Here is a 63,792-nt window from a genome sequence, read left to right on the forward strand (position 1 = left end):
AGTGACAACCATATTTGGCTGCAGTGTGAACGTGGCCTCCGAGACTTTGGTTGATATAAGCTATACCTCCTCTCTCTCTTCCTCCAGATGGTAATGTTCTCCGTCTCGTCCCAGTGCAGACTCAGCTCCTGGAGATGGAAGGAGATTTATAGGGGCTCCTCGTCTCAAAATCACCACTCTGAGTCTCGGCGCGCACCGGGGTGTGTGTGGGCGTGTTGGACGGCATATCTCAGCGCTGCAGCTTGCGTTCATATACATTCCACCCCGCTGTGCATATGCGTGCATGCGCACCCATAATCACACACACACACATGCAAACAAACAGGGGCGTATAGCAAATATGAGTGTGTGTTGCAGGCAGGAGGTTTATGTGTGTGTGTGTGCTCATCTGCAACCTGCTTGCTCTCTCATTTTCAATCTCAGCCCAATTAATTTAGCAGAATTAATCTCTCGCTGTGCACAGCCGTTCCTACCACACACACACTCGCGCTCCTCCTCCTCCTCCCCGCGACACAAGGCACAGTGAAACATGAAATAGTGTCTCATGCCACCATCCATCTGGCATCTTAGCACACACACACCCGCATATACACACACATTTGCCCACACCCCAGTGACATTTGCAGATTGGGAGTGTGTGAGAGATGGGGGAATGATTTCCTCTCCTAATGAAGAACTTGCTGTGTTCTCGCAGGCGGAAAGCAAAGGGCGGAGGGGATGAGGACGTTTTTCAGGCCCTCATTTCGCCGCGGTTGATGCTTCTGATCGCTAACACGCCCGCGCCCGGCCTTATAACGACAGAGGGATAGATGGAGTCTGATGAAACATCAGCGTTATTTTTGCTCAAAGTTCTTCATGCCGATTGGTTGATGTTGCACCGGCTCTCTGTTTTCATTGGTCAGGATAAAACGTGAGAAGTTACGGTATATGTTTAACCAACAACGGGCCTTAAAAACATGCCATAAAAAGAAGACACAATGTAAAAAGACTCCAGAGACACTTGTATGCGTTTAAAATAAATGTGGGCTGTTGAATTCTAGTCTAGCTCAACTGGTAGGGCATTGCGAGCAATGCAGCAAAAAGTTGTGGGTTCAAGAAAACACACATACTGATCAAATGTTTACCTTGTACTGCACCGTAAGTCGTTTTGGATAAAAGCCACATCTGCCAAATGTGTGCATGTAAATCTATACATACTGTATACTGGATTAACAGGCAGGGATAGCTTGCAATCGCTTGCCACTTTCTTACATCACTTGGGTTAGTAAAAGACAAAACGTGATGCTTTCAGCTAATCCAGCTGAACTTTATCAAACATACTGGATGCCAAATCTTTAACCTTACGACATTCCCTCACGTTCCCCTTTTGTTTTTAGTTGCTATATATCTTTGTGACTCTTAGATAACTGTCCTGACAATAGCACAATATGTCCACTATCTTTAATACTGGTGAAAAAGCATCTACTAAGAACATAACCCAGTCCTAAAAATAAACGTGCATTAGGAAAACTATTCGTGCCAATCTGTTTCTAACACAATAAGATTACAACACGAGAAATTAACTCATCCGAGTATTTCTTCATCAAAACCATTTCTTGCCACCCGGGACACATGCTGCCGTCTCAATGCAACATAATGCTGTTATGTTCAATCTTTCAAATGAAATGCACGTCTGACGGGGGTCTGCACAGCACCCAGCTGTCCTGGCCAATATAATCTCTATGCCAGCCACAGTTTAAATCAGCCCTGCCTGGTCACCATGCCAGCCGTTTCCCTGGCAACTCTGGCTTACGGCCCGCAATGGCTTTCTGACAAAGAATAGAAATGAGAAAAATGGTAAGCGAAAAGGGTTTAGTTGTAATACACGTCCACATTTTTTACATTTAACAAGCTACTTTTTATAATGTTCATTGAATTGTGTATAATTTGTGGGCACGTAACGCTGAAATAAATGTATATTAAAGAGCTCATACATGACAGGCACATAAAAAGATCAAGCAACTGTTTTACAAAGAGGGGTGAATGAAATCTGATTAGGCAAAACTTTAAACACAGGATTTAACCAGGACTAGGCCTTAGTTGAGATTCAAAGTAGTTTTTACAAACATACGTTAGTGTTGTGTGTATCTTGAGACGAAACAATGGCACTGATATATTTTAGGATATACAGTACTGTGCAAAAGTCACCAGCTTTGTTTTAATGTCCATCCGTATTTATTTTTCACTCTTTTTTTTAGATACAAACAGAAAATACAGAAAATATGTATACAAAATTCAAAACAAAACAATTTTCAGAACTAAATGTCGTCTTTGGGCATCAGTCAGTATTTAGTGTGACCTCTCTTGGCATCTTGAGCTTTTTTGAGGAGAGCCTTGAAGTCATTCGATTAGAAATTAGGATTATAATTTTATTTAGAGATCCTGCACCGGCCTGCTATTGCTAAAGTGGAAGAGTTTAGCCTAAATACTTGACACTTCAGCTTATACTTTTATACTGTTTTTAATACTACATACACATTTCCTGTATTTTCTGGTTGTATTCTATTAAAAAGACTTTATATATGATCACTGTACAATTGCAAAAAAACAAATCTAATGGTAGCATGGTGGCCTAAGACTTTTGCACAGTGCTGTATAAGTGCAAGGCGTTTTCAGTTAATGTAGCTCAAACAATCATTTTAGTCTTGGACTAAACTTAAGCCTGTCCGGGAAACGACCCTTAATTTATACATTATACTTTACACAAAAATAAATGCATCTTCACCTCATATCTCTTACTCATATATGTACCATATATAAATTTATATCTTGAGCAGGATATAAATTTTTTTTATTTCTGTAATATGAAGGTCATACCAAAACTGCTGATAACTTTTACCAACATTTAAGTTTGTTCCTTTTTAAATTCTAAAGGTATGACTTTTATGGATTTATTGATGTCCCACGCCCATACTTCCCATTTTAAAATATTTAATAAAAAGTATACTTTTATAAATTATATAACATAAATTACTATAAAGTTCTATAACATTATGGGTTGGTTTCACGGACAGGAATTAGCTTAAGCCAGGACTAGGCCTTAGTTTAATTAGGAAATATAACTAGATTTAACAAACATGCCTTACTAAAAACATTACTTGTGTGCATTTTGAGGCAAAACAAAGGGATGTATTTTAAGATATGTCAGTGCAAGTTGTTTTCTGTTTGGACAGCTCTTACATTTATTTTAGTTAATCCCTGTCCGGGAAACCACCCCATAATAATATAACTGATTACATATCATACAAAATCAATTTAAAAATCAGTTAAACTATTTCAAAATATTGCATATCTAATATTCCTAATAGTGCTTTTATTTCAAATACATCCAACAATTTTGCCAATAAACGTTTTGAAGAAAAACATTTTCAAATGTTGTCATTTATATCAATTGATACAAAATTGTTAGAAAAGTATATAATAGTATTTAAAAAAAGTGCATTTATAATACGTAAAATTATGCTAGCAAAGATAAGGCTTGCCTTTATATTTTACCAGTACTAAACTGGCATTTTCTGCCACTGTCACTGTCATTTGTATAAAACCGTTCAAGAAGCCAAAAATAAGATTTTTTTCTATAAAGGCCAAATAATTAAAGTTAACAACAACAGTACACTATAAAAAGTGAAAGTTGGAAAAACTTTAAAAAATTACTTTCATTGGTAAGTTAACACCTAAAAATGGATTTTTATAAAAAATGTTCTTTACATACTTTTAAGGTGTTACCCATTTTAATGTCAGTAATTTAAAAAAATACTTTCACCTAAAATTTTCTTACATTAAATGTAAACTTTAGGTTGAGAAAACTTAACAATTAAGCGTTACCAATTAAAGTAATTTGCTTAAGCAGATCCAACCATCACTTTTTACATACAAATAAATAAAGTTTAAAGCGTGTTTTTTAAAGACATTTCCAGTCCAAGGTTCACGCTCAAAAAGGCTAGATTTAAACCCAGATCTCCCACGTGAGCTCTCCACTAACCATTAGGCCACAGCAGATATGAAACACTTCATCTATTAAACATTCACTGAACAGCATAGTGTTGAAGATGATCAACAAAATCGGCCAATCACAATACAAGTCTCGAGCGAGGACAATAACATGCTCATTTTTAGATCCCAACCTCATTTTAGTTTAAAGCAACAATACCATGTCAGTATATAGAACATACGCTGAATTCAAAGCAGACAGGTACTAGTGTTGTTCATCAAGTGTGCACCATCTAGATGACTGCTGACATCTAGAGTCCAAACGCTGCTATCAACACACCGCTGCCCTCGACTTCTGATTAAGAGTCACTGGGGGCCGAAGTTCTCTTGGGTTTTTACAGTCACTGAGCCGTTTAAATGAAACATTGTGATCAGGTTTTAATGCTTTGGCTTTTCACTGAGATTCATTTGATTTAATTTGTAATTTGACTCTTTGAAGCAATTTAATTAGATTGTTTTTTAACTCAGTGCTCACATCGAAACAAAAGCAAAGAGCAAGTCAGAACAGATTAACGCCGGGGCTCCTCCAATCAAAACAATGCGTTCCGTTAGAAAGAGCAACGCTGTCCTAAAATAACCAACCTTGAAGCAGACCAATGGCTTAGAAATTATGGACCGGGCATTACGGCCTCGGGATATCTTCCTGTTTCTTTTAACCCATCTAGGTTTGAAGTCCAGGCACGCCTCTTTACACAAACATGTCTTAGGGGTGAATAAAAACCAGATCACAGAGTCTTGTTAATGAATGGTAGGAATATGAGTTCAGGGAGTTTGTTGATGAAAATATTTAACCTGTGCGCCGTGACGTTTCGGGAAGGCCCCTAAGGCTCGATCCCCCAGAGATCACAGTGCAGGCTCGTATGCATCATTTATCTTATTGTTTGGACCGCTTGAAGAAGCGGGTAAGGACGTGTTTACACCTAAAAAATGGGTCCGGATTACGAGCTTCCGTCCTGCACTTACTCGAGCAGTAGGCAGTTTATATTTTTAATACCCGATAAATGTTTAAACTACACAGAAGGAATAAATGGACCAGTCCGCAGAGTCCCCTGAACCATAAAACTACGAATAGACGTTTGCTTTAAAACCGGACCCTGGAACATCACCGATCATCGCCTTTAAATATGACACTAATCATCAAAGCATCATAATATAATTCACTCTGGATCAGCATCACGGTCTAAACTTAAACACCTCCAGGCCTTTAAAACAAAGATGCTCAGGTGCGTGCAGAGGAGGCCAGGAAACAAGGTAGATGGGGGGAGAAAGAGGGACGAACGAGCATGAAAAAGGAAGAAAGAAAGAAGCAAAGCATTCCATCAGTAGGCACGGAGGGGCATTACGCAGCGTAGCGGAGGCGCTTCATTTTTCCTCCTGACCTCGCGACGACCCTACCGCTGATGGGGTGAAGAGCAGGTGGAAAGAGAGAGAGAAAGAGCGAGCGAGAGGTATGAGGAATAGGGCTTTCAGGAAAGACCGGCTTCCTGCTGGTTAAAAATATCTCTATGGCAATGCCACATGGTGCGTCTATGATGTCAGATGTTTAGAGCCGGTCTCGCCGCCACACACACGCACACTCGCTCATTAATGTGTCAAATTGTACAGAAGATAATGAGGCAGAGAGAGAAAGGATGGGCACGAAACTTTCCGGGTACCGTCCCGTTGTTCCGTTCTGGCGAATTGAATATTCCTACTACATTCCTTTCTTCGCGTTCACGTTCGACCACTCTTTAGTAATCCCGGTGCACTCCACGCCCTGACACGCACACGCGTGCCGTTCAAAAGCAGCATGCTGCATGGTGTGCCCTGAGGGACCGAGTATGACTGAGAACAGGGGGTCTGCCATTGCCCCGCCGTTGAACCTGTTTCGTTCCTCCTATACCGAAAACACACATACACAGTTAAACATCATCAGCACCTTGCTACTCAGATATCGGGCTCTAAATATCACGCAAACAATCCTATAATTAATGAACGTGAGAAATTAACTTTGTGCTCCTGTGTACAGAGCAAAAGTTCATGGGTTCGAACTCAAGGAACATACAAGATGATAAAAATGTATACCTTGTAATGCAATTTAACAACCACAGGTGGCTCGTGCATTTGCATTAATCCCACCCCAAACCTATAATTTAAAAGATTTAGATTTGAATATTACTACAATACAGCAAGTTAAAGGGATAGTGTACCCAAAAATGAAAATGTACTCATTTACTCAACCTCATGTTGTTACAAACCTGTATAAAAAAAATTTTTTTATGAACACGAAGGAAGATTTTTGAGGAATGTTCCCCATTCACTTTCATAGTTTTTTCCTACAATTAATGTGAATGCGGCTCATAATCGGTTTGATTACAAACATTCCTCAAAATATCTTCCTTCATGTTCATCAAAAATAGACATTTATACAGCTTTGTAACAACATGAGAGTGAGAAAATGACAGAATTTTCATTTTTGGGTGAACTATGCCTTTAAATAACAAAATGAAAAAATGAAGGATTCACTCCGAGCCTTTGATCATTTCTGTTCCGACTAATGAGACAAACGGCACGGAAAGATCAATCCGTGTGTTTGTTATTGCTGTCTTGTGCAGCTTTGTCTTTGGCTGTTCCTGTAGGGGACTTGTGCTCACACACCAGCATGGACACGCTGTCACCGCACGCTTAACAGATCAGGCATCACGTCCCTGCAGTCAATACCCCGACCATCACGGCAGCATGTGGATGAAGAAATGAGCCGGGTTCTGTCAGCCCCGCACACTTAACTGATAGAAGACCGCCTCAAAACTACCCCATCCTTCTACCTGTCCCCCTCTCCTCTCCCTAGGGAAGCGCGTTACTGATGCTTCTGAGGGGTCGTAATGGCGGTTTAAAGTGGACGTGAGTGGATGTGTGGAGTGGCCCTAATGATGTCTGTTTACGGCGCTCACATCCATCCGTAATGATTAGAGGTTGGATAGATGAGCCCCGGGCCTGCCTGAGAGCCAATCGGACCGCACGGATGCGCCGTCCACCTACGGTGGCTCGGAAGGAACACGGGAACTCCGGCCGTAACGCGACCCCGGCGTCTGACCGGCGGGTGAACCGGATTACACGCAGGTCAGACGCAGGTCAAGAACACGCGGCCTATTTATCTGAATGATCAGACCGATCGGTGATTGCACGTTCCTTTGTGGCAAAGCGTTCGGGGAATGGAGCGCCCCTACGCCGCTGACCGCCAGACGACCCGAGTCCCATTTCGGGTGAATTTGAGGTCACATGAATATTAATCGAAGTGTGTGAAAATTCAGATTTTTTCACTGATGTATGGGATAGGAGCAATGGGGTAAAAACAGCTTGCTGCTACAGAGATGTCATCACCAAGGGTATCCAAAGAACTTAAAGCACAAATTCAATTACAAACCTTAAGTTAAATATTAAAGATTTCTAGTTAAACTCAAAAGATGAAGCACCATCCAAAATAAGGATGCAAAGCTCAGGAAAATAGTTGTAAGCCTAAAGAACTAAAGGAAACTATTTGTACATTTTGGGTGTTTTATACAAACTGCATCACATACAAACAATGGGTCTCATTTACTAAGCATGCGTACACACAAATTTGTTTGTAAAATGTGCGTACAGACGTTTTAACTTACAAATCATGATTCAACAAGAACTTTCATACTAAATTTTATTTTAAATTTAGAAGAAAACTTAGACCACACGTGCGTAATAATCATGAGCAAGGAAAATAACCCTATAATATATATTTGTGTTATATATTATATATTTTTTTCCTTATTCATGATTATTGCATACGTGTGCGTACATCCAAGTTGTTCTTACGTTTTTGCAAACATTTAGAAAAAATTTTAGTATGAAAGTTTTTGTTGAATCATGATTTGTAAGTTAAAACGTCCGTACGCACATTTTACGAACAAATTTGTACGCACGCATGCTTAGTAAATGACACCCATTAGCTCTTCGTAGATATCTGACTCATCCTTGGAAAGTTTCCAAAATTCCCAGAATTTTGCAAACCTAGCTCAAAATAAGGTATTATAAACGCATCGTTCAATTACACAGAAACTTGCAGACATGTCTTCATCTTTAGTGACTATAATTGTCTGCCATTGTGATTGCAACACAATCACCATGCAAATATAAGGCATCTACTTCAGGGATCTTCCATATGAGTGCTTTGTTACATTACAGCGAGACAAACATCTTTGCCGTGCATTACACAGAGGTCACTGGTAATTATTTGGGTCAAGCCATTACTATCACGAATGTTATCGAACGTTTAGGTTTATGCAGAATTATGCTGACTACTGACTGACCTGTGACGACTGATGCTTGGGTGAAGACCAAACTCTCAGCGTATGAACCTTGTTGAATCACCTCGGGCTCTTTTGAATACACGGATGACTTCTGAACGACCCCGGGTTTCAGGTCATGGCGAGGGCAGATATGTATTAGAATGGTGGAAACCAGGCAACGTCATAGGTTGCCAATGCTTTGGGAAAATTCCCTGTAATTGCCCGTTAGGTGACCTCCACGTCGATCTGAACCATGGGGTTATATTCAGGTTACTAGGCCTCCGGTAAACAATCCTTATTTTAATAATTGATTATTTTATAGAGAAAATACTTATTTATTAAAATTGTTCCTTGCAATTTATATAACTTAAATATAATGATCAAATCTATAAAAAAAGAGGAAAGCTAAAGTGCGAGCACGTTGCGTAAACAAAACAACGCATACATCTTAATTCAACATAAAGAAGTACAGAAATACGAGAGGACTAGTTACTAGTTGAAACACAAGACCTGTCCTTTGATGCAACGCACGCTGACCAACCGAAGCATCTCTGTTGCTTCAGGGTCTTGAACAGACCACTGATGTTGACCAAAATGTGACCTGATGTTGACCGAGAGGTGAACCCAGGCCGCAGACTGACCCCTCTGTCGCCATGGCCGCCATCTGACCCCCGTAGAGGTCGCAGAGGTCGCAGCCTGCGGTCAGATCATTGCTGGACACAAAGGCTCACAGAGAAGGATGAGAAAAGAAACATAGGGTGGGAATAAAAGAGTGAAAGAGAAAAGGAAGACGTGGGGTTGGAGGTCACCATCGAAGCTCTTCCTTTCTCCATTTCATCATCTTCACTCCCACTTTTCGCTTTTTTCGGTGCGCTCGTTTCGAATGACCTCTGACTCTGACGTGTGTTGAAGGCGAGGTCTCGGTTGACCTGACCGTGAACGCGCCGTCGTCCCCGAACCTCAAACGCTTGTAATTGCCGATCATTATATAATCCCAATGCGCCTAAACCAATAAACCGTACATGATACACCACCACAGCAACAGCCAAATTCTGCCTGTCACTCAATCGATGTCGGTCATTTACAAGCAACTTAAAAATGAGGCACATTACATCAAAAGCAATGCACGCTATGGAGACAGCGACATGAAGGGCAGGTGGATGGATGGAAGGGGGGGCATAAAAAGACAGAAAGCATATCTAATGTATATATCCAGTACAGTGCCAGCTTCTCTCTCTTCTGCAGCTGAAAGAATGTTAAAGACTTCTACACACATGGACTACGGACACATAACACCTCACGACACAGCGGGAGAGAGAGAGCGAGACGGACAGAAAGAGGTGAGGGGGCAGAAATAAAGCAAAAGCAAAGACTATATTGTCAAGAGGATAAGATGGAAAGGAGAAGAAAGCGGAGGGTTATGAAAAGGCTGGTTTAAATTGAGATGAAAGGATTTAGGAACAGAAGAAAGTTGCTTCCCTCTGTGCTGCACTTATCAAATACAGGTCTTTTAGGTCATCTATCTGTTACAGTGTCATGACTGAGGCTATTGAACTCCTTCTATCTTCATATGACTTGACGTATAGGAATCCTTGTATGGCGCCCTCTGCTGTGCGCATAAACAATGACAGCTCCCCTTAATTCACACATTTAGGTGTCAACATAATGATGACGCTACGATAATAAACATCAACAAATAAATCAAGTGTTATGGGGTATGCCTTCCTTTTTTTATTAAGATTTTAAATAACCGTATTTCGTCATTATATAACTACAATAATACAGAATTTTACACAATACCATACGTTTATCTCGTTTCTATTTACACATATAAAAAATGATAAAATAACTAGTCTTGAGTAAGGTAGCAATGCAGAAAATTATATTTTACCATGTAGCTGAATTGTTTTTGGTTACCATCAAAAATTTAGGTTAAAAATGATATATATATGTTATGTTATATAATATATGATATATGTTAAAATAATCCAAAATTAATGACAAATTAATTTAAATAGCCTACAAATAGAAACATTTTAAATATGCACATTTCTAATTTATAAATATTTAAGTGTTAATATTTATACATAACTATCTTCCTTACTGCTGTAAGGCGCATGGATAAAATCGCCTGATAAATGCCTAAATGTAAACGTCAATAAATAAATATAAATATACATGAAAATATATAATCTCACTTTTATAAGGCATTGATAATATAAACAATTATTATAATAAATTTACTTAAATATAGTTTAATCCTGCAATGTGATTATAATGTAACTAAAATTACTAAAGGCAATTTATATTGATAACTGCCCTACATACTTTTTATTTTTATTTTTTTATATATATAAATAATCATCTGTTATCCTGATATTTTTATCCTATAACTGTTAATAAACACTCAAAATTCTTTTAAATAAATATAGACCAATTTCGTTGGCAAAACACCAATTTTTGTACACATTCGTACACGTAAAATTATTTTACTCCCAAGCGCCATCTGGCAGTGAGCAGTGGTACTGCATGCGAACGCGTCTAGTCTGCTCTATCACTGTCGTACACAGCAGTAAATAAAGCAAACGGGGATGACAGGGGGGATTTTCTATTTCACGGTATAAAGGGCTCTGTCGGCACATCTGACGAGCAGATGCTCCAGGCAGGATTACATTCCTCTGCCGCGATGATGGTGTATCGATTTTTATTTCTCAACACGTGTAGTAACTCAGGCCTGGCCTTCCTACTGAACCTCCATCTGCATCCCAAAATCACTCAAAACACAGTTTCATCTGAAATATTTATAGCATAAAAGCGTGAATCTTTAAAATATCACAATCTCCATCAGTGTGTAATTTACACTTAACGTTATCCGTAACTGACAATCCAAATTTCATATCACGCTGTTTTCTCGTTACATTTGACGACACGAGTCAGAATGGTCGTCAACGTTATTACTTAATTTTAAACTTCGTTAAATATTATTTATTAGACTTTGTTGTGACTTAAAACATGATATTTTGTGTTACCTTCTGATTAGGTGCAGACGACGCCACATGTGTTAATTTAATGTCACGCTGTTTTCTCGTTATATTTGACGACACGAGTCAGAATGGTCGTCAACGTTATTACTTAATTTTAAACTTCGTTAAATATTATTTATTAGACTTTGTTGTGACTTAAAACGTGATATTTTGTGTTACCTTCAGATTAGGTGCAGACGACGCCACATGTGCTCTCAACCCCTCAGGATAAACAGGTTATTCCGTTTCGCGCCAATAGATGGCAGACTTACACAACATTTTAAAAAATAAATATCACGCGCTGGTTACATTATCTCAGACACAAGGAGGCACAAGCGGACACGATGTTGAGTTCACATAGCCACGAGGTTAACATCCAGTTAACCAAATAGTTTTTCTCTAGTATTGATTATATATGTTGTTCTTAAACACTTCAGTATAGTTATAACTTTAAGCCCCGCCCCCATTGTCTAATATTATTGCACCAAATAAAATACTCTAGAGATTGGCATAACAGGATATTTATTAAATAAATAACCAAACACTAAGACCCTGCTGAAAAAAAACAATAAAACCATTACAGTAAATTCTAATGGTTTTATTGGGAATTGTATTGGTTCTAATGGAATATGGCCCAAAACACACTACAGTGTTTTGGTTTTTGTTGGTCTCTAATGGTATGTATTGGTTCTATTGGTTCTTTGTATTGGTTCTAATGAAATATGGCCCAAAACACACTACAGAGTATCGGTTTTTGTTGGTCTCTAATGGTATGTATTGGTTCTATTGGTTCTTTGTATTGGTTCTAATGGAATATGGCCCAAAACACACTACAGTGTTTCGGTTTTTGTTGGTCTCTAATGGTATGTATTGGTTCTATTGGTTCTTTGTATTGGTTCTAATGGAATATAGCCCAAAACACACTACAGTTTAGTGGTTTTAGTGGTAAAAGCTATTGTTTCCTGGAAACCATTAGAATTTTCTGTAATGGTTTTGTTTTTTTTCAGCAGGGGACATATCTATCTTAGTTGCTTTATCTTATTTTAATGCTTCATTTTAATCATTTTAGGTCACACAATGGGCTCCAATCTTCCTTTTTCTAAATAAAATCCTCCTACATAATGTAAAGAACATTCTGTGAAAATATAACCTTGATATCTTTAATATTGACTGAATAAGGACATGTCAAAGATTAAAATCAATGCGAAATCCTTTAAATTAAACTTTTATGCTCCTCATTATTAGATTATGAGCCTGGATTTCACAGACATTTCACGTGTATTCTTAAATTAATTATGCTATTGATTTTTAGACAAAACAACAGATTATAAAGCATTGTAGTGCATAAAACGCTATGAGATAGGCTGTGGTTTTGTCATCGTTTAAAAGGAACCAACATGATCTCTCTTTGGTTTTTCTCACCCCTCACTCTATCAGCAGAGTCCATACAGATCAATAAATGTGGGGGATTCAATTAAATTGTAGGAAGTAGCTTGTGTGTCCATGGTTACGAGTGAACTACTGCAGTGATGCAGATGTCTAGACATCACCAGTCTATGTGCAGTTCACTTATAAAGAATTAAGTAGATTAAAATTTAATTTAGAATTTATCATTCACAGTCATTTTAACATAAGCGTTCACAAAACAAATTTTACTTGGGTCTACTTAGTGGAACATGATATGAAAATTTGTCCAAAGTGAATTACAGTGCATTAAATAAAAAAATAAGATACCTGGGAATCAAACCCATGACCTTTGCATTGCTAATGCTAACATGAGGCTCTACCAAATGAGCTATAGGAAACAGCACCGATAATTAATTGCAATAATAGCAAATTAAGTGATGTTAGTTATACAATGACATTCAGATATTTTAAGTGTTGTTTACATATATGAGTACTTTAGCCCCCAAATGGAAACGTTTAAAACCTGTTACACTCTGAGGCTATTTTGGGGAATTCCGCCTGGATTTGGCCTACCCAATTTCAAAAGCTTCCCATACCCACATGCAGAGGTATACATACAAAAGTTTGGTATCATTTTACAGGAAACCCTTTGAAATTACATAAAACACTGTTGAAAGTGCTAAACATGGTTGTATGTGTTGTCAGTCCTCTAATAAACATAAAAATAAATAGGCACTTTTTGATGTTTTTTTTCTAAAGTCTGTATTTAAAAGTGTATAACTCTGGCCCTGAGTGGTAACAAAACCTGCAGACAGTTGTGTTTGATTCCAGCCATTGTCAGCTTACAGAGGAAAAAATATTTTTTTCTCTTTCATAATCTATGCAAAGTTATTTTACTCCAACTGAAGGGAGGAATAATACTCTTTTTGTAAAAATATTTGAAGTGTCCCCATAACCACATACGGTGGAATAAATGCAATTTCTTTATATAATTTTACAGAAAACCCTTTGAAGTTACATAAAAAGCTGCTGTTTGTGACAAATATTGTTATTTATGTTGTTTTTCATACAATGAAACACCAATTTTTTGTGTGTTTTGTTAACACTGTCTTTGAAAGTGGATATCTCTGGTTTTGTGTGCTCTAGCAGACTGCAGACAGGTCTGGTTGTTAGCAGCAGCAGACAGTAAACACCCAAAAAAAGAATGAACTCTTTAGCATGTCGCATTCAAAAGTTATTCTTATTTTACTGAAGGGTGTGAAAATACATTTTTCATATAAAAATACTTTTTTTTTGTTTTGCACATTGACTCATTGTTTAGAGTAGGAGCTAAGATAAAAGATGGTGTAGCATTTGTGGCTATCTGTGCTATCTGAGGCAGTTCACGCTCAAGTTTCACATACGTTTGAAAAAGACGGTTTTTTTACCTCATTATTCATTCGCTGATTGTTGGATATATGATGATAATTGAACACATGAAATATGTGAATATTAATTTATACAAAAAATATGGGGGGGGGGTGATAGTGTAAATTAAGTGTAAATAACTTTCTTACAGTAAAATATATGTTAAAGTGATGCATATCTGCAGAAAGTAGAGATTCTAAGCTTTCAAACAGTATCTCATATGTGGTCCTGGGTCAATGACAAACCATTAAAAATTAAAGAAATATTTTATATTAAGTCATAATAATTAATTTTGGACCAGGTGTTGTAAGAAGATTTGTAGAAAATATATGTCTAACCGAGTTTCCTATTATAAACCTATTCAATGTTGTATTGTAATTAGGGGAAAGTTGCATTGTTAACCTGGTTAATGGGCCAACTGCCACACCACCAGGTGCAAGTTGTGAAATTTAAGGGCAGAAATAAATATTTCTACTACATGTATACTCAAAGGCAGACGCAAGCATTTGGTCAAAGTCTTGTTTGCATTGTGTTAAGAAGCGCACTCTAACGCATTTTATAATGCAGTGGTGTGTAAAATCCTTATTGCGCAGTAAAACGTTATATTTACGTACTTGGTTAGAGTATGTTTCAAACTTTTCAGATATGGAGTTACTCATTGTCTGTTATGCATCTGTTTTGGAAAGAAAAGACAGAAGCATAGAGCCATAATTTTATATCCCCACCCTTGCAGCCACTCCATATATGACAATATAAATATCACCGTCTGTTTGTGGATGTGTGTTTGAGTAATGAGGTAATTAACTCAATCATGACACTCAGACAGATGATGAATTTTGTTAATGCTTTTCTTTTGTTCCACACTCATTTCTGAGCAGGTCTTTTTCCTCTACATTAACCCAACATGTGCACAAACACACACAGCATCCTCTCTGCCATGCTATTTTTGAAATACTAGGTTGCATGGACTGGAACAGAGTAAGTAGGATAAACTGTGGATGCTTTCTATTCTCTGTGCTTCTAAGGTCAATGTGCTCTTGTTCGTTGGGGCAGAGTGCACTATTATGAAACACTTGCTTTGAGACTCCATGCATATCTTGACCACTGAGATACTGACTATATAAAGGCTCTCTGCTTCACATTATTTGATTGTGGAATGCAAACTGTATGTAAACTAACTTTATAAACATACTTATGTGGTTCATTAGTGTGCACTATCCCAAATACAAACAAACAACACTTTAGTCTTAAGTGTGAATATTTACTCAGCCAAGTGCGTAATTAGATTTAGGAAGCACTAATTCTAATCTGACTATTTAGGATGGATAAGTGAATTAGGATACAGATATTATTGCTACAGAACTGGGGGCTCAGTCTGCTATGAGATAACACATCTGGTTATCTCATAGCATGGTTATAGTCTAGTCCAACTTGAGTCAAGACCAAGATCAGAGATTAAGTATTGAGGTCAGATAAAGTTGGATGTTGTGGAGTCTTGACTCGGACTCAATTAACAATCGATCTCTGGTCTTGACTCGGACTCGAGTTGGACTACAACACACACATGTTATAGAGGGAAATAACAAAGCAGGAATATATACACTTTAATATTTACTATGGTAAAGTTAAAAACACTATAGTATCTGGGAAATTTACTACAGCTTACTATAGTACGCCTATATGTTAAAGTATGCTACAAAGTATCCTATTTTTCATGCGAGTTCCTAAAACTTTAATGACAATTTTTTCTTAAGAAAACTGTGAAGTCAAAACTGTTCTGCTTTTAATTTACACACTTAACTGATTTTAATATAGACCCTTTAATATATTTTAATAAATTCACAACATATATGTTTATTAAAATCAATCGTATCGATTTTTGTCCCTCCCACGTGTAAAACTACAACTCCCATGATGCTTCACTCGTTCAGTCGGAATTGGCGGGTCGCTGTGCGGTTTCGTGTAGCCTATCTTTTGTCTGACCCTCCATAGAAACTCGGTACAATATTACAGAAAGCAGTAAAATATTAACAAAACGCGTCCTACGGTCGACGGTTAACGAAGATCTAGCGCAACTGAACTGCTTACACTGCAGTTTTCTTCGTCTTAATTTATTATTTCACAGGTAAGTGACGCTTTTTTCAGACTCAAAACAACTAACGTTACAGGATTGTTTTCGCTTTAAAGCCGCGATCTGTAAATCAATGCATGGTGTTTTTTTATGATCATTCGGAATCAAAACACGCATTTTAAAGAGCTTTAAGCGATCAGTTGGTCTTGACATCTATTGAACAATAGTGCAATATGTGTCTTGTTTTTAAACTCGGATCCAGGTCAACATGGAGAAGTGAGCGACCATGCTTTTGCAACATTAGCCACGAGGCTAGTGTCTTCTGTATGACTTCTTATTTTTTGCTTTATAAATGTCAAATGAATAGGCGGAGTGTTTACTTAATCATTTAGTAGACCACATACAATTATTTGCACGTTTCATGATGGTTAATAGCTTTTTGGCTAATAGTTGCAAAAAGGTCAGGATAGCTCAAGAACTCTGCACGAGAAAGAAACGCCTTCCTCGTGCACACAGCTGTGCACATGTGCTAAATGACACGGACTGTTTTTAACGTCTTTTGGATGTGTCTTACATTAACAATTCAATACATATATCTTAAATCTGGGATTATTGGCGCTGTGATTTATTTTACGGAGGGTAATGACTCGTGGCTACAATAATGGGCCGAAAGCTCTGGCGCCGTTAAGGCGCGTGCGCGCAGCCGGAAGTTACATTTCGCCACGCGCAATGTTTGTTTGCGCTACGATTTCTTAAAAAAATATATGTTCTGCTTTGATCTAAAAATGTAAAATATATTTGCATTAACTAAACTTACATGAATGGTGGAAAAAGTAAAAGCCTATTGACTGTTTTTATTCATTTAAGTTAATAGGCTCAGCATTAGGTTATTTCACAGCCCGTTTTTTTGACAACTTGAATTTTCAACCTGTTGTCTCTAGGTAAATCGATTTTAGAACAAAAATACCGTATTATATATAAGTATTTTTTTATAGTAAGATGTAGTATATCATTTGTATATGTTTTTAGTCTTACCATAATATATTATGGGGCTGTTTCCCAGACAGGGCTTAATCATAGTCCTAGACTAAAATGCATGTTTGAGCTGCTTTCATTTCAAAACATCTTGTACTGACATATCTTAAAGGAAAACACCACAGTTTTTCAATAGTTTACTATGTTCTTACGTCAACTTAGACGAAATAGCGCTGCCTATCTTTTTTAATGCGTGCACTTGATCTTTGTGCAGCGTGTTGTGAGTGTGTTGGCATTTGGCCTGGCCCCATTCATTGCTTGGGATCCAGGCAGGGATGGATTTAGAGGCTACCGAGCATTTCAGTTTTTTCCCTATTTGGGGACTGATGCATGAGTGGTTGCACAGGTAAGTATGGTGGCACAAGATTTATTAAGAAATGAGAACTATATTGTATGGTGGAAGAGCACTTATAATGCACCATTTCGAACCTCTGGCGCAGTAATATTGATGGAAGTTTGAGCGAGAAAGGGAATAGTCACGAGTGATGATATTACTGTGCCATGGTCGAAGTGCTGCAAACTAAGTGCTCTTCCGCCATAACAATATAGTTAGAATTTTTTATCTGCTTAAAAATCGCCACGTTTTATTTTGTGCCACCATGCTTACTTGTGTAGCTACTTATGTAGCAGATCTTAAATGGGGAAAACATGGAGGTGTTTGGTGGCTTCTGGGTTCATCCCTGTTTGGATCCTAGGGGATGAGTGGGGCTGGGCTAAATGCTAACACATTCACCACGCGCTGTACAAAGCTTAAGTGCACGCAATGAAAAAATATAGGTATGTATTAATTTGTCTAAGTTGAGGTTATAACAGGAAAACATTAAAAAACGGTGGTGTTTTCCTTTAACATATATGAGTGCCACTGCTGTGCATCTTAAGACAAAACTGTGTTGTTTTTGGTATGGTTTGTTTGTAAAAACTGCTTAAATGTCAATATAACAGTTTTTAAAATGCCAGCCAATAGTGTGAAAAATGCCCAATACCAATTATTTGCAGATATATCAGTAGTACATAATAGTAAATCCTACAAAATACTGTAGTATAGATTAACAAAGCATAGTTATGTAGGTTATTGTGGGAAAGTTCTCACTTATCCATTGCAGCAATATACAACTGTGCAGTTTTTGCAACAGAATGCAATTCACAAAGCCAAATTTATGACCCATGCGCCATGTGATGTTTTGCAAGCCTTGTAGTTTGATGCATTATGTTTTTAAGTAGTCTTACCCATCATTAGTCTGCATGGGTGAGCTTTAAAACAATTTAAAAGGAGCTCACCACCATTAAATGCTTTGTTAAAGCCATTAAACTGTTATCCGCAGTGCTGTATAATTTTACCTCTTGTCATTTTATTTCTTTCCTTGTTATTCCATCCCTAATACCTTATGAACCCTGTCCCTTCCCCTTACCTCCTCTAATCCACACTTTTACTCTGTTCAGCACTGTTGACGTTGACAAGGAACCGGAAGGTTCCGCAGATCCTCCTCCTCGACGAGCATGAGCCAACCTACAGACACAGCTAGTAGTGATGCTCCCAGCGTCACCGAAGGTGTCTTAAAACTTACTCCTCAGATCCTGATCTTCTGTGCTGTCTTTCTTTAAATATGTCTGGGGAGAGGGTTTTCTTGCAGCTGTTGAAATGATCTCCTGTGATGATTATTTAAACGCTTTGTTTTGTGTGCCCTTATGTCAGCATGCGTTGGTGAATTATAGCAGTGGTTGTGTACTGTAGATTTGTGTGTATTCGCTGAAGTAATATGATCAATAGTAGGATATGTCATTTGGACTCCTGATTGGCTGATGAAGTTTTGCAAAGTCTGTTTTGTGTTGATGGTTAGGGTGATCATGTAATACCAATATTAATGCAATTTGAATGTTTATTTAAAATACAACATTAACTTCAGTTCAGTTTGCATATGTTATAAAATGAATTGTTTTTATTGACCAAATTTAGAGTTAATATTCCCCAAATTATGTCAGTAACTGCAGAGTATATTCAAATGTATTGTTCTCTTACTACTGAGAAATTCAATAATAAGTGTCACATGGTTTTACTCAGCTTGCATATGCCCTGCTTGGAATGTCATACTGGAAATATGATGTCATCTCACAGATTTGTTTAAACGTCTTGAAGGAATATTTCACTAAAATATGAAAATTCCCTCATAATTTACTCACCGGCTCATGCCATCCGACTTATGTATGACTACATATCTTATGTTAAACGCAAACAATTTTATATTAAAATGACCATTTATATAGTGACTTGAATGTTAAAAAAAGGGCTTGGTATCAATTCAGATGTTCCGAATCGATTCGATTTCGATTAATAAGCTATCAGATTGATTCGATTTCGGTTCTCGGACCGGTTTTTATACTCGATTCTCGGTTCAACTCAATGAATATAGATTAAATACTTTATTTATAAAAAAAACTGGGTTATTAATAAAAAGAAATTAAGACCCACCAACCTGTATATTACACTTTTTTATTTTAGGTACACTTGGGTACATTAAAACAGAACCCATCTCTAATTTTCAAATGCATACAATTATGTTAAATATAGGGGTGTAACGGTACTCAAAAATCACAGTTCTGTGCGTACCTTGGTTTTGAAGCCATGGTCGGTTTATTTTCGGTACAGGAAGGGGGGAAATACAAGCATTAAACTTCAGGTTGTTTATTATTATAAACTTTTTTTAACAATTTGTTTTTAAACACTTTTTATTAAAATATAATATATAAAATAAAAAAGAATAAATAAAATACTGCTGCAAAGTTTTTCACTAAATAACATACATTTTACATTATTTTATAACAGTAGGTAACTCTTTTCTTAATTTTCTCTTAAACTTTTTCTACTAAAACCTTGCACTAAACTAAACAAACAAATTCAATTCCTGAATACATTTATGAACTATAAGTCTACATTTTTCCACCAAAAAATTTTCCTGTTTTGATTTATTTTTGATTTTTTTTAAGTCGCAGTATTAAATTGGTTAAGTACCATCTCTGTATACAAATAATATTACTGCTCTATGTGTAACTGCATAGCAACACATTTTAGACGCGACACGTATGCGGCCCCGTAAACGTTTACATCAATAATCAAACTAAGTAAATAAAAATCTTTCTGCGGGCCGAATTATGTTATATGTTTGACAGAAGACTTGCGCTGAACGCAGAGACTTCCGCAACTTAATATGTTCGCGTGGAAACGCACACAACACATTATGTTCCACCTATGTTGTGCACACAAAAGATTGCATTCAGCCATTCGGTACAAATGTGCACCGTGCCGAAAGCCCTGTACCGGAACGGTTCGGTACGAATACACGTACCGTTACACCCCTAGTTAAATACAAAACAATTTTGATGCAAGATGAAAAATGTATGCTGAAAAGTCAAAACAGTCGCATTCCTTGATTAAACACGATCAGGTTATTTCATTAAAAATAAAATCGATTTGTGGCCTTCGAGAATCGATTTTTAATCAACCACGTTTAAAAAACGATTAATCAGAAAAAAATGTTTTATATTAGTGGAATATATGCATCTTTATTTTACCTCAGAGCTACTTTACTGATGGTTGAATGCACTTTTTCAACTTTGTCTAGTTGATCCTCATATAAGAAGATAACATAATGGCATTTTAATATAAAAACGTATATGTTTGTGTTTAACTGAAAAATGAAGTCATACACCTGAAAGGGCACACGGGTATTTTCATATTTTGATACACTAAGCTTATTCCTTTGAGGCGTGTCTGTGTTTTTATTTGTTAGTATATGTAGTTAGCAGTTTGATTTAGGTGCTTGTACCTTTAGATTGGTAGCTGAATAAATTCGTGCTTAAAGAAGTTGTTGGTTGAACGACGAAACTGAAACCTACACATGTTTATGCTCTTGAATGTGAAAACAAATCATTAATCAGTTTGATTTTAAACATCAGTCAAGATATGTGCAGAATTTCTACAGCAAAAATATAAATGTAAAGTTGCTTTCTGCTGACAGACTTTGACTTTTGCTCACTTGTTGTAATTGACATGTTCACACATGCGCCCTGGGTCACTATTTGTGGTGTTTCATTTTTCTTAATTTTTCACGTTTGAACATTGCAAAATGTGATGGTTCTCGTGACGAGACTGACTCTCCTCTTCTCCGCTGTCGTCTTCGCAGACGTCAAGCTGGCGGCCGCCGCAGGAAAGAAACAGAACAAGAAGAAGGAGGTTGTAGAGGAGGAAGAGGAGGAATATGTGGTGGAGAAGGTTCTGGATAGAAGGGTTGTAAAGGGAAGAGTGGAGTTCCTGCTTAAATGGAAAGGATTCACACAGTATGTAACAAAAATTAAGCAGGATTTCTACAGTCTTTTTTTTTATAAAGGCAATGCTTTTTAGGACATTTCACTTTGATTCCTCCATGTGATTAAATAATGCATATGCCTTTGCTTAGTGATGACAACACATGGGAACCAGAGGACAACCTGGACTGTCCTGATCTCATCGCTGAATACATGCAGTCACAGAAAGCAGCAAGCGATGAGAAGAAAGATGGTAGCGGAAAAAGGAAAGGGGAATCCGACACAGATGCTGGAGAAGACAGTCGACCCAAGAAAAGGAAAGATGAGGTTAGTTGGGATCTTTCTACTTGCCATTTTGCCCACCATTGTTGTTTTCTAATTGCTTTGGACAAAAGAATCTGCTAAATGTAAATCTCTAAACTCAATAGCAGTTGTGACTTGTGATTTTTCTTTCTTTTTTATTAGATTTTGATGTATTTTCTACTCGTGTCTTTTATAGTACATTTTACAAAGCATCTTTTAAATTTAGTTGGGTACATTGCTGACAATACAATTGTATCCACCTTTTACCCCACTAGCAGTGGCCCTTTTTATACATATGGCGTTTATTTAAGTTACACATCTTTTCAGGACATGGAAATAAAATCCTGGTGCCCTGACATGATCACAGTAGAAGGATATAGTTTTATTTATTACAATAAAGAAATGACCCATATCGCATGTAATATTTATAACATACATAATTTATTCTTTTACATCTATTTGTAGGACATGCATATTGCTCACTTTGTGAGTTTGCAAGACTCCTGAGCAGAAATCAGAATAAATATCAATTCTTTTTCAGAAGACCGTTAATAATAATAGTCATTCTCAATGTTTTTCAGCAAGAAAAGCCAAGGGGCTTTTCAAGGGGCTTAGATCCTGAACGCATCATTGGTGCTACAGATTCCAGCGGCGAGCTTATGTTTCTAATGAAGTGGTATGTAAAGGTCTATTCAAAATAGTTAAAGATTGTTTTTTTTTTTCTGGATAACCAAGGTTGAAAAACAGACTGATAACAAATGATATGTAGGTTTTAGCCATATAATCAAGTATATAATCATAGTGCATATTAAGAGGCAGTATTATCCCCTTCTGACATCACAAGGGGAGCCAAATTTCAATGACCTATTTTTTCACATGCTTGCAGAGAATGGTTTACCAAAACTAAGTTACTGGGTTGATCTTTTTCACATTTTCTAGCACTGGGGACCCAATTATAGCACTTAAACATATAAAAAAGTGAAGTTTCCATTTATATGTCCTCTTTTAACGAAATCCAGCTTTAGACAAACACACTTGAACAACTCCGCTGCTACCCGGATAAACAAACTATATCCATTGTTTCCATAATGCTGGATTCATTGTAGGGATGCACCGATACCACTTTTTCCGATTCTGAGACCAGAATTTTGAGCAGCGGCTGATACCTTTACCTACCGATCCGATACAACTGTATTTTTCTTGAACAATTTAAAATTACACACACAAAATGTTAAGTGTGTATAGTGCTTTCTGCTACATCTAGTACAGGGATGGGCAACTTCGGTCCTGGAGGGCCGGTGTCCTGCAGAGTTTAGCTCCAACTTGCCTCAGCACACCTGCCTAAAAGTTTCTAGTGTGCCTAGTAAGACCTTAATTGGCTGCTTCAGGTGTGTTTAATTATGGGTGGAGCTAAACTCTGCAGGACACCGGCCCTCCAGGACCGAAGTTGCCCATCCCTGATCTAGTATAATATAGTTACATTTAAGAAACAATAATTTCAAATGATTTACAATTTACAAGAACATTAGTAATTATTAATCATGGCAGTGTTTAGGAGAACATATAATAAGCACGTTTGATCAAATAAATATGCTAAATTATCCTTAATTGCGCAAAACTGTCACAGTAAAAAAGCTTTAGTGTGTAGATGATTCTTTTGGGAATTATGCGCTTGTCCAGACTTTTTATGCACATCCCTGGTGCAGAATTGATGTGCCTAAATCATCCTGTACGCTACAATTATGTGCTTCCTGGGCGCAGAATTGATGCACTTGAAGCATCCTCACATGGGAATCTTCTCTCCGCAATGGAAAGTTGAATACTGTTAAAAACAAAGAGAATAGATGCATCATGTGCTCAGCATCCATCCAACTGCTTACTGAGACTTTATAAAATCAGATCTTAAAAATAGCCTACAGTTATCGTGTGTGCATGTGTGAATGACGTGCTCATCCGTCCACTTCACCAGTGCATTAACCCAGTTGCGAGTACAGAGTTTAGCATGGTCCACGTTCTGTTTGGTAGCGCCAAACCCGGTTTTTACCTAGTGTACCCAAAGCAGGATCGGACTCAGGATATTTGTTTTTCTGCCCTTGCTCTACAGGAAGAATTCTGATGAGGCAGACCTTGTTCCAGCTAAGGAAGCTAACGTTAAGTGCCCACAGGTAGTCATCTCCTTTTATGAGGAGCGACTGACATGGCACTCCTACCCTTCTGAAGAAGAAGAGAAGAAGGACGATAAGAACTAACGGTATGAGAGAGGGGTGGAGAAGCTGCAGAGGGGGTTGTGACATGGGCGATGGTAAAGATGCGTCAACAGAAGCCCGTCGGCTCTTTTTAACTATCATACGATTAAACCACGACTCATCATGTTTGATATTTAGATGTGCAGTCAACTTTAGGGGGCGAACGGATTTTGACCATTGTTACAAACAAATGCTGTATTTCTTTGGTTGTTGGATTATGGGAAATGGAGTGTATAGGCTGCAGTAGTTCTGTTGATGTTTCTGTAAATTAAGGTGGTGAATGTCTAATTAGGTATATGCTTAATGCAACACCCTCATACCTTCTGTGTATTACTAACAAGGCCATTCAATTTTTTGGCCTTGTTTTCTTCACTTGTTTCTCTGTTTGTTTTCTTAATGTACATACTTTTGTCCTCAAAGTCCAGACTTGTTTTTGTCACCTTATTAGCAAGCAAATTGACATGTGTCACAGTCTTACCGTTTAGCAGTATTTCAGAATTTATATATGTAGTTTGTTTACAGTATCAAGCTCCTATTTATTCATTCACCACTTGTCTATTCAACTTCTTTTCCCATAATCCCATATAAACTTGTATTTTTACCTTTTGTCATTGTTTTTTACCAGTTGCAATACTGCGTAAAGAAACAATGTGTTCTTTATTATCAAGCTTCACTGACTAATCCTTTTAAGTTTTTATATGCTAAATAATGTCTGCTAGACCTTATTCCTATATGCTTAAAATGAAAATTTTCCCAGTATACTGTTTTAGCTTTGTACTTTGGGACGATCAAGTACAAGCGCACAGAGTAGAATGTACTACATAACTTTTTTAAAAACTTGTAAAATGTGTATTTCATATATCAAAATTCATAGTGGGATGAACAAGGTATACACTGTAAAAAGTTAAAGTTGGAACTTAACAAATTAAAAAATTTAAATTGGCACCTACCTAAAAAATAGATTTTTTTCTAACTTACCAATTTAAGTAATTTAAGTAGATCCAAGTTTCACTTTTTCAGTGTACCCTACAAATCACATCTGCACCAGCGTAAATATAAAGATACTGTAAAATTTGTCAGGGTTAATTATTGTTTTGTTCACATTTTCAAAAAATTTGCATTCTGCTGTGTACCAAAAGTACTTGTTAGTATTGCTAATCAGTAATGTGACTGCATTATCATTAATCTCTGATTGTCTGTCTTTTCTCTTTGTAATGTGTAATGTTTAAAGCATGACGTTTCTTTTCACCTTTTGGGGAAATGTTTATTTCATTCAAAAAATAAAACTTTTTTTATTAGTTCTGTTGTAACCTGTGTTTATTTACAAAATGTTCGAACGCAGTAAAAACACATGATAATAAAAATGTATACCTTGTGATGCAGGGTATGTCGCTTTAGATAAAAGCATCGGTCCAAAAGCATGTAAATTTAAACAAAATGTGTTGATAGTTCTTTTTAGTAAGGTCAGGTTTTGATTTGTGTATAGATTTACGAATAAAAACATTTTAGAAGACCCCAGACAATAAATAGCTTAATTCAAACAACAGAGAAAAATTCAATCACCAATAACAAATTCACGGCAAAATATTACAAACAACTGAATATAAAAAATTTTAATTATTTACAAGTGGTCTTTTGACATACGTACATTGAACTTTTGGGTTACAGCAGTGGTTTTCCCAACTTTCCGGCACAGCCCCACCCAACCCAATGTTAGGTGCATCACTTTGCACCCCCCCCAAAGAAAATTCGTAACATAAAACAATCTCAAACTTTAGAATTAAATAATACAATGTAGTGCTGTTGGTTAGCAGCCTTATGTTTCTGAGCAGAGTCAGAAATTAACTTTTTGGCTCACCTGCCACGGGGACTGGTAGATTAAAAAATCCACCAGCCAAACACATTTTTTACCGGCCAGAATAATAAAGCCTTTTTTTGTCATGTACATTAATTTAATTTGCTATATTCATGGCAGGGCTCGCAAAATTTCAAAATCCCTGGTAGTCCTTCGGGCAGGCACTCTTCAGTTTTTGGTAGCCCGAAATGAATGCAAGTAGCCCGAATAAAAAATACAGTACTTTTAATGTAGAATATTAAGACAAAACATCTATCAAAACACAAATAACACATATCAAATTTCAGTACATATCAATCATCAGTACAAATATTAACTGAAGTCACAGATAAGAAAATGCCACTTGACTTTGTGGGCATAGCACAGGCTTATTCAATTAGTTTTACCACAGGCCAAATTTTGCCAATACAAAGCCAATAGGGCATCTAACCACAATGTTTAATCTGCTATTCTTGTTGTTGTTTTGATGCTGTTGTTTTCTTAACAAACAAAAAGACTGGATTTCCATGTAAACCAACTTTTCCTGCTCATCCCCACACCAGATATACTCACCATTTATAGTGGGTCACAAAACTCACAGTTTGGATCATCCAGTTACAGATTGGATAATTTTTTCGATTAGAAAAACAGGGGCTACTGTCGCTTTAAGAGCGATTCTGCACAGAGTCACTCTCTTCACTGCCAGTACAATCTATATCACTTTAAAGCTTGCTGCGAGAGATTTCATTTTCTTCCGTGAGGATAGTTATGACTGACAGGACGAAGTTGGAGGATTTGCCCAACAAATCCATGACAAATCATGACGGATTGCTTCCTGTACTGCGTCTTTTCGCGCGATCGCGAAAGTAAAACTCGAGCGCACGCTAAAACGTATTTTAAATACACAATGTCTGAATTTCATACACCATTATTACCCATCCAAATCTGTGAAAGAATGCATAAGCATTTAAATATATATTTTTCCTGCCTATAAGTCAAGATAGTCCGATGGGCAGGGCGGGGATGCATTTTGATAGCTAATATGCAGCAGATAGCTGCACGCCAAAGTGGAATTTGGCGTATGTATTGCACGAGTTTAACACATCGTGCTATTTATACGCAACCTCAGGAGACTGGGTAGGCAGACCGCAAGTTACCTGCAGTACTAGCTAGCAACAGACCGTCTCTAGTGCGAGACTTGGAGCGTAGAGACGTTCTGTGGCTAGCTCACCTTGTTCCCACATTAGTTACTGGCAAACACATTATATTGCATTAATATTTTGGTATGAAAATCACCCGCCAGTGTGGCGGGTAGCCTTTTGAATTTAGTCGCCAAACGGAAAATTTACCCGCATTTGGCGCTTGGCGGGTGTTAATTTCAGACCCTGTTTCTGAGGTTTATACAGAATTTATGATAAATTAATGTATTTTATAAAATGAAATAAAACTGCCCCCCAGCACCATCTCACGTCCCCAGTTTGAGAAACATTGGGTTATAGAAATTTAATTGTGAATTCGCCAGACAGCTCAAACATGCCGCCATTGAACAAGGAGCGCACTAATGTTAATAGTTTGTGTTCCCTTAGGTGAACAATAGATAATACTCATTGGGTGGGACCTGATAACTTCAGGGTTAAGGCAAAAAGCCATAGTTTTAAGTCAAGTAACTTTGATACTTGGGAATACCCTGCGTGTTCTCGCATTCCTCAGAACCTCTGGCAAGTTGTGCCACTTGTTTTATGTGCCAACACCATCATCAGGACAGTAGATCTTCAAGAATGATCCCTCAAGTAAAAAATACCCTGCCTTGTGCCTATTTCCCTTGGAAAACTGAAAAACCAGCAGGTAGACCTGGCTACAGAGAGCATTCCTGCTAAGTCTGTATTATTAGATCCTCTAATATAATTGTTTGTCACGCAGGACTAACAAGCATTATGACTTTCGCTTCTTGTCTTTTCTTTTAAGTTTACGTCTAGAGTGGGAGTCAGATCTACGTGAAACGAGTTCAACCGGCCTGGTGCCGTCTTCCTGCGAGGTGAAGCTGTATTCAGAGCAGAGCGACCCTTGTTCCTCTCTTAGTCTCTCACAGACTTCTTGATACAAGCTGTTAATACGTCCCTTGATGTCCCTGACTGAGCGACAGATTTCAGTGTTTTCCCTGAGCAGTCTGGCACGATGACGGCGCAGGCCGTCCACGTTGCGCTCCAGTCCCAGTAAGACATCCAGCTTCCTGCGCCGACAGTTCTGAGCAGCCATTTTGTTTTTTCCTCTACGTCGTATGTCTCTGATAAGTGTGATCTGGGCATCACTGAAATGATATTTTGAAAGTAGCTGATTAAACTCTTCAACGGGTAAGTTAATGAGAAATTCGTTGGGGAACGGGATGTTCAACGCACGTGCACGTTTCTCGTCACGGCTGGACATGTGTTCCAGGATTTTCCCCTTTGGCGACTCGTCAAAAGAGTGTTTCGGGGATTTCTTTTGGATGGAGTTTCGAGGCTGGTTGTAGGTATGATCATGTCCAATGTACTCAAGCCACGGGAGATTATGGAACTGTCTGGCTTCCAAAAAACTACCATGACACATTTTGGTTTGTTCTGGTGTGTAGCCATCGGCACCTATTGCTTCCTCCTCTTCTTCCTTAATATGGGTGAACCCCACAGCTCCTTCTTCGGGCATTACATTGGGGAGTGGGCTGGTTGGTGATGAAGAGCATGAAGATGATGAATCAGAAGATTTAGACCCACTGGGTGAAGTGGGACTTTGGCTATAGTCAAGTGATAAACCAGAGTCAGAATCTGCTCGGTTGTTCGCTTCAAATTGGAGAAACTGAGATTGGCTTAATTCTTCTAGGGTCAAATCCATTAAACTAATTTCATCAAGCATGGCTTCTTCCAGCAGAGGATCTAAATGGCTTGACATGCTTTGTTGCTCAAACACTGTAGATGGTGGGTAGTTGCTGCTAACTGAACTATTCATTCCAGGGGTTAGAAGGAGATTTATAATATCAGAGTCTTCAAATGGGGTGTTTATATTAGAAGACGTTTCCAAGCTTGAGTTATTGTTAATGCAACCGGATGCTTCCAAGCCGATACTGTTTGTGCCAAGACCTTCGGTGGATCCTGGGAGAGTTGCCTGTTGAAGGCTAACATCCCGATGAATGAAGTTTTCCACAGATTCAATATTCCTGTCTGATTCACTGATATTGTGGTGAGAATTGTCTATTGTTTCACCTGTATCCATTTCCTGTGAGGATAACAAAAGGTAAAACTTACAAAAAATGTATTTAGACTTTTAGAACAATACCTTAACTTTTGAGGCCTAAAAGAAAGGTGGTTGTCAGTGATTACCTGTGATTCCATGATAGCCAAAACATCTTGCCATTGTTGCTCTATGCTGAATGGGGAATCATCTTCAGGCAACAATGGAGAGATGATGGGCTGCTGGTACTGAAGTGTGTGTTCTTCCACGCTTTGTACATCAGGACCTGTTGACTGCAAGAATGAATACATTAGAGAAATGCTGGACTACTGTAAATAGCTTTGTGAAAAACTAAATTAGAGCAGTGGTTCCCAAACACGATGACGTTTGAAATGTCAGTTTTATTAAAGCCTGTACCTCTGGATCATCTCCTGGGAGGAAGGTTGTATCGATGAGACGTAAGCACTCTTCAATGGAAAGAGACACGTCCTGTCTTACACCTGACAACTGAAAGAGAACCTTGAGTGAGCTTGAGGAAAAGCTTGAATAAATTCTCGTATCACTGTCATCTATCAAGGTCACACCACATTGCACTGTTTTGGAATGTGGAAAGTCGTCTTCAATGTCAACGACTAACAAGCTTTATATTTAGAAATACAAGTAACCTTTGTAAGCCTGCATTTAAGAATTTAGTGCTGAAATCTATTTACACACCTTTATTTATGCATTTAAAGGAAAACACTGCAGTTTGTTCTTACCTCAACTTAGACGAATTAACACATACCTATCTTTTTTCAATGCGTGCACTAAATCTTTGTACAGGGTGTCATGACTGTGTTAGCATTTAGCCTAGCTCCATTCATTCAACGGACAGTATCAAGCGTTCCTCCATGTTGAATGAGTGACTCCGGGCGGGGCTGCCGCCACAGCAGCAAGCAGGCTCCTGATTGGTTAACACGGAGCGAAAATCTGCCAAAGTTAAAATTTTTCAACTCAAGCGTCAGCCGCAAATTCACGTCAAACGCAAAATGCACAAAAAGCACCATTCGCGCTTACCACGCCAGATGCTCAATTCGCGCAAACTAGTCGTGCATTGAAATCACTCGCGCTTGACGCCTCTAACACGCCTAGTGTAAACGCAGCATTAGGATCCAAACAGGGATGACTTCAGAAGCCACCAAACACTTCCATATTTTCCCTATTTAAAGAGTAGTAGTGTAGTAGTTACACGAGTAAGTATGGTGGCACAAAATAAAACGTGATTTTTAAGCGGATAAAAAATGAGAACTATATTGTATGGCAGAAGAGCACTAAGTTTGGAGCACTTCGACTTTGGCATGCAGTAACATCATCACTCTTGACTACTCCCCCTCTCGCTCAAACTTCCGTCAATATTACTGCGCCAAAGGTCGAAGTGCTGCAAACCAAGTGCTCCTCCGCCATACAACAGTTCACCCCGTTTAATTTTGTGCCACCATACTTACTCGTGTAACTACTCATGTAACTACTCTTTAAATAGGAAAAACATGGAAGTGTTTGGTGGCTACTAAATTCATTCCTGTTTGGATCTTAAGGAATGAATGGGGCTAGGCTAAATGCTAACACATTCACGTTGTGCTGTACAAAGATTAAGTGCACGCATTGAAAAAAGATAGGGATGTATTAATTAATCTACATTGAGGTAAGAACATTGTAAAATATTGAAAAATGGTGGTGTTTTCCTTAAAATAATTCTCGTGGGAAATGCTTGGGTGTGTTTTATGTATTTTACATACATATTTCTAGACTTCATTATACTGCTGGATGCAAATATGACCATCCAGTCCTTCCCCCACCCCCCATACAGTATGTGTAACGTAGATGTCAGAACTAAATGTAAGTGTAAATCAAATCTAAACATAATCTTATATTTGGTGCCTCTTTGTGGATATTTACATAAAGCTATCATACCTGTTCATTCGCTTCAAACATCTGGTTGTGAAATGGATTTGTGTTTCTCCAGCCATCCTGCATAAAATCCTCCTCATTATACATTTGAAGAGGTTGTGTTTCTGCATTTTCCACCTGGTCCGGATGATGTTCCTGTTCCCACAGTACATCTTCATCCTGCAAGTACAAAAAATCACAGTTACCTTTGTTTTTCTCATGGTCAGGCAGCCAGAAGGAAGAACAGAAACATTCCTGGTCAACAGATGTGTTTGCTTTACAGTCCATATCAGTTTAGCAATTATTTCAGGCCTGTGGATGCTTTAAATCTGCCCTTAGATGTCTGAGCCAGGGGTTTATGATGGCAGGGACCCCCACATACGACGAACCTTTAGCTGGGGACCCCTTTCCTTAAATTGGTATAACCATATTTCCTTATTATGTATACAGAAACATTTAAACTGTGTTAGATAGAAAGTAATTGTGTTATAGTGAAGTAAGCAAATTTGACACGCTTTTATAATCGGCTACAATTTTAGCTTTGTTTTTCTTCATTCAAATTTTCTGTAGACCCCTATAGAACCTTCTGGGAGACACTTGGGGGTTCTTAAATTTTTGGTCCTCAAATTTGAAACAACATGAATATCCAGATGGGCACAGACATTTAAGCTTGCTCTGTTATTATAACTTACACAAATCTAAACATATATAGAAGGCAATTGTCTACAGACAGATTTTGGCTATAAATACACGTAACCTTTCCCTGTTCTGGAGAGAGAGGGATTATTGAAAGCAATTGGTTTGTTGTGTCTTTGTTATTGAAAGTCTTCGGAGACAGATTTGGTCCATATGGCAACAACAAGGCAGATGACTGATGGGGGAATAACAAATCAGGCAATCCTGGGTTGCGGTTAGGGTAAAGGACCTTTGCCTTGGTCCTCACATACTGCCTGTTAAGTCACAGTCACTTGCTCAGTAGCCGGTAAACAGCATTGCGAAAGCTTGACTGCTCAGATTGCAAAACAAGCCAGGCTGCTGCTGTGGACGCCACGCTCCAAGCGAGCACATGCTTGGGCATATCTGTGTTCGAACTTTGGGGTCACAAGCCTGCCCGGTCAAGTACAGCTGAGCTTGTTTGAACTATACAGTGAAACAAAGAAAGGATTTGGGGGGTTTTCCCCCTCCCGTATTTCCATTTTTAGATGAAACTACATATAGAAAAGTTTATGTCTAAAAATAAGGTAAACATCAACAAATGCTCTATGTTTATTACTTATACAAAACATTTAGTTTATTTTGATGTTTTTATTAAACAATTTGATCCAGTAATATTTTGAGGTCAAGTTGAGGTCACGTGTAATAGGGACAAAAATGCAGCATTTTGTAGATAGCACAAGGAAACAACTCGGCCCTTGGTTCAGAAATAGCCATGTGGATCATGTGCATGGAAACCGGTCAAATCTGATCTGGTCTGTACATGCGGAAACTTGACAAACACATGTCAGCTGTTTCTAAGTACAGAGTCCTTACTCAATGGGGGAATTCGGTCAGTAGGTTCCAGACTGTTACCCCAATGGATGTGGGTGTGTGTGTGTGTGTGTGTGTGTGTGTGTGTGTGTGTGTGTGTGTGTGTGTGTGTGTGTGTGTGTGTGAAACATGTTTCAAAATGAAAAGCACCACTGGGAAAAAAGAAAGTAAAAGGTATCCTTTAAAAATCCCCCTAGCTATATCTCTGATTTATGTTCTTTATCTTTCGTTTTTTTCCACTTTGACAAATCAGTTTAATAAGTAGCGATAACACCCAGACAGCAGACGACTCTGGGCCAGATCCGCACCAAAGTCAGCAGCAGCCCGAAGTCGTCTGATGTCTGGGTTATTTGGCGAAACATGTCCCTTTTCATTCGAGAGCTCAAAACTGTTACAACTCTGTTTTAAACCCAGAAACATATCTTACATGCTAGCACACAGACCACCGATCTCATGTTAGCCCCCCTAATTCTCTTGGTGTCCTCAACCTCTCACAGTCACCAGAACACAACACATACAACAGTTAAATAACAAACGATGGGGAAACCCAGCCAAGCATGCCGTCCTAGACTCATATCAAATGGTTGAGGTTGCGCAACGCTCAGCTGTACAGTTCCTCAAGGCATAATTATGGACACATACTTTTGTCCAACTCAATAACAAATTCGACATCATATCCAGACAAGGCATTTCTGTTTATAGAACTGGAATTAGCATGCAGAGTTCTTTAATATGGTTAAGCTACTAGTATATGATTATTTGGGCATATTGTTATGTATTATGTCATCATTCAAGGTGTAATATATTCCCATTTTCATTAACTTATATCCAGGAACTTCCGTGTTTTTTCAGCTTATGAAATATCTAAAGGTTTAAAGGTAAAACACTTCCTTAATTTCTTGGATGCAACTTAAATCATAAATCACGTAGTAACCTTTCTCAGAAAATCAATAAAGTGTTCCTGTAGCTCAATTGGTAGACCACTGCATTCGCAATGCAATTGTCATGGGTTTCGATCCACAGGGAAAATGCATAGTGATACAAAATGTATAGATTAAAGCATCTGCCAAATTTTACAGAAATGAGCTTGAACATAAAAGATATTGCAAAGCAACTATTAAGCTTTTAAATAAATGTTAGATGGGTGTGTTGTGCTTATGTCTGTATGTTAATAGTAACTGAAACATTTAACTTAAACATTAAATACATGCTTTTATCTTTTAGCATACCTCTTTAAAGAGTTCATCATGTTCTGGATAATTGAGGTTTCTTGACATATGCCCAACAGCCCCAACAGTGTCATCCTCAGCAGTGTCATATCCCAGTTCTCCTACGCTCAACCTCATGCTCAGCTCTGAGGGGTCCTCCACATCTTCTAGTCCACCATCCTCAAGAAATCCCATCTGAGACGGAATGGGCACTCCGTTCTCAGGCTCTCTGTTGACCAACCAGGCCTGCAACTCCGGTGCTGGCACCTGCAGATGATCCAGGGAGCGTACCCAACTCAGAAGCCTGCGGGCTGTGAAGAACCCATCCAAATCAATGCTTTTCGGGTGGAGGCTATATCCATCTAGCATGTTTCGGAGGTTGTGGAATTGAGTTTGAGTTACAGATGAACTTGGGCCAACTAGGACTCTACCAAGAGGGGGCAGGTAAGGATCCACGTCCACGCGCATCCCAGCCAGACTGAGAAGAATAGCCACTTGGATGAGGCCGTCTGTGAAGTACTTCTTCAGGTCCAGCATGGTTGAAACCAATGCAGGGTCAAAGTCTAGTCTAAATGCGATTTGGAGAGTTTTCAAAAAGTCAACGTTACCTTGTATTATTTTTTAGTTCATTGTAAATAAAAGAGAAATCTGCCTTGGATAATCTGGTTTGAAAGCTGCAACAGACAAAAGTAAAACAGGCTAAAGTAAGTATGGCCACATTTTAAAGGGATAGTTCACCCAAAAATGAAAATTCTGTCATCATTTACTTGCTCTCATGTTGTTACAAACCTGTATACATTTCTTAGTTCTGAGGAACACAAAGATATTTTGAGAAATGTTTGTAACCAACAATGTTTGTGGACCCCATTGACTTCCATAGTATTCTTTTTTCCTACTATGGAGGTGAATGGGGTCCACAAAGGGTTTGGTTACAAACATTTCTCAAAATATCTTCCTTTGTGTTCATCAGAACAAAGAAATTTATACAGGTTTGTAACAACATGAGAGTGAGTGAATCATGACAGAATTTTCGTTTTTGGGTGAACTATCCCTTTAATTGTTGTGTGAAAGAAATTAAATTGAACGATACAATTATACCAACTCCCCAAACATGAATGAAGAAATGATAGACATAAACTTTTGTTCATAAACAGCGCCCATGACAGCCTACGGTATCGTTGCCCTACTTGTTTTTCATAAAATCAAGGCATTGGACACATTGAGTCACCTCATGACGTAATCAAAACACTTTCAGTGAAATACATAAACAGCCGAAAAACGTGACCCCTCGTTACATCATATTTACAGTTATTCATTTAGATGACTTTCACCCTAAACGACTAAAATTTTACATTATGTCTAAAGAGATAAACACAGTCTAAAAGTTTACAAGATAAGAAGTTGACAAGACAAGAAATAGATGGTGATAACATTTTACTTTTTACAGTGAAAAGTCATTTTTTCCACCACGATGAAGTAAATTATTATATTTTTATGCTGGCAGAAAATAAATGTAATGTATGAATAAATGAAATTTTATAACATTTTAAAGTGAACACTTTTATAAAGAAACGGTATAGCTACATTGAAAGCATGATTGATAAATTATAAGAACAATAACTGATTATGTATTTATTGATGAAATAGGTATTAAAAGTTTTGTTTACCTTGTCTACGGGAAAAGTTCCTGTAGTCTCTAGAATGTGAGAGAAGGTTGATCCTGTTGATGATTATGAATCACACAATGTTGCATGCGCTTTAATAGTGCGTGTATTTATAGAGCGCAAGTTGAGGAAAGTCTCCGCCCTGAATGACGTGTTCAGACTTTCGGTTTGCTTTTAAGTAAGACCGCTCATGCTCTCCCCATGTGTCAATGTTTGGGAAATTATATTATTTCTGTGAGGGAGAGAGCTTCCCCTCTTTTGATCATTCATTTTATAGACCATTGTAAACAACAACACTTCCTGTTTCAGTTTGGAACTGTTTTCTTTATTTCACATATCTTCCAAGATGTTTGTTTAACTTTTTAATTCATTTCTATTATGTTCTGTTGGTTGTATTTTATCCCAACGTTTATGTATAGTGTTAAAAACTGAAAAGTGCTTCTGGACCAGTGCTGTTTAACATCTTGCAAATTTTCTATTCTATATTGTTCTCTATATTGTGCTCTGACTGTTTAAATTGATCTAAAATTGGTGTTGCCTAATTTTTCTGTGCTGTTATGCTAAAGAGTGCATTTGCAGTCAGCTTAGTATTGCTTCACCCCTTGAAGCCCTGAGCATTTACAGCTTTCTGCCTCCTGTGGCGTAGGGAGTAAAATTTGGAGCCTGTCCTCTCAATCAAAGCAGCAGCAGCCGCCAGCCTATCGTCATTGAGGATTTTTACAAGTCCCTCCTCCACTCAAATGCATCCTCTATTCTGATTGGATGATCGGAGCCGAACCCCCTCTCCTTTTAAAAGCTCGAAACTCGCAGTCTTTTAATTATTTACATTAATTACAGATACACATAACCAAAGTTTCTTTCTAAAACGGATTAGAACAGACCAGATTACTTCAGAAAACTTTTACTCAATTCTTAAAAAAATCTCAGCATATGATTTTTAAATACAACACTTTTCTACTAGCATTAAAAAAGGGATATTGAAAGATCAGCCTTCATATCACTGACGTGCTACTTGTCATGGGCTGATCGATCTGCGCGGCTTTATTTTTAATCTTTAAATTACTTTGTAAAAATTAAGGTCAGTTCAGTTTCATCGTATTGTGTTATTTTTTTTATTTTTTTATGTTTATTTATAATGCGCAAGTTTCTATTTATTCTACCTCAACTGTTAAACTTAAAAATAAATAAATAAAAATAATTTTAAACTTTCGAATATCGCTCTCGCGATACGTTATTGTCATACAATCTGCACACATGCGCACCGACGCATAAAGCTGAGCCAACATGGCGGACATATGGCTGCAGTTGCAGCACCGCCTCCTGTGAGTCAGAAGGCTTCAGGAGGAGCGCTAGTGTAATGACAGCTCAAAGCTGTCCACGTCAACACTGAGCTACCACCATGGACTGCGCGGCACTGGTAGGATTTATGTGTCATTTAATCGCTATTTTTAATGTATTTTACTCACTGTCACGTTGAAAGACTAAATCACTTGGATTTCTTAGCACGTTCACAGTTTATGTCTTTGAATCTACAGAGAAATGTGTTTTCGGTTCCAACTATTTGCGCCTTATAATAATGTACGGCTTAGCGTGCTAACTTGAAACATTATTTTTAGACACTCGACAGTTTTAAACTACGGGAAAGATTTCGAATGATAGTTAAGTACAAACCATCGTGCATGTAATGATTTTTTTCCTCGCGAAATTGTTGTGGGCAGAAAGCGACCGGATTTTTTGCGAAACAAACGCATATGGTACATTTATGGGACACAATGTATCGTACTATTTTACCGTCTATGCCACGCAAACTATAAACGGATGATACATCGTAGAGTAAGAAGGAAACAATGGTGAATGTTCACTTGTTGCACTGAATTGCTCCAATTATTGTAATTTGCTCTGAAAGTTTTTGTGTCTGGTAATGGAAGATGTGGGTTTTCAGAGTAGGACGTGGATGCCACGTCTTCTGCGCGTCTCGAGTGGAGCGCGCGCTGTCTGGATGGTGCGCGTGATTGATTCCACAGGTGGATACGTGGATCAGACCAGAGTTATTGCTCACAATGGCAATTTTAATTGTCTTGACCTATATAAACAAAATGTAGCCCAACTAGCAGTTGCAAAGTAGCAGCACTCCTCTTTATGCGAAGGATAGGATAATTGCTATATTTAACTTTTTTCCAGACTATTAGGCCTATTTGCTTATTAATTAGTTATAGTAGTTAAAGGATTATACTTTATAAACTTTTAGAGCAATGTGTGTGTACACTTCCAGCAAATGGGAGTTCTCACAGTTTATCTAGGGTGGAGTTACTTTGTTGGGCCCTGAAGGTGTGTATGGAGACGTTTTACAAAATATACAATGACAAACAGGATCCTCTTCCAGACGATGTGAAAAGCCATTTTTTCCTCTGTTCACCTGGCCCAAGTTCTGTGATACACTCAGGCTCTGAATCAGTGGTAGTCAGTGCATGACAGAACTTTGGCTCGGATGGACCCAGTTGATGGAGTGGATTGTGCGAGCCAACAGACACAGACAACACTGTCTGCCTAGATTTTTCTTTTTCAACTTGTTTTTGTTTTTACTCTACGTGATTTTATAAAGTGGGATATGTCTCTGGATCAAGATTGGAAAAAACCTACACCAAACCTAAGCATAATTTATCCCTTAAATGAGAGGAAAATTGTAGTGCAGAGGCACATAAACCTGGTTGTAAGCCTAAACTTCATATTAACTGTAAATGTATACCTCTAATCTGGTTGACAAGAATGTTGTCCCAAAAACATTTCTCATTTGGTAAAATGACGAAGGCCTTGGTCTGCATTATCTGCATTGTGAATTTAGTTTAATGGCGTCTGTGTTATACTTATCAGATATGCAAGCTGAACAACTTCACTAATGATGAATGCTAAATGGTAACTTTATTGTGAATGTTTTTTTATCAGGAACCATCGCTCTACACAGTGAAGGCCATCTTCATCTTAGACAATGATGGGAACAGACTGCTTTCAAAGGTGCGTAGAGCAAGATCTCCTTTTATTTATTTATTTTTAGGTTCATTTTGGGTTACACATTTTTGGAAGAGTTACTAAAGGTAAAATAACTGATTATAGACCTATATATTGCAGGGGCTGATAAATTGGCCGATATTTGGTATTAAAATTTTTCATAAAAAAATTCATTTGGCCAATAAAAGCTGTTCCTATTAAAAATACACTTTGATGTAAAGCCAAAGTCTGACAGACAGTAAAATAAACAATAATTATTCACTTTTAATGTGACTGTATGTTGGTTTATGCACAACAAACACTCTGGCTTGCACCAAAGTCTTATTTAAACAGTAGCGTGAGGTGTCAGATTCGCAGTACATATGTATCATATGTCACCAAATACTTTAAAAGGGTGTATTTATAAATATTATGCATAGCAAATGTTTATTTAGTTTCATAAAATTTCCCTTTGTCTCTCATTAAACAGTAATTATTTGTGTAAATTGGACACCCTGCTTTCTCAAAATCAGCATCGGCCAATAAAAAAACCTATATCGGTCAACCACTAATCAGATTTAATAGATTGTTGCATTAATGCATAGATGATCAGAAGTCATTATGTGCTTATAATAGTTTATATTAATTAAAGGGGCCATGGCATGAAAATCTTTTCCATGTTAAAGTGCTATGATTGGGTCCCCAGTGCTTCTATCAACCTAGAAAATGTGAAAAAGATCAACCCAGTAACTTAGTTTTGGTAAAACATTCTCTACAAGCACATAAAAAAATGGTTTGTTAAAATTTGGCTCTCCTTATGATGTCATAAGGAGCTCTTATTAGAATAATACCTGCCCTTAATCTGCACTATCCAATCACAGCACTGACATTTAGTGCAGAGAAAAAGAGAAAATAATTCACAGCACAATTGAGTTTGCAACAAACCACCATCATTGTGATCTGTGTTTGCACTTCATCAGCTCATTTGAATTTTAAGGACACACCTAAAACGGCACATTTTTGCACACACCTACAAAGTGTCAATTTTAACATGTTATAATAAATTATTTATATGGTATTTTGAGCTAAAACTTCACACATGTGCTCTGGGGACACCAAAGATTTATTTGACATCATAAAAAAGTCTTGTGCCATGGCCCCTTTAAATGCATAATTGTGCTACTTAAAAACTAACATTCCTGTAGAGTTTAGTTTTAGGTTTAATTAAACACACTATTGATGGTTTCAGTAGTAACAACATAAACAAGCGGCTTTCGTGGAACACACGTAACTTCCAATTAACTCTGCTAAGAATAAATAACAACAAAATCTTTTTAAATTATTTTATTTATATAACAATCAAAATAATCAAGTAGATTACCTAGGAAAACACAACATGTGTTATTTTCGACGAGGTTGTTGTTTAGGAGTTCAGTTTAGCAACTAGTCAGACCTTTAAAAAAAATTGAAACCGGAAGTAAAGTTCCAACCAGACGTGTAGGCTGTGTCCCAATTCAAAGGCTGCGACCTTCTAAGGACGTATTTTAAGACCGATTGCGTCACAGCAGCGCGACTTGAGGCTAGTAAGGCCGTCCCAATTCAAAGGATGCTTAGAATGAAGCCTCAAAATGCGTCCTAATTTCTCCGCGCTGTTAAGGATAGAACGAATGGATCCTTAACAGACGAGGATATCCCAAGAGTCATTGCGCGTCTATACAACGGCTGCATATAATGGCTGGATATTGTAAAATAAACAATTAAAACCTTTATTAAATAAAAGTGTATTTATCAGAAAAAAAAATTCTTGTCACTGTTTTAGTATTATAAGTTATGTTTTGTGTTAATACTATTCTTTTTATGTTGCGTATATTTCTACAGTTAATTGATTTGATATACTGTACAATGAAAAAAAATCATTCAATTTACTTAGTTTTTTTAAGGTAAGTTGTTGCAATCAATTTATTTAAGCTACATTTAAACAAAAGTTTTTTATTTTACTTTACTAATCTTTTTTGTTTAAATGTAGCTTAAATAAATTGATTGCAACCACTTACCTTAAAAAAAATGAGTAAATTTAATCTACATCAACGTGTCATTTTAAAAAAAATATATATATATATTTTTCTGATTTCATATTTATTTTAATAAATCCGAAACGTCTCCGCTGTGTCCTGCTGACAGGCGCGGTGGGCTTGTGCACCAGGTGACCCCAATTATGGGTCCTCCGAAGGTTAGACCGTCTCATTTCAGTTCTCTTCGCGAACTTCTGAAGCTTCCACCTTGATAGACCGAGTGCTCACCTTTTAAGGTCGCATGCTTATAAGGTTGCAGCCCTTGAATTGGGACACAGCTGTGTAGCGAATTAGCGGGAGGAGGGAAATAATGTTATTTGAAACACTATGAACCTCCGACCGAAACACTACGGGGATTCCCAAGGGAATCTTAGATTTTAGCTCAAAGGGAATATTATGTATAATTAACTGTAATTAATTATACAAGTTTATCAGGCTTTACCTGGCGTAGCAGAATTAATAATAACAATTAATTAATATGTTCGTCCACCGAAGACATATATCCATAATCGTATATTAACGTCTAAGAAATGTTAATTTCATGGCCTTTAAAATTAACCTTCTCACTGATATACAGTGCTACTCGCAGCGTGTAGCTGGATCAAAAGGCAGAATTAGTGACTTTACTTTCAGGAGCATTGAACACAGAAACAATTCAATTGTGAAAATGCAAACCGGTTTATTAACTATAAAATGAAGTACACATAACGACTAACTAAACATACACACATACAATAACATAAAACATAGATGAGAAAGTAAAGATTGAAAAAGCTAGAGAGAGAGAGTAAAAGATTGGCAAAGCACTATTGCTTAACATCTGCACAAACCATCGGAAAATCTCTAAGTAGCGCCTTAATTTTATAAGGGGTAAAGCTTAAACATCAGCGAGTAAGACAAGTTTATACTTGCATTTGGCTCTTTGTGTTTTCGTTGCGAAGTTTCTGCTGCACGCGGTGCGAGCAAGGAGAGAGAGAGAGTCCAGATGTGTTCGTAAGATGTAGTCCGTTAAGTTGTTTCGTAGGGCGGATTGGTCCGCGTGGTTTTCCGAACTCTAGCGCAAAGTGCAAGCCAGGAAGACTGTCCCGAAGAAAGACAGGGCTCAGAGAAAAGATGATGAATCCGAGGGACTCTGGTTGAGTCTCAGCGAGTTTCCAAACTGCGCTGGCGGGTTACCTAAGTAACCGGGCGATTGAGCGCTCATGAGTGAACTAAGCCACTGACTGAGATACTGAGCGAATTGAGCTATTGAGCGATGATCAATGAGCAATAAGCTATGAGCTAAATGAGCTATGATGGCTTGGGCGATAGGCCGTTTTGACCTTTCACACGCCCAGCCCATTTTGGGTGTATGGCCAATGTGTGCGCGGGGAAACAAGCCTTTGTTCTTTCAGACATCACATTTGCATTATGATAAAAGTTTGTTTCCATAACTCTTCAAATCGATACTAAATGACATTGATGCGGCTTATGGTAATATGATACATAGAAATGATTGGGAAATAAAGAGTAGATTAATTTGATACTAGACAAGACATGGGTTTAAGATCACGTTGAATAATAATTTCATACCTAAGATATGAACCATGCTACAGTGAACAAAATCTAACTAAAGTGTTAACACACAGTTACATCACACATACATGATCATGCAGTAAAGGGATATAACATATATATACATTAAAACAGCTCATTGTGATTTTTAAATGTGGTTTCATCACAGACATATAGTCTGTGCCCCCAGCTGTGTCTCTGGCAATCGTCGAACGAACGGCTCTCAGGTTTCTCTGGTGGGATCCCTTTGAACCTCCTTTGAAGACTGCATTTGTTTTAATTGTCGCCCACTTTACAGCCTTGATAGGTGGTAGATATCTGGGTGATTGTGTTATCAGGACACAGGGTTATCTAAAGTCACAATTTTAGGGCTGTTTACGATCCAGATGCCAAATGGCCTCAATCTGACTCCGAGCCATTTGCTACATATCCCCCCTTCATGGCCACCAGGGTCTTGAGAGACTTTGGTGGGCGATGGTTCAATAGGCGATGGTTATACAGGTCATTTGGTCTGGATGGCAGGTGTATCTTAATTTTCTGCAGCGCTTCGGTGTGCCTGCAGAGGGGTGATTTTGATGAGATTTGGCTCTTGCTTGGCTTGCGTGTCTTGCTTCCCATGGTTCCGCTTGAAGGCTCGAGGGACGGCAGCTGTGCACTTGTTCGCTGTTTCCTGCATCCCGCTGACTCTTCGGTACAGGATGAAAGTGAGGCCAAGAGTAAGGGCGTATCCTACTCCTGTGGAGAGGCACAGTACTGTGTCAGTGGCGGTCCAGGCTCGGAAAACAGGGAGGCTGTGCATAGCTGGCATGCGAGCAAGTGCCTGGAGGGCAGTGTCGATGGGCGTGACATCAATTAGTTGGGTCCCCCCTTCTGCAATCCTCATTTCCAGTTCAGGGTCTAAAGTGAAGTTGTGGTCCCTGAAAAAAGTAGAAATTTCCAGTTCGGTGTGGTACTCCTCACTGGGAAGGTAAAAGAGTGCGAGTTCATCGATGTGAAGAATCGCATCTTTTGGAACTTGAATCCACATCGTCTGGTTTGGTAGACTGATGCGGGTGGCTGTGTCGTGTTGGTCGTAGGTCAAAGTGGCCGTGCTGGCTGGGGTGTTGACCAGCCATCGGTCACCTACGATTTCAGCTTGGGTGTTAGTAACCTCGGCTCGTGGTTTAGCTGAGGCAGGACAACGAGAGTCAATCTTCATGGGCCGCAGCCCACAGATGCCGTCAGTGTTGTCCCGAAGGAAAGGTTTGCTGGGGCAGAGATAATGAACGTCTTTAGTGAGGCTGCACATGCGAAGGTTTGGTGCAAGGTACAGCTGTTCGTTGCTGTCATGGTAACCCACAACATCGGGGGTGCGTATTCTGATGTGAGTGTTTCCCTGCCAGAAGCCAACATTGACAATGTCTTTGACTCTGTAGATGTTGTGTGACTCGATGATTGGCAGGTTTATCAGAAAAGCAAGTTCGTCTTGTTCAGGGGCTATGCTTAGTGAGATTGCGCTACCTAGGGAGTAGGCCAGATGCGCCTGCAGGGTGTTTGTTGGGCCTGCAGTGGCAGAGGGTAAAATGGTCTGTACCAGGCTGAGGGGTACCAGGCAGGGTGGAATGGCTGCTGCGGCAGCTCCGAGTAGGGCTCCCAGGAACCGCTTGGGACGCTTGGTTTGTCCGCCAAGACCTGCCTGTGTGACGGTCATCTTCTGAAGTTGGTACAGCATGTGTTTGATGTCAGCCTCTGCGTGAATCATAGCGTTCTGCGCCCATCGTTCTCCTGCCCAACTGGTTTTTGGTGCTGATGCTGTGTAGTGTGCTCTGTAGACCTCACGGGGGTTGAGTCGGACATAGACTCTTTGGCTATGTGTTCTGCAGTTTGTGATTAGGAGTCCAGGTTGCTCTTTTAGGACGATGCCTGAGGCTGGACCCGGTGACACGATTTCAGGTTGCGACCATCCCCCATGTAGGCTGATGTACAGAACAGTGATCCACAGCAGCATCCTGGTGACAGAGAGGGAGAGAGAGAAAGAACAATAGGCGAGCGCTACAGGTCCTTGTTTGGTCAGGACAGTTCTCTTTCTTTTCATTGGCGGCTGTTCCCTAGGTGGCAGAGTTCTAGTGATGAGGCAGTGTGGAGAAGTTTGGTTCGTCCCCCCTTTACTATCATGCCATAATGTTGAGTGTCTCTTGACTTGGTTCTGGTGGACCCATCTGGAAATTGGTTCCTTCTGACTCCTGCCCATCCTGATCTGGTATGCAATGGGGGAGAGTTTGTCCACAATTTCATGAGGTCCTGTCCAGTGTGGCAGAAATTTCTTTGACAGCTGACGGTGAGCTGTCTGAATTGGCGGGGCGAAACTGTAGTACCAGATCTTGGTCGTTCGAAAAGCGAAGGTTGTTCCCGGATGAAGTTCATCCAGATACTGGTGAGTGGTGTCATTGGGTGCTGGAAAGCATTCTGCCAACTTTGTGAATTGGCAGATGACCGTGAGAAAGTGTTTGTTGCCCCTCGTTGGCCTGGGTAATGGTCCAACCCAGTCTATCTGGAGGTCTGACACTGAAAAGTTGACACCTCTTTTTTGAAGTGGTGCTCCATGGTTTGGCTTAGCCGGTTGGAACTGGCAGCAAACCAGACATTTCTTGATGTGTTCTGCTACATTGTGCTGCATTCCAGGCCAGTATGCCACCTGTTTCGGTGTTTCATAAGTGGCTTTTGTGCGGTGGTGTGCGGCACATGCTGTGTCATGCGCATACATTAGTATGACCCCCCTATGGGCCTGAGGAACCACAAGCGCAGGTGTAGTGCGGTCATCAGGGACATACCCGAGGATGTTGTGTTGTATGCGCAGCAGGTGCCTGACATCGTTGAGACGTTTGCGGGTTGGAGCAGCAGACAGGTCAGAGTTTGTGATAGGGTAGGTGGAGGGGTCTGAGAGGTGGTTTAACATAGCTTGGGTAGCGATGTTAAAGGCTTGTAGTTTCTGATGATCTGCATCATCCTGCATGACATCTGCATCTTTTAAATTTTGTTGAACTTGTGCGTCAAGTCCTGGGTATGGCTCTGAGTCTTTGGCTGGATGCAGATTGCAGAGCAGTGAACTTTTGAAGTTTAGGTCTGAGACGAAGTTCCCGCGGCTGGCTGGGGGGTCGTCCATGACCTGTGTGACCTGGCAGTTTACCTCAGATGATCTGGCTGATTGAAAGGGTAAAGGTTCTCGCACTTGAGCCCAAATTTTTAACTGTTTAAAGTCCATTAAGGGTTCAAAGCGGTCTAGCAGGTCTTTGCCAATGAGGAGAGGGTATGAGTCCATTGGTGAGATGTACACAGGGTGTATGATGCTCATAGGACCGATCGTCAGGTGGATGGGAATCACCTGTTGCAGTTGAACTTCAGTCTGGCTGTAAGACTGCACATTCAGCATACACCTTTGGGGTTTAAGAGTCAAATTTTGGGCCTTAGCTCTGTTCTGGAGTCTGGTGAAAAGCTGGGATGACATCAGCGTTAGGTCAGCTCCGGTGTCGACGAGGGCTTCTAGTTCAACCTCATTTTCCAAGGTGATGGATAGATATAGCTTTTTAGCTTCTCCTCTTTCGATCAGGTTTCCCAGGAGGCTTGGTACTGGGGCTGTTGTATTAATGGAAAGGCAGTCAAGGCTGGTTTCCTGTGACTCTGTAGGGAAAGAGACACTTAACACAGCACTCTCTGGTACTTGCAGGCTTTGATTGGTTGGTGTTTGAGATATTGTTTGTATGCCAAAGTCTTTGAATAAGGAGTCGGGTTTGTCTTCGTGGTCCTCCTTGTGGGGCCTCTTTTGGATTAACTCCTTCAATATTCTCAGAATCTCTGCTGTCTCAGACGTGTCTGTGTCACACTGTTTCGGGGGTAGTTCAGACTTAGATTTGCTCTGTGTGTATCGAGACTGATCTCTCTGTTGACTGTTACCAGTATTTGATCTGCCAGGTGCAGGACGGTTACCTCTAGGTCGTCGGCCAGGTTCCCACGAGCCGCCACCCTTCTGGTTGTCTGATGAGTTTGGCCGGCTCCATGACCTCTTGGCACGTCCCATTTGGTGCTTGGGACGAGCCCCTACATGGCCGTACCATTCCTGGCTGGCTGTAAAGTCTCTTGACCCTCTTGGCCCTCTGTTGAAAGGTCTTTCACTGTGGCGTTGTCGTGCGCCCTCCAGTGGTAGTTCAGGGTACAGTTCAGAGACAGGGAGAATGACAGGGTTTTTAACAGTCTTTTCAGAGGCCGCTCTTTGTTTACTATAAGCTTTATGGGCCAAGTCCCGCAGCTGCCTGGTTGTCATAGTGCGAGGGCAGGCCATAACCCCTAAGTGTTGGCTTACTGTGAAGTGAAGATTTCGCAGGAAGAGGGTCCTGAAGTTAAAGTCCTCCTCCATTCCTGGCTCATTCCGTGAGCCAAAGTAAGCTCGCCTGAGTCTGTTGTAATAGGCCTGTGGAGTTTCGTTTCGGCTCTGTTTGAGGTCCATCGCCGTAACAAGTCCTTGTTCTGACTCTGGATCCGAAAACTCTTCTATTAAGGCCTTTTGCAGCTGCTCGTAATCCATCTTGACGTTTTCTGGCTGCCGGTCAAGGAAACTCCTCACCTCACGACTGGAAGTAACCCGTAGCAGATACAGTTTGTCTCTTGTGGTTACATTTGGCAGTGTTTGCAAATAAAAGTCAATGTCCTGCAGGTAAGAGTGGATATCATAGCCACCTGCAGGCTCTGGGGTAAATGTTGGGATATTTCTAGCCAGCTTGTCGAGGTCTTTGGGTGCCACGCCGGGCATGTCTGCAGGTGACCTCGGGAAATTCGTCTGTCCCCACCCCCCTATGGTAGTGAGAGGTTCTGGGATGCTGGCTGATGTCTTTAACAGTGGGCTCCCGCCCCCCTTTTCAACAGAAAAGCTTTGGTGGGGGGGTGCAGGCTCACTGGTTGAATGAAAGGGAAAGGTTGCTTTTTCCCTTACTTGTTCAGCTTGCAGTTTATATGCATAAATGAGTTCTCTTTGGGCGGAGTCAAGGTCGTCCCTAGCCTGGTCTCGTTGCTGAGCCAGAGCTCGACCTTCATCTCGAGACGCTCGCAGGTGATTCTCACAGGCCTTCAGCTTGGCATCACGTTCCTTCAGTTCTGCCTTTGCTCTCACCAGAAGATGTTCAGCCTGCTGGAGCTTTCCAGACAGCTCTTCTCTGGCTGTCTTTTCCTGTTGCTCCTTGTGCTCTGTGTCTGTGCGGAGTTTTGACAAGGCCTCTTGGAGTTGTCCAATCTTGTCCTTTAGCCTCCAGTGTTCCTCCTCCGTCGATGGGTGTTGATCCTCTAATCCCTGTGTCAGCTGATCTAGACGATTCTGCGCGTCCTCCTGATTCCTCCGTGCCTCTGCTGCTTGGAGCTGTAGAGCTGCTGCATCCTCTTCCAGTTGGGCGATGTTCCTTTCGCCCAGTTTAAGCTGGATGATGAGGTTGTGAGCGATGGCACCTGTGATCTTGGCTATATCCTTGTGACTGTAGCTCCTCGTTGGGTCGTGGGCTATGAACTTGTCCAGGGTGCCGTCGAGTTGCTCTCTTTCCAAGTGTTGCAGTTCATTGGCGAGGTTGGGCAGGAGTTCAGATGTCACAGCGCTGAGCCAGGCCTCTAGCTGGTCCCAGTGGTTGACAGGGCTTGGTAATCTGGACATGTTGACACACTGGTAGAAGAGAAAACACAAAGAGCCAATGCGAGTCCGCACAGTTCAGCGAGCTACGGCAATAATATACATATATATGTGGCCTATAAGCTTATTATCAGGGCCTTTCTCCGGCGGCACAGATAATCAGTGTGGGGAAATAAGGGAAAAATTTTAGTAATTTGTCGCTTTGTTAAAACCTATAGGTCGCCTTGGACATTTGGTTATTCGAGCGTATTACTAATGAATTCTCCTAATGGTTTGTGCAGTTTTGCTCTTTCAACCCAAAATAAAGTGAATCAAAATAATTAAAATTAATTAATTATAATGATAAAAATAAAATAAAACATAAAGCAAGGTTGCTGGAAATGAAATGAAACAGGAAAGGGAAAGGAGAGGAAAAACAAATAAATGATAATAAAAAAAATAAAAATAATAAAAAAAATAAATAAAAATAATAAAATAAACTGAAAATGTGAATTGAGACAGCCAACAGACGAAGTCCTAAGGCTGGGGGAATGAAGAGGATAGGAGGTGGAAAAAGGGGTTTCCTGTTTCAGCTTAGCAGGTTCTCTACCCTAAATTTGATGACAGGGCCTTACAGGGAGAGGGCACTATGGAGTCATGCGAGTTAGGGGAGTGGCTTAGCTAGATTGGCTGAGTTAGACCCAACCTGATAGGGATCTGGTGCCTCTAGTGGCTACAGAGGGGAGAAAAGTGCATCTCTTTTACACCAACACTCGTTGACTATTTAAGGAAACCCAGGGTGGAACACAGAGACAAGGCGCTTCCCTGAGCACGCAGCCAAGAGTGCCGGGCCTTCTGCCCTCCCCACCTCGACCGCTCAACAGTCACACCCTTCACACCGCCGGGCCGCACTCAAAGGTGTCACCCACCAACTGGCACTGCCGCTAGGGCTTTTGTGTGTCAGCTGGCAAGGTTAGCGATTGGAGTGCCCGGTGGCAGAGGTTGCACTGTGTCTTGCTGCCTAAGGTGCTAAGGAGGGAGCTACCGCAGCACCCCGACTGTACACACTCGAGTCAGTTCAGCGGGACCGGTCTCTTGTAGAACTCACCGCTGGCGAAGCCTCTGATTCATCTATCAAGTGTTAGCTTTCAAGAGATGCACAGGGGCTTATCCTATTGCACCAGTTAAAACATAAATGAATTCACTGAGAATGGGACTTATGGGGCTGAATTCTATTCACAGTAAAGAATTGATTCAATTAAAATTTAAAATAAATCAAACTGCATTGAATTTAAATTTAAACTTAATTAAAAATAAAATCTCTACAATAGAAAAGAGAACAGGAGAGTAAGGAGTGAGAGAGACCAGCAAAAAAAAAAAAAATGAAATAAAATAAAAATAAAATAAATCAAAATGAAAATAAAAATTAAATAAAGAAATAATAAATTAATAAAGCCACAGCAATATTAATTATTATTTATAATTTAAGACCATAACATTCAATATGTAGGAAATAAAACTACAAAGTAGTAGAATAACCTAGTTATTGAAGTAAGGTCAAAAATCCAAGTTTGATTCCTGTCATACACTCCCAAAAGAGTTTATGAGAGGACCAAACGAGCTTTTCCCACTAGATGGCGATATTTCGCCCAACAAACAAAGAAAGCGGAAGTCAGACGTAGAGTAATGGAGAAGAAGAAGTGTTAGACACTCAAGACTGACATCTAGTGTTAGAACTAGGTAGTACGCTTTAAACTGACAAAGATTCGCTTCTATACAGTAATTACATCGGCGGCCGCTGCGTTGCTAAGACGACGGATGTAATTTGCTCGTGTTCAGCCGGTGCCTCTTTTGGCTTACGTTACCGGGACACGAAATAAACAAGAATCCAACGTGCTTTATCATACGTTGTGACTATAAATACTTGATCAAGTTTTTATCTCCTTTAAAATTGAAAAGTCTTACCCTCGGTGCTTACAATTTTAAAAATCCACGTACGTGAATAAAATGGAAAAATACAATAGACAGCTTCTCTAATTGTAAATCATTTCCTGGAGATTTAACAAAAAGGCCTGATCAGATGGGAGTGCTCACTCGACCACCGCTTCGCTCTAAATAAAGGAATTCTACTCTTTATTAGGCGGAATCAGACGGTAATGCAGCGTATTTTTTTAATACGGTTACCTTAAAGACTGCAGTTAACTATACATAACAGGGGCGCGAGTCTGTTACGTCCTGAAAATGATACAGGAAAATACATTTTCATTCATACAAAGAAAGAACGAAATCAGTTATAGCTGATAGTTCTTTTTCATTCACACAATGCAAAAACACATTTGATTTGTAACTGGTTTGCTCAGAAAATAATGTTTAAATCTGCCCGCGCGTTCTCCACCATTATATGTAGCGAATTAGCGGGAGGAGGGAAATAACGTTATTTGAAACACTATGAACCTCCGACCGAAACACTACGGGGATTCCCAAGGGAATCTTAGATTTTAGCTCAAAGGGAATATTATGTATAATTAACTGTAATTAATTATACAAGTTTATCAGGCTTTACCTGGCGTAGCAGAATTAATAATAACAATTAATTAATATGTTCGTCCACCGAAGACATATATCCATAATCGTATATTAACGTCTAAGAAATGTTAATTTCATGGCCTTTAAAATTAACCTTCTCACTGATATACAGTGCTACTCGCAGCGTGTAGCTGGATCAAAAGGCAGAATTAGTGACTTTACTTTCAGGAGCATTGAACACAGAAACAATTCAATTGTGAAAATGCAAACCGGTTTATTAACTATAAAATGAAGTACACATAACGACTAACTAAACATACACACATACAATAACATAAAACATAGATGAGAAAGTAAAGATTGAAAAAGCTAGAGAGAGAGAGTAAAAGATTGGCAAAGCACTATTGCTTAACATCTGCACAAACCATCGGAAAATCTCTAAGTAGCGCCTTAATTTTATAAGGGGTAAAGCTTAAACATCAGCGAGTAAAACAAGTTTATACTTGCATTTGGCTCTTTGTGTTTTCGTTGCGAAGTTTCTGCTGCACGCGGTGCGAGCAAGGAGAGAGAGAGAGTCCAGATGTGTTCGTAAGATGTAGTCCGTTAAGTTGTTTCGTAGGGCGGATTGGTCCGCGTGGTTTTCCGAACTCTAGCGCAAAGTGCAAGCCAGGAAGACTGTCCCGAAGAAAGACAGGGCTCAGAGAAAAGATGATGAATCCGAGGGACTCTGGTTGAGTCTCAGCGAGTTTCCAAACTGCGCTGGCGGGTTACCTGGGTAACCGGGCGATTGAGCGCTCATGAGTGAACTAAGCCACTGACTGAGATACTGAGCGAATTGAGCTATTGAGCGATGATCAATGAGCAATAAGCTATGAGCTAAATGAGCTATGATGGCTTGGGCGATAGGCCGTTTTGACCTTTCACACGCCCAGCCCATTTTGGGTGTATGGCCAATGTGTGCGCGGGGAAACAAGCCTTTGTTCTTTCAGACATCACATTTGCATTATGATAAAAGTTTGTTTCCATAACTCTTCAAATCGATACTAAATGACATTGATGCGGCTTATGGTAATATGATACATAGAAATGATTGGGAAATAAAGAGTAGATTAATTTGATACTAGACAAGACATGGGTTTAAGATCACGTTGAATAATAATTTCATACCTAAGATATGAACCATGCTACAGTGAACAAAATCTAACTAAAGTGTTAACACACAGTTACATCACACATACATGATCATGCAGTAAAGGGATATAACATATATATACATTAAAACAGCTCATTGTGATTTTTAAATGTGGTTTCATCACAGACATATAGTCTGTGCCCCCAGCTGTGTCTCTGGCAATCGTCGAACGAACGGCTCTCAGGTTTCTCTGGTGGGATCCCTTTGAACCTCCTTTGAAGACTGCATTTGTTTTAATTGTCGCCCACTTTACAGCCTTGATAGGTGGTAGATATCTGGGTGATTGTGTTATCAGGACACAGGGTTATCTAAAGTCACAATTTTAGGGCTGTTTACGATCCAGATGCCAAATGGCCTCAATCTGACTCCGAGCCATTTGCTACAGCTGTAATCGCGTCACTGCACGTGCGTCCGATGAAACCATCTAAAACCAGATAGTCCAGGTATCTGTGTTCGTTTAAAAAAAAAGTGTTTTAAATCTCAACTGCATAAAGTCACTGAGTCATTCTAAAACCCCCAAAACAGCCCTGAAACATATGTTCAGTCGTCAGAATATGGAAATGTGATTTATGCATTATGAATCACCATTAATGTGCTGTAAAACTCTGCAATTTCAGTACTATGACCCTCAGCTCTACCCATCCATGAAAGAGCAGAGGAATTTTGAAATGAATGTCTTCAACAAAACCCACAAAGCTGACAGTAAGTTTTAAATTATTAAGCAGCATTTGAATAACCAATACTATCAAATGTATTTATCACAGTGACTAAACAATATTGGTTTGAGTTGCCTCTTAATCATTCCTCCTGTCTTTAAATAACCTGAATAAACTGATTCTAGTGATTTACAGCAGCCCTCACATTTTTGGCCCAGTTTTTGAATATCTAAATCTGATATTTTGAAGAAAGCATCCCAAAATAAAACCAGATTCCCAAACTGTTTCCCAGTGGGTTTTGGTCACATTTGCATGGTTCCAGCGGGCCTATAGGTCAAATTACTGGGAAACAGGGTGGAGAACCTGTTACATTTCACAAATGTTTTTGTCACTTGCCCTGTGGGGTTAGGGTGTAAGACACCAGGGCAACAAAGCCACCCTGATCATCTCACCTGTTCAAGTGTTTGCTTTTTTTACATGGTCCGAATACATACCTCTTTTGTCTCCAAAAAAGTGGAGACAGGTGAAAATGTCGGGTCTGTCAAAATTTTAAGAACAGGAGGTTTTTGATGCAAGCTGTCGCTTAATTCTTTTGCCAAATACTTGTAAAAGTGAATGCATGGCTATTTACTTGGGTAAAAAGATGTAAAAATAGCATCGACCTGATAGTAATCAGACACCTGGACCTTTTGGGAATAAAAGACTGATCTGTAGTATCTGTAGTATCTGTAGTACTGAACTGATCCTATTTCAGCAATAGACATGTCATGTGGGCTGCACTCCTTTGTGCATTAAATGTATTAAATACCCCTCATCTTTACAAAAAAGTCTGATCTTGGTTAGCTTGTTCACTTTAGTTAAGTTCAGTGGACTATATGTCGCATTTATTTAGAAAATTATTTCACAAAATCCAAGCCAAAGAACAGACATTTAATCTGGAAAGTTATTCAACTAAACAATAGGAGACAGAACAGCAGGCTGAATAGATGTCTGTACGTTAAAGTAATATTATCAATTATTTAAACGATAAATCATAGCATACAGAACTTACCTGGAAGGTTGAATAGGCTAAATTAACCGAACAAGCCAACTAGCGTGAAGTTCGCATACTCGTCATTCCACATTACTTAACCCATTGAATTACATAAATACAGAAGCAGCATATGGCGGACTCTCGCAGCTGTAGACTGTAATGTTGTCTCTTGCCTCATAAATGTCAAAATTAATTCATACTGACTGACTTACAAGGCGCACCTGACTATAAGACGCAGCACCAGCCAAGTTATAAAAAAAACACGGCTTATAGACCGAAACATACGGTATTTTTTATTTTATATTTAGTAACGTTTTTTAAGGTAAGTGGTTGCAATCTATTTATTTAAGCTACATTTAAACAAAAAATATTAGTAATGTTAAATGAAATATAAAACTTTTGTTTAAATGTAGCTTAAATAAATTGATTGCAACCACTTACCTTAAAAAAATTATTAAATTCAATGAATCATTTTTTTTCAGTGTACTTGTAATTTGTACATAATTATTTCATGTAATGCATTACATCTTTAAATATTTTTTTGAGCTAAAATAAATGTCTTATTTCGTTTTCTCCATGCAGATGAGATTGCTTTCGTAGAGGGAATGACGATAGTCTACAAGAGCAGTATAGACTTGTTCTTCTATGTAGTTGGCAGCGCACAGGAGAATGAGGTAAGTCCTCCATACAGATGAGCATAAAGCCATAGGTTGTGTGACTTATTTGCATGTGACATCAACTCTTTAAGTTTTATTTATACTGGTGAGCCTTTAAATATTTGATTATTTTTCTTTGTATACCAGGATGTGTTATTTGTTCTTTTCTTTTTTATATGTCTTGATCTCAGCTCATGCTCATGGCAGTGTTGAGTTGCCTGTTTGAGTCTCTCAGTTTGATGTTAAGGTGAGTTCATACTATGATATCCATAGAAAGTTTATACTTTTTTGATGTTTCAGAGGTTAGTTTAATTTATTTGACATTAAATCATTTTTGGTTAATGAAATTCCAGTTTCTTTTTCTGTAATTAAAAGAAAATGTGCATAAACATTGTTTCTTTTTTTATGCAGTATAAGTATAAAAGGACTGAGGCTGTCAGTCACTTACATTCTGCTAAACTTCCTTTTTCTTTTTTGTTTTACAAAGACTTTTGTGTATATGTTTGGTACAACTTGAGTAAATATTACGTTGTATTTGTGTCATTCTGGCTCCTTAAAGCTAATTTATGCCAGAACCATAGAAATATGTGACCCTGGACCAGTCATAAGTCGGCAGGGTGTATTTGTAGCAATATCCAACACTACACTGTACGAGTCAAAATTATATTTTTTTAAAGCCAAAAATCATTAGGATGTTAAGTAAAGATGTTTTGTAAATAATACTATATATAATATAACAGAACTAGTTTTTTATTCATTAAATCCATAGCTCTCCTGTTTACTTAAGTTTAGTGCAGTCTTGACCAGTCCAATGTGGCTGTGACGTTGTTGTACGATTCAGTGGTGAGTGCGGCATCTGTGTGAGCCTATGGTCAGAATTCCCTGAATTCCTAGTATGGAAGGTTTGCCGGTTCTTTTGTGGTAACCATAGAAACTGGTGGAGACATAGCAGAAATGAAAACCTTTTTACCAACCTTTTTTCAAATTATTATCCTGTGCATGTGCACATTTTTCTCAACAGAAAAAATGTGGAAAAAAAGACTCTGCTAGATAATATGGATGGGGTATTCCTGATGGTGGATGAAATCATTGATGGAGGGTAAATATACATTCTTCACTAATATTCAGGTTGCATACAACATACAAAAGTCACTTTTTGGCAGTTTCCCGGACAGGGTTTAGATTAACCAATGCCTAGTACTGAATTATATTAAGACATTTAAGTACTTTTTACAAACAAACCTTACAAAAAACAACACTAGTGTGCATCTTGAGACAAAACAACGGCACTGATGATGATATGTTAAATTAAGGCAGTGCAAACATGCATTTTAATCTGGGACTAGGATAAGCCCTTTTCGGGAAACCGACTCAACAGAATATATTTACTGCACTCTAAAAAAACATTTCAACAAGGTTGTATAAAATATGGACAAACCTAACTGCTAAGTTTAAATAAACATATGCTGGACTTTTTTCCATGTTTAAGTTCTATAATTGGGTCCTCAGTGCTTGTATCAACCTAGAAAAGGTTCTCTGCAAGCATGTGAAAAAATACGTCATTGAAATCTGGCACCCCTTATGATGTCAGAAGGGGATAAAACCGCCCCTTAAACTGCACTATCCAACCATGTCACTGCCATTTATTGCAGTGATCAACTAATTTGCATTTAAAAGGACACACCAAAACCGGCACATTTTTGCTTACACCTACAAAGTGTCAATTTTAAATATGCTATAATAAATTAACTATGTTGTATTTTGAGCAAAAATTTCATTACATCATCTGGGGACACCAAAGATTTATTTTAAATATTTAAAAAAGTCTTGTGAAATGTCCCCTTTAAACCTAGAAAAATCCATATAACTACCCAACATTTTGGGTTATTTAAACCACACTGTCAGAAAAATGGTGAAGATTTGTACTCCAGCTGTCACTGGGGCTGTACTTTTTCAACAAGTACAGCTTTGCACCTAAAGGTTTATATTAGTACCTCATAGGTACATTTTGCTATTACAGAGAGCTTATTTGTTCCTCAAAAATGCGTTTCTCAATGGTAAATAAATATTGGTACCAAATGTGTACTATCTGTGGGATAGCTGTCGGGTTTGTCCATATTTGACATAATTATGAAATGAATTATGATATGATTTTTTTAAGTGTTCATTTGGAAACAAAATCATGTTATCATTATCTCGATGGTTATATTTATTTAAAATGTACATTAATATTGATATTTTTAAATATGGGTTAAATTCAGTACCTCTGACAGCCTTACGTTGTTCTTTTTTGTTCATAGAGTGATTTTGGAGAGTGACCCTCAACAGGTCATTGAGAAGGTCAACTACAAGGTAAGAGACGAGATAAAGAGAAACAATATTTTTCATGATATAATGAGCTGTTAGTGTTTGCATTATATATTTTAACATGTTTTAAATTGTGTATTTTGCTTTTAAATGTTTTTTTTTCATGTTAGCCTACACAGCAAGTTATCTAACCTGCTTTGATAGCTAGATCCCAGGATCTTGTTTCCTGTTTAAATAATTTCACAATACCTCAGCACATCATTTTATTTTGACCGGAATTTGCCCTTTCTCTTCCAACTGTGTCGGTTTCATATTTTAAATGGAACAATAGCAGGACTAGTGTAGTCTTCCATTTGATTAAATGAAATGCAAATTACATTCATTCGAATTTAATTTGAGTTTTGCTTTTACGTAGTAGCCGGCTTCTAAAACTAATTTATCACTCAAGTAAACAGACAAGCTTTAACTAAATGTCCCCTCTCTTGCCCTGTCAGTATTTGTCAGAGCAAGCGTTTGGCTTTGTCCTTTTTGATTACATCACTGGGAACGTGGAGGGCCAAGGAGAAAGACGCCAGCTCTTGTAACCTCGCTCTCCTCTGGTTTAGTGAGAGAAAGAGAGAGATGAGGGTGAGAGAGCGGGCAGGTAACTGCATGGCATGCACGAGTGTGTGGAAGAGCCAGAAGCAGCCAATCAATATTAAGCAAACGTCATGCCACGCTCCCTGATGTCCGACCATAAAACTCTTTCTGTGGAGTGGGAACACTGAATCACATGAGTTATGCTTACAGGCACTCACTCGATCAATGGCATGATCTCAGTGTAACAGACCTCAGTACAGACTGCTGACGGATGGGTTATAAATCCAGTGGGCAGTGCTATAATATACACAGATTTATGTTAGCTGAAGAGTTGATGTGGTTGCCGTTGACCTAACACCTAACAAGTATTGCATTTTGCACGGATGGTTGATGCATTCGTTGTTTCATTTCAGTTTCTCTGCGTTCTGATTGTTTTACAGGCGGAGGACAGCCCATTATCAGAGCAGAGTGTGGCACAGGTACAGTACACACACATACACCTTTACACACATGCAAAAGCATGCACACAAACATTACCTTTCCTTGATGTTAAATTGACCTCTCTTATAAGATATCTTCTTTAATCTAACCATCATTAACATCTGTGTTCATTTAATTCTCATTCTTCCCCACTAACCTTTAACCCTTACAGCACATCACTGAGAAACTGAATATCACATCTAATGTAAGTGCACACTTACCTGTGCATGCACGTGCACGGGCCTGTTCAGGGTGTATGTTTTGTTTTTCCAAATGGAAACAAGACTGTATAGAATAGAAGTATAAATTATTACATTTTTAATTTTTTATGAAAAAAATTCTGAATACTGTAGTATTTGATAGTATAGCCCTTTAAAAATAGACTGCACGTCTGAAAAAGCTTAGTAGCGCTATGAGTCCAATATTGCGGTTTTCATGCGCCACCTCGTGGCCATAATATGACATTTTCGGGAAGTGAGAGTTCACCCAAAAATTAAAAATTGTCATAGTTTACTCACTCTCATGTTGTTATAAATGTATGAATGTATTTGTTCTGATGATTTAAAGCTTGTAGTCTAACTTATATGCATATCCATTTGTAAATTTCTGTAGGATATTATGTTCATATTATTAGGCTACACACCCCCCTTTAAATTATTTCCATAGTATCACCTAATCTGGCACCTATACAAATACTGATATCCTGAATCTGATCTAATTTAATCAAACTGATCAGAGGCCCCATTGACTTCCATAGTATTCTTTTGTCCTACTATGGAAGTCAATGGGGCTCATGATCGGTTTTCGTTTAACATTTTTCAAAATGTCTTCCTCTTTGGTCATCAGAGCAAAGATATTTATACAGGTTTGTAACAACATGGGTTAGTAAAAGAAAAACAAAATTTTCATTTTTGGGTGAACTCGAAATGTTGTGTTTAAGAAATGAGCACCTCATTGCTGTTCTGGAATGATTTTTTTCCCCATTTATTTATGGTGTTTATTGGGCAAATTATGTATTTATTATTTTGGTTTGATTCGGGTTAATACATTTTTATTTTACACTCTAAAATCAAATTTAATTGATTTATTAATTTTATTTTTAACCCAGCTTTGGGTTAAGTTAACCACAAAAGTATTTATATTTTACCCAACAATGTGTTAAAACAACCCAGCTAAGGAAAGATTACTACTCAACGGATTGAGTTAGTCCTTTTTGGACCCAATGCTGGGTTAAAAGTAATCCAGCAGTTTTTATAGCGTACCTTGATTTAGTGGTCATTTACAACATAACCAAAATATTACAAAAAATAAGACTTCATGAACCAATTTTACAACACAGACTAATTTTATGCTACAAACACGTTATTTTATACAGAGTAATGGAGGTCAGGTCATCCACTTCTTTACTGAAAATCTTATTTTATTTCTTTTAGGTGTTGCAGTCAGCAAAGGAGCAGATCAAATGGTCAATTCTGAAATAAGTCAAATAGCCTACTTTTTGTGACTTGAAGGAATAAGTAAATTATTAAAGTGAATTGGGAAACAATTTCTTTTTGTTTTTATAAGTTGTAATTTAATTCATCATAAAAGTAGTGCATAAGGACAGTTGCATCTTATCTTTTGTTTATGTATATTTATTCTTTTGTTGAATATTTAGGGTTTTTTGAAATGATGTTTTTGCTAATCAGTTTTGGAGCAAAATATCAGCACTGCACATTGTACTTGGGTGTTTTGTCTAAAGCTGTTTTTAAAATAATTTACATTTTTTTGAAGCAAACATATTGTCTTTTGATTTTGATAGAGATCAGCTCCTATGATTGTCAAACATGGTTTGGTCTTTTGTTACAATAGATTTGATGTTCTGTTACACCATGTAAAAAATTATCAAAATTACTATTTTAGTTGTGTAGCCAAATGCATTTTAGTGCATTAAGTCATAAGAAATATTTGAATAAGACCATGCAATTTAGATGTCACCACATATTTTAAGCTTACCTAAAAAGCATTTTGCAATGTTTCAACAGCGATATTTTGCTGTTTCACAAATGTATGATGTTACAATGGATTTTTAATTTTGCTTAAAATTATAAAGATTATTATATTAATATGGGTCTGTTAGCATTATTATATCAACAATTGTCTGGCAAGGCAAATACACACTACATAGTAATTTAGTACAAGAATAAATAACTTTTTTAAATAATGGAAATAATATATTTTGTTTACTAGAATGTTTTTCTAGGAAATTAAACTGCACATACCACATTCTCCCGTTTAATTTGTTTCGTTTTTTACTATGGTTTTGTCACCACAAAGTAATAAATATGGTTTTGATAGGAGTTGTGTAGTCGTTTGTTTTTTTTTGAGTCAGCGAAAAGCGCATTGTTGCTCCTTCTTCATTGGTGAGAGAAACGGTCCTGTAGACCACTAAGCTTTGGTTAATCGTGAATATTCAACATAAGCCTGCATAAAAGTACCATTCATAAAGAAGGAAGGCGTGGTTTGTTCAGCCATTGGATGCTGTAGGCCAATGGCAAGCGCAAAGTCAGGTCTCCACCTCCGTGCTTCAACCAATTATATGCCTGTCAAAGCAGGAGTGGCCAAAGTTAACTTGGGCTACGCAGAAACGTGGGTGTTGACCAAGTAGAGTTAACATCCAATCAGATTTTTTTTTGTGGCCTATAGACGTTGCATACATTTAAAGATGTCAAATTTGAGCTGTTAGCAATAAATTATTCCTCAAATTTCAGTTCTTTCGTTTTTTAAACGCTTTTAACACGCTTTAGTAATGCTGCTGTAATTTATGTTAACAAAATTAGCTGCGAAACGTATGTCTTGGATTAATTATACTATTCTAATACATAGCTATTAAATATTTTGTTAGTTATTTGCTGATTACTGTAAAAAAAGTTTAAAATTATATTTTATTTCTTCATCTTGCATAATGGGGTAAAGTAAAATATTTCTATAACAAATATATGCTTTTTCACAAATATTATCATGGTATTATTACATCATTAAGAGAAGTAAAATAAAACTTTTAGAATGAAATATACATATATACAAAAATAAAAAAAAATCAGCTGCCTTATTTATTTATTTATTTATTTAAATGTTAAATAAGTTTAAACGACTTTTTGTTTATACAAATTATTTATACCGTAACATTTAAGGCAGCAATATTATTATGGTATTACAACATTATTAAGAGAAGTAAAAAAAAAACTTTTTGAATGAAATATACTACATACTTAATTAAAAACAAAAATAACAAAAAATCAGCTGCCTTATTTTTTGCTGTTGTTAAAGTGTAAAATAAGTGTAAACGAATTTTTGTTTATACAAATTATTTATACCTTAACATTTAAAGCAGTAAAAATTGTTATGGTATTACAACATCATTAAGAGATATAAAACAACTTTTTGAATAAAATATACATTTACTTAATAAAAAAAAAAGAATTCAGCTGCCTTATTTATTTGTTTATTTATTTGTTAAAATGTTAAATAAGTTTAAACGACTTTTTGTTTATACAAATTATTTATGCCTTAACATTTAAGGCAGCAAAAATTATTATGGTATTACAACATCATTAAGAGAAGTAAAAAAAACTTTTTGAACGAAATATACATTTACTTAATTAAAAACTAAAATTCAGCAGCCTTTTTTTGTTAAAATGTAAAATTGTTGAAATTACTTTTTGATTATACAAATTATTTATACCTTAACATTTACGCAGCAAAATTTTTTACAGAGAAGCCAAAATTTAAAGCAAACATTATTAATGCATAATTTAGTTTGTTGAAAACTTAGAATAAACCAGAGCCTAAATAGATAATCTAATAGAAGTCCAACTACGTTCCCTTGTTTGTTATTGATGTTTAAAAATCTTCTTGTTAGTTTAGGCTACACATTTTTTTTTTTTTTTTTTTTGAATGCATGCAGCTCAGGGTATAGGTGATTTCTTTTTTATGCCATTCTTAATTAAATTAGAGCGATCATTGTCAATTTTCAAATTCAATATTTTAAACAACCAAAACTATGTGAAAGATATATGGGTAAAATATTTACGCTGTAGGCCAACGGAAAACCAAAGTACAGTCTACACCTCCGTACTTAAACCAAAATATACCCAGTTAGATTGTCTATTGAAATTTTTTTTATCTTTATGAAAGGGAAAGAGTATAGTGATTTTAGAATCACAAAGTACTTTGTAAAGGTTTTTCTTTATTATTTACAAAGTACAAATATTTTTATTTTTAACAAAAACTGCATGTTGGCAGTAATAATTTTAAAAGAATTAGAAAATATTGGTTTACAATGCTTTCCTAATAAAATAGTCAGGTGAACCTTATAACTATCGGTCAATTACATGGGGTGCATTGTAACATATTAAACGTGAAATTGGACCGTCTTATACATTCATGCATTAGCCTACAAAAGGTAGCCAACTTAAATGTCGATAGCAATTTAGGGGCGGTTTCCCGGACCAGGATTAGCTTAATCCAGGACTAGGCCTTAGTTTAATTAGGAAATATAACTAGTTTTAACAAACATGCCTTACTAAAAACATTACCTGTGTGCCTTTTGAGGTTAAACAAAGGTCACTGATATATTTTATGATATGTAAGTGCAAGTTGTTTTCAGTTTGGAGAACTCTTAAAAGTGTTTAAGTCTAGGACTAGTCTAATCTCTGACCGGGAAACCGTCCCATAGAGTCCTCCTATATGCTATTAAGAAAGTTAACAAATACAGCTGTTTAAAATAAAGGCATCTAAATAGTATCACAGATAAAAAAAGAAAAAAAACTCTTTTTTGAACAGAGAATGATGGTCCTTTTAGAGGTTAATGATTGCGATGTGTTTGTCAATAGCGCCATCTGGTGGATACATGTAGTTATACACTGTCCTTTACAAAAATCACTAAACCACGATTAGGCTGTTCAATTTTCAGCTGTCTCATTATCCATAAAACTGGTAAAACAGGTTAAATCTTACGTTAATTTTGCAGGGTGTATTAACTGTAATAACCTTTAAGGGGACTATATTTTTAGTCTGTGTTGATATCAATGATTTATGCATACCATTACAGAGGGGTCATAAAGCGAACATGCGACACACGTGTCCCTGCATTTTCACATCCCCAGGAAATGTGTTTTTAAGAGAGTCGCGGGTGTTAATAGATTTCAGATCGCCTGCAGCTGCACGCACAAAGCGCTTCAAAGTGAAGATGCGCCGGATGAAAGAATCTCACATCATCAGTCAAACAACTTTTCATGGGACAAAGACACATGCGGCGCAAGCGTCACAAAAAGACTTGCTCACAGCTGCACGCGGATTTCCTCAAGGACTTAACAGTAAACATATTTATCCGCATGGTGTTCTTTTGCATTGAAAAACTGACCTTGTTTCCACAGTATTGAGTAGTTTATTGACATTACATAATACGAATAACATAACGCTGTAGGCGTTTTTAAAGCCTAACAACACTTGGTCTGTATATATTGATTATTCATTCACTTACATACGGGACTTTATTAACTTTATTAAGACAATAGCAGAAAGGTGGATTCAGCACCATGGACAGCGGTCAGTTTTGGTGACAGCTGTCGGTCAGGTGCGGTTCTGTTTCAGCACCACAGACAGCGGCGTTTCTCTTGTTAGTCAAAATGTGATTATGTCTGTAAAAACCCAGCTAAAGTCATTTCTTTTAGATTTACTTTGTTTTACATAAAATCATCATGATGTTAAGAACATTCTGTGGAAATTTAACATTGATATCTTTAATATTGACTGAGTACAGTGCAAAAAAAAGACTTTCTTACTTAGTATTTTTTTTCTTATTTTAAGTTCAAATATATCTAAACATTCTTAAATCAAGATGCATTTTCTTGATTACGTAAGAAAATTAGTAGTTTTTACACAAAACAAAATTTAAGTGAATTTGTGCATAAAACAAGCAATAGAATCTGCCAATGGGATAAGCAAAAAATCTTGAACTTTTATTTTAAACTCTTTAATTATTATAATAATTTTAATAATTTATTATTTATAATTTTATTTGCTTGCCCCATTTGATATTTTTTGTCTAAAAGTTAGACTTATTTTCTTAGGTCATTTTGCTTATCAAGATAATGCATCTTGATTTAAGAATTTTTAGGTATTTGTACTAAAAACAAGACAAAAATACTATGTAAGAAAGTATTTTTTTGCAGTGTAAGGTAATGTAAAAAATTTTAATTGTCGCGTAATTAATGTCTGGAATCAAAATTTCACGTTTGTTATTTCAGAATTTGAGACTTTAGCCTGGTTTTCAAAGGCAGGTTCACAAATATGCATGCATGAATTTGATGCTTTAAATCAAAGGTTTTTCACTTCGACGCCCCATATTGTCCACAACAATATTTGAAGTCCCTCTCACAATTTTTACAAGTATACTATACTTGGCATAACTAGACAGATGTATATTTGTTACAAAAATAACAATATCTTATTTTTAGTTGTTTTAGATCAGGCACCAGAAAGCCCAAACAGAGTCTTTGAGGTGCCCGCCAAAGCAGATTCTATTAATAGTCTCAATTGTAATATTTATTTCTTACATATTTTTTATAGCTTTGCTTTGTTTACATATGTTAACATTTTAAACAATAC

At 38.0% G+C, this 63,792-nt stretch overlaps 3 protein-coding genes across 9 annotated transcripts; 2 read left to right on the forward strand and 1 right to left on the reverse strand.

Annotated features, from left to right (window-relative positions):
- Positions 1-16,081: 16,081 nt before the first annotated feature.
- cbx1a (chromobox homolog 1a (HP1 beta homolog Drosophila)) lies at positions 16,082-25,416 on the forward strand. The gene is made up of 6 exons (XM_055194566.2): positions 16,082-16,289; positions 18,711-18,819; positions 21,449-21,602; positions 21,722-21,896; positions 22,454-22,548; positions 23,977-25,416. Exons 2-6 carry the CDS (start codon positions 18,768-18,770, stop codon positions 24,119-24,121), a joined length of 621 nt encoding a protein of 206 aa, XP_055050541.1. The 5' UTR covers positions 16,082-16,289; positions 18,711-18,767; the 3' UTR covers positions 24,122-25,416.
- Positions 25,410-35,626, reverse strand: nfe2l1a (nfe2 like bZIP transcription factor 1a). Of its 2 annotated transcripts, none has more exons than XM_055194567.2 (6): positions 35,482-35,626; positions 33,836-34,488; positions 31,104-31,259; positions 29,571-29,660; positions 29,303-29,446; positions 25,410-29,198 (listed from the first exon to the last, which is right to left on the reverse strand). In XM_055194567.2, the coding sequence occupies exons 2-6, from the start codon at positions 34,349-34,351 to the stop codon at positions 27,885-27,887; spliced, it is 2,220 nt and encodes a 739-aa protein (XP_055050542.2). In that variant the 5' UTR covers positions 34,352-34,488; positions 35,482-35,626; the 3' UTR covers positions 25,410-27,884. The 2 variants fall into 2 exon arrangements, with proteins under 2 accessions (XP_055050542.2, XP_073713635.1); XM_073857534.1 differs by having other exon boundaries at positions 33,836-34,382; positions 35,482-35,560.
- Positions 35,627-36,740: 1,114 nt separating this feature from the next.
- copz2 (COPI coat complex subunit zeta 2) lies at positions 36,741-59,480 on the forward strand. 6 transcript variants are annotated; one of them, XR_008641830.2, is made up of 11 exons: positions 36,741-36,895; positions 38,422-38,490; positions 52,048-52,132; positions 53,702-53,793; positions 53,967-54,022; positions 54,797-54,874; positions 56,076-56,127; positions 56,577-56,725; positions 57,102-57,140; positions 57,314-57,346; positions 58,575-59,480. XR_008641830.2 is itself a non-coding variant. In XM_055194568.2 (10 exons), the coding sequence occupies exons 1-10, from the start codon at positions 36,878-36,880 to the stop codon at positions 58,620-58,622; spliced, it is 570 nt and encodes a 189-aa protein (XP_055050543.2). In that variant the 5' UTR covers positions 36,742-36,877; the 3' UTR covers positions 58,623-59,480. The 6 variants fall into 6 exon arrangements, 2 of the variants coding, with proteins under 2 accessions (XP_055050543.2, XP_055050544.2); XR_008641828.2 differs by having other exon boundaries at positions 56,577-56,709; XR_008641831.2 differs by lacking the exon at positions 57,314-57,346.
- Positions 59,481-63,792: the final 4,312 nt, after the last annotated feature.

Source organism: Misgurnus anguillicaudatus, chromosome 19 (assembly GCF_027580225.2).
Source record: "Misgurnus anguillicaudatus chromosome 19, ASM2758022v2, whole genome shotgun sequence".
In the NCBI taxonomy this organism is placed as follows: domain Eukaryota; kingdom Metazoa; phylum Chordata; class Actinopteri; order Cypriniformes; family Cobitidae; genus Misgurnus; species Misgurnus anguillicaudatus.

Bases quoted from the DNA above. Each gene is read 5' to 3' on its own strand.
- cbx1a (XM_055194566.2), top strand. From the start codon at position 18,768: ATGAGCCAACCTACAGACACAGCTAGTAGTGATGCTCCCAGCGTCACC. The intron at 21,603-21,721 runs GTATGTAACAAA...GCCTTTGCTTAG, and splicing joins AAATGGAAAGGATTCACACA to TGATGACAACACATGGGAAC. The intron at 22,549-23,976 runs GTATGTAAAGGT...CTTGCTCTACAG, and splicing joins CTTATGTTTCTAATGAAGTG to GAAGAATTCTGATGAGGCAG.
- nfe2l1a (XM_055194567.2), bottom strand. From the start codon at position 34,351: ATGCTGGACCTGAAGAAGTACTTCACAGACGGCCTCATCCAAGTGGCT. The intron at 29,661-31,103 runs GTATGATAGCTT...GTTCTCTTTCAG, and splicing joins TGTTTGAAGCGAATGAACAG to TTGTCAGGTGTAAGACAGGA. The intron at 29,199-29,302 runs GTAATCACTGAC...TTATCCTCACAG, and splicing joins TGGCTATCATGGAATCACAG to GAAATGGATACAGGTGAAAC.
- copz2 (XM_055194568.2), top strand. The intron at 56,128-57,101 runs GTAAGAGACGAG...ATTGTTTTACAG, and splicing joins TTGAGAAGGTCAACTACAAG to GCGGAGGACAGCCCATTATC. The intron at 57,347-58,574 runs GTAAGTGCACAC...TATTTCTTTTAG, and splicing joins AACTGAATATCACATCTAAT to GTGTTGCAGTCAGCAAAGGA.